General features: G+C 38.4%; 4 protein-coding genes and 1 long non-coding RNA gene across 5 annotated transcripts in view; 1 reads left to right on the top strand and 4 right to left on the bottom strand.

The window, feature by feature from the left end:
- The window catches only part of LOC109837559 (acyl-coenzyme A thioesterase 9, mitochondrial), a 4976-nt gene extending 4926 nt beyond the window's left edge, over positions 1 to 50 (top strand). Inside the window, exon 5 of the mRNA XM_020405860.1 lies at positions 1 to 50. This exon is cut by the window's left edge and continues 403 nt beyond it. The gene's annotated coding sequence lies outside the window, so the exon portion shown is untranslated.
- LOC109837558 (formin-like protein 1) lies at positions 4390 to 9611 on the bottom strand. The gene is made up of 4 exons (XM_020405859.1): positions 9236 to 9611; positions 8949 to 9151; positions 7027 to 7271; positions 4390 to 5323 (listed from the first exon to the last, which is right to left on the bottom strand). Exons 1-4 carry the CDS (start codon positions 9367 to 9369, stop codon positions 4538 to 4540), a joined length of 1368 nt encoding a protein of 455 aa, XP_020261448.1. The 5' UTR covers positions 9370 to 9611; the 3' UTR covers positions 4390 to 4537.
- On the bottom strand, positions 24795 to 26156 carry LOC109838783. Its single transcript, XM_020407209.1, has one exon. The coding sequence runs from the start codon at positions 26154 to 26156 to the stop codon at positions 24795 to 24797; it is 1362 nt and encodes a 453-aa protein (XP_020262798.1).
- Positions 44321 to 54719, bottom strand: LOC109837557. The gene is made up of 4 exons (XR_002246311.1): positions 52373 to 54719; positions 46057 to 46119; positions 45883 to 45971; positions 44321 to 44683 (listed from the first exon to the last, which is right to left on the bottom strand). It is a non-coding gene; the product is annotated as an uncharacterized LOC109837557 (long non-coding RNA).
- LOC109837556 (beta-glucosidase 4) overlaps positions 71524 to 72089 on the bottom strand; it is a 5589-nt gene continuing 5023 nt past the window's right edge. Inside the window, exon 7 of the mRNA XM_020405858.1 lies at positions 71524 to 72089. This exon is cut by the window's right edge and continues 19 nt beyond it. Coding sequence (XP_020261447.1) covers positions 71913 to 72089 — 177 coding nt within the window. The 3' untranslated portion in view covers positions 71524 to 71912.

Raw genomic sequence — 72089 nt, 5'->3', positions numbered from 1 at the left:
ACACTCAATAAGCAATGACTAATAATTTTATTGACTCGGCGGTTTGAATCCATACCTTGGTCATTTTTCAATCTTTCCAATCCAAGACATGCATTTTATTTATTTTCATTATCTTAGCTTTCTTTTCTTAGCTGTAATAAAGATTTACAGGACTATCTTATCAGTTTCAGACTCTTGCTAAGGGCTTGTTTGGTTCGTTTCTTTCATTTTCCAAAAACGATTTTCCTTTACTTTTTTGTGTTGCCTTCACTTTCATGGAAAATATTTTTTTGTTTGTTTCGCCAAAAAAATATGGGATGAAAGTACTTTCCACCATTTTTCTTAGTTTGGTTCAACTTAAAAAAAGAAGAAAACAATTGATGTGTGAATAGATTCTCTTATTTTCTAGTGTTTTGTTCAAACTAAAAAAATCAAGAAAACTTGATTGTGGTCACCATGGTGTGAATACCACTCATATAAGACAAAATACTAACAACAAAAAATGAAGCACACAAAATATAATGTAATGCACTCAATTGGCTGCAAATTCAGAAGGCAAGCACACATTGCCGGAAAATTTAGAAGGCAAACACACAACTCGTCTGAAACCAACTCGACTAAAACCAAACCAACTTTGGCCAAACCAAGTATGAAAATATCCAAAACTGAACCAAGGCTGAAACCGACTAGAGAAAAACCAAGACTCGAACAACCCAAGATTAAAATTAAACCAAAGCTTAACACAATTTATAGATAATGTGCTCAAAAAAGGCCATTTTCTTCATTACCTGCGTCGCCATGAAGTTTATAATAGCAATATTAACTGCATTTATTGCCTCGCCAATTGATTACTAATATAAACTTTGGTTACATACATTATATATCCGGCCATCATCATAGCATAATATCACATTACCAATGACAAAACAACCATTTCAACCAATTAAAACAAATTAGATGAAACCAATTGTTTGCCGAAAATTCATAACTGAAATCAAAGGCCAAGCAACAACTGAAACCAAAGGCCAACCAAAGGTATAAAGCCTAGCAATCTGCCATGAACAATGAGGATGACAACAATGACAGCAAACCAAGTTTGCACCAAACCAAACCAAGTTTGCACCAACATGGAAACAACAACACACTAAGCAACCGAGTTTGCACCAAACCAAACCAAGTTTGCACCAACATGGAAACAACAACACAATAAGCAACCAAGTTTGCACCAACATGGAAACAACAACACAATAAGCAACCATAAAACATAGCAAAGCTGAAACCAAGGCCGAGAGCAAGGTTGGAAATTCAGAAGGCAAGCACACAACTGTGCTCAGGACAGCCCAAGAGCTGAAACCAAGGCCGAAAGCAAGGCTGAAACCAAGGTAATAATAGTATGAACAAAAGAGCATCAATAAGCCATAAGTATACCTGTTGAGACTAACAACCTTTTATACGATAATCTAAAGCCACAAACAGTAGGGTGTCATAGAGAAGCAGCAGTGTATATTTACACTGAACAGAGTGATAATTAAGGAGCAAAATATGTCAAAATAATATAAACAGATAGTGTGATACACTGATATTAAGAGATTGTATCAAATGAACAAATTTATTAATTAATGAGTCACGTCTCTACAACACGTAAGATAACTCAACTAACTTATACAATAAGGTTACCAAATTATTAAGCAAATTGTGGGGAAAAGGGGGGGAAAATGTTATTGATTTTAGCATAAAAATGTAACACAAGATTAACACAAGTTTGAAAATAAACTCGAGCTAGCTAAAGACCGCTATTCACTGAGAAGAAGTGACTGTTATGAAGCATAGGCAAGACCATTGTTCATTAGGGAAATATTTCAAACATAAAGCAAGAACAAGGAACTTTAAAAGGAAAAAAAAAAACATATACTCATAAATTCTCAGTTGCTTATATTTCATAGACAAGTCCACTGAAGTCTTCATTCAATGAGTTAATCAGTATGATGCCTTGACGAGGCTAGAAATTTTGAACTGAAACCAGAGCAAGGCTGGAAATTCAGAACTGAAACCAAAGGCCTAATAATGACTGTAACCAAAGGACACAACTGAAACCAACTTCATAACCAACCCAAGAGCTGAAACCAAGGCCGAGAGCAAAGCTGAAACCATGCACACAATTGAAACAATGGCGGAAGGATTCATTTGTCAAATTACAAGCCATAATAACTAGTCAATATGCGAAAATAGCATTGGCATCACACCTCAACTGAAGCAAATATCATCCTTACTTCCCCAATAGACCAGTTAATTTGTTCTTTATTATGAACAACGTGAAATAAGATGGGACTGAATTTTATTTGTTTAAGAAAACATTATTAGAAAAGAGTCGAGCAGATTTTATTACGAACACACCTCAACTGAATTCGGCTCCGAATTTTATTTGTTTAAGAAAACATTATTAGAAAAGAGCAGATTTTTTCTTGCATTGGCTCCGAATTTTATTTGTTTAAGAAAACATTATTAGAAAAGAGCAGATTTTTTCTTGGTTTTTCTTGCAGAATAGATTCTTATAGTGGCAGAATACACCATAATGTAAGTACGTACGTAGTGATCCTCGACCAGAAAATGAAGCCTAATTTATAATTTAATCCTGTTGGTGAATGGTTGCACTTAAATAAAATGTTTTAATTGCGGATGGAGCTCATGTAGCTCTAATTGTACGGATTTATCCCATGGCTGGACTTTTTTCACTCTTAAAAGAATCTAGAAAATTTTGTAGGGACTGATAGACTCCTATAGCTCTACTGGTGGAAATAGAACCCCGTTTGCTAAAAAAAAAGGAAAAAATGCTTCCAGCCCCAAAAGCGAAGTGAACATGCTGATGTACCAAGAGGAACATGTGAACACCATAATACTCTTCTCTCTCTCTTTCTTTTTTTTATTAAAATATGATGGGGGATTATTTTATTATTTTTGTTTTCTCTCTCTCTTTATCATGATGTACCAAGAGGATAGTTGAAATGATTGATGATGATTATTTTATTATTTTCGTTTTTTATTATTTTGGTTGTTTGTATTGGAAGGTTGTTAAAGTTACGGGTTGATTGTTAAAGTTACGGGTTGATTGTTAAGGTTACGGGTTGGTTGTTAAGGTTAAGGGTTTGTTGTTAAGGTTATGAATCCTCTCTCTCTCTCTTTCTTTTTTTATTAAAATATGATGGAGATTATTTTATTATTTTTGTTTTCTCTCTCTCTTTATCATGATGTACCAAGAGGATAGTTGAAATGATTGATGATGATTATTTTATTATTTTCGTTTTTTATTATTTTGGTTGTTTGTATTGGAAGGTTGTTAAAGTTACGGGTTGATTGTTAAGGTTACGGGTTGGTTGTTAAGGTTAAGGGTTTGTTGTTAAGGTTGTGGATTTGTTGTGTAGGTTACGGATTTGTTGTTAAGGTTACGGGTTTAATTGTTAAGGTTGCGGGTTTAATTGTTAGGGTTACCTATCTAAAGATCCTCTTGGTACATCATGATAGAGAGAGAGAGAGAAAATAATAAAATAATCCCCCATCATATTTTAATAAAAAAAAAGAGAGAGAAGGGTATTATGGTCTTCACATGTTTTAATGTCTTGGGTTTTGTGTTTTGGGGGCTCAGAGAACAAAATCTTTATTTTTAGGGGTAAAACACCCATTGACCAAGTCTTGGGGGGTGGGAAGCACGTTCACTTGGCGTTTGGGGACTGGAAGCATTTTTCCCAAAAAAAAATCTTCTGAAAGTCAAAAAATTCACTAAAGTTTATTAGCACTTGGACAAACAGTACATGGTTCAAAATCGTCTGCGGATAGAGTCTGGCAAAAAAATAGGGGTTGGGTGTGAATGATAAGGACTAAGTCGGACGATCTAAAAGTCCAACGCGTACGATGAACAAGTTGATTTCTTTGTCCAAGTCCGAATGCCAAAAAAAGTACGAAGCCCGCATTTGACCTGAATTATTTATTTATTTACCTGAATGGCTTTAAACAACATAAAATTTTCGTCATCGGAAAAAAGAACAAAAAAATATTTACACAACATTCTTAATAGTTAGTAAGTATCTTGTCACTTTTAAGTCTTAAACTTGAGATACTTTCACTTTTATTTATTGAGCTAGGTAGCTCACGGTAGTCGCTCTCTAATGAGCAGTGTGGACACGCGCGGTTGTTGTTGCCTGCGAAAGCTCAAGTGATTTAGCTAAGTTACTGAATAATTCAATAAATTATTTTAAACGGGCCGGCACGGAACACAGGATGCACAAAATATGCTGATAAATGAGTAATCTTCTTCAAGAATTTGGCTATAAACCAGATATATACTCTTATTCGTCTCCCAACTTTCCCATCTTATTGCCCTCTACGGCTCTACACCAAGATCTTCTCTTGTATAAATTACATAAATATATTATATATATATATAGGTGCAGAACTTACTGAAAATTTGTTACCTCGATTTCTACAAATACAAGAAAAAAAGAATATAAATAACCTGCCATCTGATCTATCTATAGTCAACAAAAAAAAAATTCACAGATCATGTTCATGATGATGACGAACTACTCTCATCATCGGAACTTTCCGCCCTCATTGCTGTAATCTTAGGGAACAACGGCGGCAGTGTTGGGTTCACAGGCACCGGAAACTGACGGGCTGAGCTTGCAATACTTCGTTCGTTGATTTTTCCCACCTCTTTGCAAACCTTATCAAGGATCGACAAGAAATCCCTAACCACCATGAAAATCCTGAAAGGATGAGCTTCTTCCCTCGCTGAATTCCCATGGAAATACTCAGTTATTTCCTTAACCAAAGACAATGCGACACTCTCTTGTGCTTGAACCTTTATGATACCATCCTCAGCCTTCTTCAGGAACTCATTCATCGATTCTTGGAACTGTTTGCTACTGTTATTCAATCTCAACACGTCTGTGATCTTCACGATGCCGCCAGCTAGTTTCGATACATAGCTGCTGAGGACTTCGGAGTCCATGGCAGCAGCCTTTTTGACATTGGCAAGTTCGCTGCTGAGGCCAGCGACAACTTTGAGCCCTAGCTTCTTACACTCGAAGTCACTGTGAAGTATGTTGGTTTGGGTTTTAGCAGAGGATAAGCGGGACCCCTCTGCTCGGATGATTTCCTGAACAACAAAGTGGAGGAGGGTGGTTTTTCCGTCAGTGCCCTTGATGTCGGCGAGCTTGAGGAGGGTGTCAAGCTTGAAGGCATGAGCATCGCCGCGATTTGTTCCAACGTTCATTCGGTTCCCAGTCTTGAGGACTGCCTCTAGAAGCTTAAGGAATAATCTGCTGTTCCTTAACTCCTCACAAGCTGCCTGAGAATTGCAGAAGAATGGTCAAAATTAATCATATTTTTTATTTTTGGTACTATAGAAGTTTGAGTAAATTTTACAAACTCCCTGAATCTTTCAGGGTGTTTTGAACTCCACTGACCTTTATAAATCACAAAAAAACAACCTGAACTTATGAAATTATGTTAACTCCCTTGAACTATTGGAAATTCTAGCAATGGCATTAGCAGGTGCAGAAAACTCTAAACTGTCATTTTTTACTTTTGCATTCAGTTGTCACAATTTAAAAAGTAACCGCCAGTCCGCCATGATACTTAAATAAGACGAATTTAGGTGAGTTTCCTATGATTTGTAAAGTTCAGGAGTTTGGTGGAATTTACATATAAAATTTCTAATACAGTTCATATTGGTAAGCTTTTTCAATCATTTCTGGGGAGTCCAACAGTACATGTGCAATTCTTTGGTACAAAGAAACGACAGTTGCCAGACCAGGCCAAGACAAGTTTCCTATATGCGCCCTTGTTCAGTGATAAAACAAGAGTGAAATAACTGTGGCTTTTATGAGATTTGTTTTACATGCATAGAATAAGAACTGGAGTACATAAACGATTGAACGACTACAAATTTCACATTGTTGTTACAGAAATGTATGACCACTTGCACAATTATAGCTGTAGGTGACGTAAATAAGTACATGAGGCCTTACCCAAGCTTTTCTTCACAAGATAATTTCCTATAAGTTGCTTCTTGCATTTGGAACCTCATGACTGAAAATTGCTAATCAGATATATTGCAGATACTCCATGTTAGGGGTGAGCAAACGGTTGGTTCGTTAGGTTTTGATGATTTCTTGTCAAACCAAACCGAGGTAGATTCAAAACCAAACCTAACCATGTCAAATCAGTTCGGTGCAATTCGGTTTTGTTTGTTAGGTTTGGCCTTAGACATGTAAAGTTAAAAGAATTTTAGCTAAAAGATTACTCCTTCAAACCTTTTACTCATCTCGTATCCCGAACCGAGTAAAACTCTCGTCAACTCAACGACTTTACAAATTAAAATCAAACATTTGTATTTAATATATATAAAAATATTAGTATAATTATCTACTCACCTTGAACAAGCATAAGTTTTAGGTAATTATGTTGAGACCTGTCGGTTTGGTTATTTCAGTTTCAAATAATTTAGAACCGAACCGAACCGCCAAATTTCGGTTGGTTCAGTCACAGTTTATTCGGTTTGCACTGAACTGTGCTCACCCCTACTCCATATAGTAAATTTATATGATATTCGTGAATTTCTCGACTCGTAATCCATAGTCGAAACAAGTTTGACTAGTGTTCATTAACGATCAAAATAAATATATGATGGAACATTATAGAGAAATTTTTAATCAAGATGTTGGACATCTGAAGGAAACTGTTAATACAGTTAAGAAGACAGGCCTGCTGGAACTTCAAAGCATCCAATTAGAAATTTTTAATTTTAAAGCTGCAATCGCAAATTATTTATTCAGCATTGTCAAGACCAAAAAATTGAGCAAACAATATGTCATACTTAGTTTATGTTTATGATTTCAAGTCTAGGCTTCTGAAGCCTTGATCAATGTCCCTTGCATCCTATCCCAAACTAAAAGCATACTTGTTAAGGGATATGTATAATTATATCCAAAGAAGCATATATTAATTAGAGGCAAAATGGGAAATCTAAGAACCGAGAAAAGAATTTACCTCGAGGGTTTCAAAGGAGTTCTTCAAGTAACTGACTTCTGAATCAAAATTGGCAATGTAAAGCATGGCCTCCACTCTCTTAAATGCAAACGGAATATCAATCACAGCCTTGAGAAACTTTTCTGCTGGTCCAAGCTTGACTGGGGAGTCATCTTTGTGCTCTTTCAATTTAAGCTCCTCCTCTTTCGTAGGAGCCATTTTCAGCAGGGTCTCCAAAAGTTCAGTTCCCAAGCTCTCTGTACTACCTGCTTCCAACAATACCTCCTTCATAAATATATTATGAAACAAGATTACACAACATAGAAACAGGTAGACGCTCTGGGGAAACTGTTTACTTAGATAAGATATATTAGTTCACCGATGAAACAAATTAAGAACATAAGTATAAAATACATCAATCTCAGGTTAAGAGTGGCGTGTGGAAAGAAGTTACAGTCTCAATCAAATGGACTACATTCAAAGAAGCAAAGAGGCAAAGTTTTTATAACCTAATCTTTAAAGTAAAGGAAAAGGGTCACTAAAATGCTTATAGTTTACATCCCACATCTGCTACATGCATGAATAATTTATAATTCTCAAAGATACAATTGTGTAGTGGGAGCACATGAAGGTGTAGCTTTAGGTTGACATAGTGCTTGATAATCTCCATAGCACATTAAAAATGGGTGGTCATTTTACTTTTTCTTTTCCTTACTAGCTGTATAGATTGTTTAAATATATTGCCAGCAATATGCTTAAACCCACATATGAAGTTCCAGGCATGTGGGAGCTCTTCAATAGTTGAACTCAACCAGTACGTCTGAAAGAGACCCTCTTAAAAGTCAAAATTATTCCATGAAGACACTTTTTCTGTTTGCATGAAATCTGACCTGATATCTTCTTTTTATCATGAAAATTTATCTGCAAGTATTAGACAAACAAATTGCATGTTGGCAGTGTGAAGAATCTAACTGTATCAATATCTTTATAGCTGGTTGTATATCTTGAATTCAAAATCCAATATAACTTCTTTTAGTAGTTAGAACTGATTTAAAAATTATATATGAATTCCTGTACAGAGTTTTGGAGCAAATTGGAGCAGGATAAACTGAAAATTAGATAATCCTGCCACTTAATAACATTAAAACACGCTCAAAACAAGCAACCAACATCATTTTCTTCTTGATTTTTACTTATGTCCGTTCATCACTCATGTGGATTATTATGTTTGCGAATCAAGTAAATTTTTACCATTGTGCACTAGGTCTGAGTATCAACTGCAATAATAGACAAGACCCTCACACACTTAACCCAAAATGAACTCAGCATTTGACTTTCCCAAGCTTCATTTTGACAGTAGCTCAGAAGATTGAGCATGAAAATTACAATATGGTCTAATGTGCTTGAAAATTTCAACGAATGCAATTCAACAATTCAATCTTCTTAATGGATTCGAGAAATAGTGGTACTTCAAAGACGACTAGAAGATGCTGGTAGATACTCGAGAGAATTTAGGTGCATTTGACAACATGCAGATGGGAAGTTCCAAGTACGTAGAATTAGTTCCTCTAGTTTTAGCGTCAGGTTATGCCGGATGGATTTCATAGACACTTAAACCAATTGTAATGGAAAATTTCCGGTTTGAGATGTGCCATGAATCAATACTTGATTGCTATCTCAACCATGTAAATGTGAAAGTACGTATCTATATTTCTCGTATAATTTAGAGATAGAGAGCAGAGTGGCAAATTTCCTCGTAGAGAGAACTTCACAAGATAAGAAGAAAACAAGCATGCGTAAGTAAGCAGTTACTAGCTCCACATCAAACAAAGAACACATATTGCCACGTTTTGGCATAGAGTTTCAAACAATTCAGAGGGTTACTAAACACAGCAATATATAATACAACTCTTAAAATGATCAAAATTTTCAAAACTCCTCACCTTCCAGAAGAGCTTCACAGACCTCCTCCTTGGTCACATTCAATGCCCTCAACAAAATAGCAATGTTTTGCGATTTCTTCGGATCAAGAACCCTGTTCTCCAACTTCGGCGATGGAATCGCTGGTGGTACCTTCTTCTTCTCCTTCGGAGCTGCATTCTCAGTGTTACACCCAAAAAGTGTCTCGATCATCTCCTCGTTCAATCTTTTTCCAATAAGAATCAAGAAAATAATAAATATCCCTAAATTATCCCCAAAATTCAAAATCAGTGGGGAAAAAAAAACCTACTTGAATGAGCTTGATTTCAGCTGATCCCACACCATTGCTCGATCCGAGCTCGCTCTGACCTTATCCCAATGCAAAGGCTTCAACTTTGGCCTCGGCGTCTCGTCGTTCTTCTCTAACGAATCCGAATCCTCCATGAAATCAACAGGTGGACCCTTCAATGCGACAGATTTTGGTGTCGTAACGGCCGGACGTTTTCGAACTTGTTCTGCTCCCAATATCCAACCGGAGGCGGAGGGCGGAGGCGGAGGCGGAGGCGGAGGAGCAGCAGCCGTGGCGCTTGTTCTTGAATTTCCGCTCCGATTGGTTGAATCTCGCCGGAGTATCTAACAGAAGCCTCTGGATCCTTTCGCAACCGGCGACAGCGGCGGGATGAGACGGCGGCCTTCGCGCTTCGGCCGCGAAAGGAGTCATCCGGCCTAATCGCGGGGCGGAGAGGAGGCGGCGCCCGGCGCGGAGGAGTCGCAGGTCTCGGGTCCTTCGGCCGGGCTCGATCTCGATCGGCGACGCAGTCGATCCGAGGCCCAGACGCGTTCGAATCCGGGTACGAACTGAGAGCTCAGATCGAGCCCGCGAGAGCCGCATTTAATCGCAAACCGCTCCGAAATCCTGCGTGCAAGCTGGATCCAGTGGCTCGTGGCGCGCATTGCTTCCGACCCCTTAGGAGAGTAGAAGCTCCGTCCGTCGGAGTCAGTGCATTTTCCGTAATTAGGCCTGGGTTTCGGGACAGAAAGCGGAGCGGCCTGACTGCGGGCGAGCCAGGCTTGCGGTACGGCGACGGGCGGGAGTTCGCCGAGCGCCGACGGTTTGACGGTTTGAACAGTTCGAGTCGAAGAGAATTCAACGGCCGTAGCGAGGTAGAGGAAGCCGGCGGAGGCGGCGGGGGGAGGAGGAGGAGGAGGAGGAGGAGGAGGGGCCGCGGAGACGCGGCGGGGGGAGGGAAAGAAGGCGCTTGGCGGTTCCGGGCTTGGAGGGGCGCGGGGTCGCGGGGGAGCTGCTGCTGCGGCGTCTCGGCGGCGGGGAAGAGGAAGGAGAGGGAGAGGATGAGGAGGGAGAGGGCGATGAGGGAGAAGAGGACGAAGAGGAGGAGATGTGGAGTGGGGGTGGGGGGCAGAATGGGAAGAGGAGGGGTTGGGGTGAAGGTGAGGGGGAGATGTTGGCGGGGATGGTGGGGTTCGGGCGGAGGAGAGAGGAGGAGGAGGAGAGGAGGGAGGGGTACTCCGGAAGAAGGGGGGCCGGGGTTGGAGGGAAAGGGTATTTCCGGGAAGGGAGGGGAGGGGGTCGGGTGGGTTGAGGGGTTGCGGGCCGGGAGAGGGGCTGTGGAGGGTTCCTCCTGTTTTGTACATTTGTCGAGAGGCAGCGGTGCTGGGTTGTGGCGAGGGCGGAGAGGGAGGAGAGAGAGGGAGAGGGGAGAAAAGAGTGGTGGCTGGCGATTTTTTGATATTTATTAATTGCGTTTTGTTTGTATCGTTTCGTTATCGTTTTGGGGATTTGGACAGTTTCTACGTGGAGATGGGGAGAGTCTGATTAAAATAAGCGATTGATTGCGTATAATAATGTGTTGGTTATTGAGTAAGTGATGCGCAGAGTGGAACTATTTTGGGAAGTTGTTTTTTTTTTTTCTTTTTTTTCCGAGAGTGAGAATGAAGGGGGGGGGGGGGGGGGTGAGGACGAGAGGCGGAGAAGTCGACTCCTGATTTGGGATTAATTGCATGTAATAAATCCCTTGTAATATGTAGTTACAAATTAGTCCCTCGAATCTTAACATTTGCTCGTTAGTCCCTTCAATACGCAATTTCATTGTGATTTCGTTCCTCCGTTAGCTTTTTTTGTCATTCTAATTCTAACCACGATCGGATTAATCCTTAACCCAACATCCGTAATTACTTAAATACCCCTTTTAGCGTATGTTCCCCTCTCAAAGCAATCCAATTTAGAGAATTTACAGGATTTAGAGAGAATATTGTCATGGGAAAAGCTCTGAAATGGATTTGAGAGTGCCCCTGACCATGGGAGAAGAAGAACGTTTTGGGATCCGGGGCTCTAGGATAAGCGGGTTGTGGGTTTACACCTGCTAAAAAAACGGGTTTGTGAATTTTAAATGAGTATGTAACGGGCAAATCCTCTCATTCCATTAAATATGATGGAATACTCCCCTCGAAACTCGTGTTACTAAACTAGATGGACAAAATTGCAAGTGGCATATAGATTTGAGGGAGTAATGAGCAAATAGTGAGATATCAGGGATCAATTTGTAATTATAGATGATGTGAGGGACTAATATGCAATTAACCCTTTTGATTTTTAGGAAGGAGAGAAGAAAACAAGAAGATAACATTTTGGATGGGGCTAGAAGGCAAATATAAAGGAGATAGGGTTTGAAAAGTGAATCAATTCGCATAGGAGCGTGGACAGCAAGCTGCGAGTCCGAGTACGAATTTTATCTGAACATCATCAGTTCATCATGCTGCATCCAGCTTCACGTAAGTGTATGATTAACATGCGTAATTAGTTGAGACGTAAAATGCCTTGCAACATAATATGGTTTTTAACTTTAAATAATCATATAATATGCTTGTCTCTAACGCTTGTCACTTATTATTGTATATATTATTCTGAAAGCATTTATCGAGCGGTTAGGTATCTCAAAATTGCCTGATTCTTTCACTTTTATGTTTTTGGGAGTTGAGAATCAAGATCAACAATTTGGATCATTTTTTGAACTAGTCTCTTAAATCTTCGTATTTTATTGAAATTGGTCCCCAAAATCTTTATATTTTGAAATTTGTCCTAAATATGTAAAATATTTTGATATTAGTTCCCCAAAGCTTTCAACCAGCTGCTAACTAGATGGACTAATTTCAGAACAATTAAATAATTTGAAGGACTAATTTCAAAATTTTAAATATTTTAGGACTAATTTCAACAAAATACGAAGATTTGAGGGAATAATTTCACAATGAAATCGGGGAGACTAATTCGAGGAAATCCTAGTAGTTATTCATCCATCTTTCACATCGAGACATCGTTGAATATTAGCCTAAATTTTAAGGATTCATATCTTCTCTATTATCAAAATTGTAGTAGAGCGATCACTATTTTCTAACGTTATTGATGTTATGTGATCACACAGACAATTGTATTTGTGGTTGGATGAGGTTGTTTGAAATTGATGAGGGCCCCTTCCTTCTCAGACTTTATATCTGGTTCTGAATTGGGTGACTGAAAAGTCTGCACAAATAGAAACTCGTGAGAGGATGGGGCTTGGTTCCCCCGTGGTTCCTCCGATGATCAAGTCAGCTTGTGAGCTTGAGTGGGGAAAGTGAAGAACTGTGAGAGTTCTTGTGTGTGCAGTAATTTGCAGATCTATATCAGAAGATTAGATTCAATTACCTTGGTATCTAGAATAGTATCACTTTTTATACTGATAGAAAAAGGGTAGAATGCTCACTCCGCCGAGCAAAGTAAGGCGGCAAATGAGCATGTGCTGACGGCTGAGTCAACACCTATTTTACAGGTGTCAGCTGACGACTGGAGGAGTGATCATCTCAACATTAAATGGGAAGTGATCAGAGGCATAACGGTGCCGACGTGGTCCGATGAACTATTAAGACTATTGGGGCTAGAGGCATGATGGCACCTGCCAAGCATTAATTGCGATGTCGACGTTGTCAGTGGGGAAGCTCGAGGTCGAAGTCATTTAGCTTCGTCGAGAAGTAACGCCTTTCGAGTCGTCATCGTGAGGCGTCGAATAACAGGTCGAGTGGGCTCGACGAGTCGGCTAAGTTGGAACTCTTGTTGGTCTTGGGCCGCCAATTTGATTGGGGACTTGCATGCATAAGTGCACATGTTCGTAGCTAGCAAAAGAGTTTGTACTTAGGTGATTGGAAACACCATAACAAACGTTCATTGCTTAGTTTAAAGAAAGTTATAGTTTTTTTTTTTGAGTGAAAATTAGAAATGAGCGCAATTCATAGGATATAATGAACATTAAATTTAAAATAAATTATAATTATCAACTTGATAATTAACTACCGTTATTAAAAATAATGGTGCATCCACTAATATTTGGCAGGGTTGAGTGTCCAAATTCAAGTTTAAATGAGGTAATAACACCTTGAGCCAGAATCGCCAAATGAGTAAAACTTATAAAAAGAAGGGTGAACTCATGAAGTCAGCCTTTGCGGACATTATCTTTTTACACGGATTGCTGTAATAAATGCCTCGGTCCGAGAGTGACGTCACAAGGGGGACAAAGGATGCATGAACTAGCGATTTCTTCACTGAGTGAGAGATAGAGGCTTACGTGACGTCATCTCTAACCTATCACACAAAAATGTTATAAATTTTGTACGAACCCATCGTACCAAAATAGTATAAATTGTGCACCAAAATGGTGTAAAAGTCACATCAAACAGTAATTCATCTCCAATCTACTACACTATTTTTTGCACCAAAAAATGATATTCTCTGTATATTCTTTTTTATCTACTTTTATATTATTATTTTTTATTCCATATATTTTTAACTATTTCAATAATTAACCGTACATATTACATTTTATTTTTTTCACATATTTTTCAAACATAATGATTTATTATTTAAAAAATTAAACTACTAAAACAATAAAATATTATTTTATTAATTAAAAAAACTTGATTGGTAAAATATTATAAAATATTACAATAAATATTATTTTATTAATTAAGATTATTGGGGTAAAATTATAAAATAATATTTTATTATTTTTATTATTGATATTGTCAAAATATTAAATTTAAGAACACAACAAAAAATAAAATATGGTAAAAAAATGGCGTGATGAACAGTAATAGCGTGATGAACAGTGCGACGCTATATTTGACGTCGCACTGTTCTTTTTCACCAAAATGATGCGGGAAATGGGGCATGGATGGAGAAGGAATAATCTTGTTGTACCAAAATGACGCGAAAAATGGAGCATGGTTGGAGATGCTTTTAGGGGGTGTTTGTTTTGATTTTTTTTTTGGGATTTCAAAATGGGATTTGAAATCCATAAATGATGTGGCTTTTAGGATTTGAAATCCATAAAGGGGGTTGTGTTTGCTTCAACAATATTTTGGGATTTGGAATGCTAAAACTTGTAATATTTTGTTTGTTTCATCAATATTTTGGGATTTGGAATACTATAAATTATATATTATAATATTATATAAAATTTTAATAACATATATTATATAATATATAATATATATATATATAATATTATAGATATATTATATATTTTATATATAATATATAATATATATTGTAATATATAAATTATATATTATTTTATATAATTTATATTATATATATATATTATATTATTTATATATTATTTATATATATAATATAAATAATTTAATATATATATAATATATGATGAGGGGAGTCCGCAATCGAAATTTATATTATCTGAAGGGAAGCACCGAGATTGGCCAGGTTGCTTCGGCTATTTCAGAAGCTGACATGAGCAGACTTTGGCACTATAGATTGGGGCACACAGGTAAAAAGTCACTGCAGGCATTATGCAAGCAGGGGCTATTGAAGGGAGCCAAGAGTGGGAAGATTGAGTTCTGTGAGCACTGTGTTCTTGGCAAGAAGACAAAGGTGAAGTTCGGGACTGCCATTCATCAGACGAGGGGCATCCTGGATTACGTGCACACAGACGTTTGGGGTCCCACCAAGACTGCATCACTTGGTGGTCGACATTGGTTCGTCACTTTTGTAGATGACTATTCTAGGCGTTGTTGGGTGTACACCATGACAAAGAAGAGTGAAGTCCTAAATTTATTTGTGGAGTGGAAGAAGAGATTGGAACTGCAGACTGGGAGAAAGATCAAGACGTTGCGATCCGACAACGGTGGTGGGTATACTTCTGACCCCTTTCAGCAGCTATGTCTAGACGAGGGCATAGAGAGACACTTCACGGTTAGTCATACACCGCAGCAAAATGGGGTGGCAGAGAGGTTGAATCGGTCTTTACTGGAGAAGATCTGATGCTTATTGTCGCAGAGTGGTTTGGAGAAGATCTTTTGGGCTGAGGCACTTACATATGCGAGCCACCTCATTAATAGGCTGCCTTCATCTGCGATTGAGGGGAAAACCCCTATGGAGATGTGGTCGGGAAAGCCAGCACATGACTATGACCAGCTCAAGGTATTCGGGTGCCCTGCATATTATCATGTTAGAACTGATAAATTGGAACCTCGAGCTAGGAAGGCCATATTTGTAGGATTCAAGCGTGGTGTCAAGGGATACAAGCTTTGATATAGATGTATTATATTAAATATTATATTATTATAATATTATATATAATATATTAATCTTATATTAATCTTATATTATAAGCATTAATACATCAATATCCAACCCACATCCTCTCTCAAGTGTAGAATTTCACAAATGCCTAAATATAATAGTTTTTAATATTTTGGGATTTGATATCCCAAAATTGGTTTTGAAACAAACAAAGTTATTGATTTCTAAAACCTTATATCCCAAAAAAAAGATGGAAACAAGAGAGAGGATTTCACAAATCCTAATAAAATATTATTGTTTTATAATTTAGGGATTCAATATCCCCAAAAAAAAGTGAAACAAACAAAGTTATGGATTTTTAAAACCACAAAAAAGCACTTTTTACATCCCAAAACTATCATATCCCAAAAAAAAAGCAAAACAAACACCCCCTTAGAGTCCGTATGTGCGTATAACCAAGAACTAGGGCGTGACAATAAAGAAACGGGCGTGGCAGAGGAGAGAAGAAACGAGAGCAGGGGTCGGTGAAGAGTAGATACAAGAAACAGGGGTCAGAGGTTTAACAACGTCCCATACACGGAGACGTATCTTCTTCTGATAGCATTGCATCACGTGATCACGTGGGGGTGTACAAAAAAAAAAAAGAACTTGATAATGATTTTCATAAAACATTAAAGGCGTTGGAAAAGCTGGGTACGAATACTATCCAGGCGTTCTGATCGGAGCATGTCCACCGCAAAAAAGGGTGTTTTGGTAATTGCCTCGGCTCATGTGTGGTCGGGATGTTCCCACGTAGAGCGAATGTTCTGATAGAATCATTACTTAGAGACAGTTTGGCAAACGGAGTAAAACTAAACCAGGACTGGGAGAGCGAATGTTCTGATAGAAACATTACTTAGAGACAGTTTGGCAAACAGAGTAAAAGTTGGTCAGGACTAGTCCTGACCCAGTTTTGTGCTAAACTAGTTTTGTTTTGTACTAGACCCCCCTGGTCCAAAACAAAACTAGTTTAGTGATATTATTTAGGCACAAAAAATAGGGTCAGATCTAGCCTAGAATTTTGACAAATAAAAAACAATACAAAATTAGGTCAGGCGCAGTCCTGAGCCAATTTTACAAAGTTGTCAAACACTCCCTTAAGATCAGTTTGAGAATAAATTAAATTCATTTTGTAGAAAAACTCTCCATTTTGAGGAGTGTCTCAAAAAATCCTGATAACTATTTTCATTTAAGAATATTCTTTTTTTAATTTGAGCATAGTAGATAATCCATTCAACTTTAAAGTTTTGAAATAATCCACTTGATATCCTCTCACTTAACCCCCTCAACTATGGGGCGATATCTCGAAAAATCTCCCTTGACTTAATTTGAGGAAGAACTCCTTTATGTTTTAGCATATTGTAGATAACTCTAAAAATCAACATCATTAGATCTAGCGTGTCACAAAACAAGTAGGTGACTATGAGAAGATGTACACTAAGTCAGATTAGTGCTAGTTTCGATGAGCATAAATAGATCTTCTTAGAACCAGTTATGAGTTACGATTAGTTGGACTAATTTCAAAACTGATTTAGAGCTAATAATTGGTTATTTTTCATTTGATTGAAGTTTGAGTGAGATTAAATTTAAATGTCTTTATTTGTTCCTCTTACCATATTTTTGAGATTAGACATAGTATCGGGTTAATTTCACACCACTGTCTTCTTAGAACGGTTCTGATCTGATCGTTGGCCAAATTTAAGGTAGACTTAAACTAAGTTAAGTCCAGGTCATGAAGTTGCCAAACTAAGATTATATACTTGATCATAATTTATTAAGTAAGCTTATACTATAATTATTAAATTAGAATCTTGTTGGGGACGCAGCTCAACAGTGTGAAAAGGAAGAAACATATATACGGACGCACGTTGACGTTGGGCGGCGAAAATTGCTCGACGGAGAAAAAGGACAAAGCCAACAATATTAATGTCGGCAAGAGAAAGAGGAAACCAATTTGTTTGTTAATCAATTAAATAATAAAGAAGGTATACGCTAATTAACAACCGCATTAGTCTAACCTTGCACCCAATGCACAACGCCCAGCGGCACATGAACCATAAAATAGAAAGAAAACCATGGTGATTAATTAATTAATTAATTAATTAATTAATTAATTAATCAGAGTTACTTAACGAGGACAGTGCTCGAGGAGGCTAGTAATTGAGCAGAAGATTCTGAGCAGAAAATAAATTTAACCAAAGCGGAAACTTGATTATAGTAGCTCTTTACTACTTTATCAGAAACCTTTCTTTTCTCGCTCATTTTCGTGGTGGCCAACGTCTATATTGTGTTGAGATCTCCGTACAACGGCACGTTTGATCTGGGGGCAAGAAGAATATGAAACGGATCTTTGCACTTTTGCGCTTAAAAAGATTAGGCGTACGAAGTGATTCACAGCTCTCTCGACAAATTCGTATAAGCAGTGGTAGTCTATGCATGGCCTTTTGATCTGATAATACTAATAATCAATATTAATGATGAATCAAAAAGATATACAAATTTTTGTTTAAATAACCACAAATTCTTAAATCCGTTATTTCAAGAATAAGCATTATTTTGGTGCGTTCAGAAATTGAATAAAGGCAAAGATTTAACTAGGAAAGTATTTGTTTCTCGCCCCGTTCACTTCTGAATTGGGAGAAGTTGGTCACGACCCGGCATACATTGTGATCACGTGGGTGTGGGGGCCACCCATGAATCGTTTACAATTGAGAGAATGGAGTTTGTGGGCTTTTCCGCGTGAGCCCAAGTTCGTTTTTTTTTACCACAAAACCGCATGATTCTTCGGTTATATAAAGGAACAAATACTGTTCCTAGGGTTGAGCGAAGGAGGCAGAGCACAGGAGGACTTGTTGGCGGCTACAGTGTGCACGCACAGAAGGTTTGAGTAAAGGGAATTTGATTTTGTGTAGCCTTTTTTGTTAGGGTTTGTGCATCCTTTTGTGAGAGATATTTGTGAGGGATTTGAGAGTTTGTTTGAGGGTTTAGATTGAGAGTGATTGTAAACCCTAGTTGTATTCTCTCCCTCTATTAGTAGATCTCCCCCCTCCTTGCCCCGTGGACGTAGGCAATTTGCCGAACCACGTTAAAATTGGTTGTACTGCTTTTGTGTGATTTGTAATAGCTTTTAGGGTCCCTCGACGCGCAGTCCTAGAGCTGACGAGAGGAAGAGCTAATATCCTACTTTGATAGGATATAGGCTTCAGATTCTTGTTCCCTTTGAGAAACAAGAATTCTTATTGCGACCTGACTCTCTTGTTGTGCTGCCAAAGTGCTGCCGAAATTTCCGCTGTGCGCAACGGTATTACTATTAGAAGGACTATTGGAAGGACAAATATGTTATGAGAACAATTTAAAAAAACAACAAAGTGGTTTGAGTCTAGTCTACCTACCATTCTCTTTTTCATTAAGGATGTAATTAAAGTTGTTATATGAACTATATAAATGGGAGCTATATATCAATGTAGTCATCTACTTATTTGAGACGTGTAAAGCTCATTGCCTTGTAGAAAAGTGAGAGACAGAAAAAATCACGTCAAAGGTGCAGCCTACAAATTTTGAACTCTTTGAAAAAAGGCCATACTCATGCCTTTGAACACCCACGATCTAGAATGTGAATTTTGTTGAAGTGGTTTAAAAAAAGGAGTGGAAAGGTAGCAAACATGATGTTTAGGGATGTACATGGGTGCTAACAATGTGATCCCAATCTGTTTTTATTTTAAGATATTCTTACATAGTTAATAGTGTTAAAATATAATTAGGATGCAACAAGTCCAATATCAATCGTTTCTTTTGTTAAGATGTAGTCCTTACCATATCTCTGGTTTGAGTAATAACAAACTCTCATTTGGTAGTAATATTAATTGAGATGATATAGTACAGGTAAATACAGGTATAAAAGTGTACGAGGTGAAACAACGTGAAAACAAGTTCAAAAGTAAATTTCAGCATTTCTACCGTCTATGGTAGGCATTGACCATCAATGGTAAGAAGAGCTCATTGATGGTCAAAATACATCATTGATGATTTTTTTACTTCAGAGACTTTTATATCATTGATGAGCTTCTCAACCATTGATGGGGCCTCGACACTGTCGATGGTTGAGAGCCATCATAGATGGCAAACATGTTAGCTATAGATTTTTCATATTTAATCTCAACTGTTCATTGTTTATATATTCTCTAACTTCTATCACGTTTGGGATATCTCTTTCCTGTCCTATTGGAAATTTTATATCATTGAAAGAGAGGGAAGAATTCTATGGTTTTGATTTGTGAGAGATTATGTTGAAGAGTTTTACCATTGAAGCATCGTCAAGTTCTCACTCGTCACGCACAACATCTTCATATCTTTTCAACAAGGAAATTTGCTGTTAGATTGATCTTCTTTACTGTTCCTCATCGAGCTACGCTTATATTTTTGAAGGACAGTTTGTTTAACAAAAGGACTATAAGATATTTCTTATATGCTAAGCTTTAATTATTGTTTTTGGTTTTGCTTTAAGCTTCTTTGACAATGTACTCAAATTGGAGTTACTCATTGTGGGAGTTAGGTTAGACGAATGGTTTTGTACGGATTCTAATGTGTGGTCTTGTAAGTTTACTAAATCGGGATTGTGATTCAAGTTAGCTCTTTGCATAACGAACAAGTCTCTTCTTGAAAAGGAAGAGTAGACATAGGATTGTCATCCGAACTGCTATAATATCTTGCATATTCCTTGTTGATTGTTCTTGATATTTGATTATTGTTCTTTGAAAAATTAAAGAAGAAATGAGAATAAAATTTTGTATTAATCTCCCTAACTGACTTAGGAAAAGAATGAATACAATCTCTCTTTGCAATCTCTCTCTAACTGATTTAGAAAAAGAAATTATAACTCCTATATATCGGTTTCTCGATTTACAAAAGAGAGAAGGGATCAACAGAGACCCTGCCATTTATTTAAAACTAGGTTCTTCTTGGTGTCGATGGGAGCTTGATTCTTGTATCCCGTTGACGATCCGAATGCTTCACCTTGTGAAACTTGGTCTTCGCCTCTTGACTCGACGACTTGGACGAACTTGCAAAGCAAATTTTAGAACTCTGAACGAGCTTAGAAGAACTTGACGAGCAAGTTGAAAACTCTGCAAAAGAGTTGATTTGAAAAAGAGATTTCAATCCCTTTTAGCTGAAATAAACTTTCTAGACAAGTTAAACTGGAGCTGATCAAGATGCTTCGAAAATCCCACCTTCAAAGCCAAAATCAAGGCGATCCCAAAAGCCGATCCTCTAGGATGATCCCCAGATCTCTCCCCCCTCACTAAGATCCGAACCAAAGATCCCAAGCTAAGATCCGAACCTTCAGATCCGAAAATCATCAAAGGTCCCCCCTCCAAAGAGATCTTTGCTGCTGATCCCAATCTGCTAGAATATCCGATTTAAACTGATTTTTAGCTATTTATAGGGGATTAAGGGGTCTAACTAACCCCTAAAATCGCTCCTTAGTGGGGGTGTAATCCCCCTCAAATCACGGGAAATGGTTTTGGAACCGTTCAGCTCGTGTTTAAACGAGTCAAACACGAAATCCGCGTTCTAGAAATGAACTCTACGTCTTGAACTTCAGACGCGGAGTTGGGCTCTACGTTTGGGGTTAAAAATGCAATGGTGAATCCTGCGTTTGAGTCTGAAAATGCAATGGTGAACCCTACGTTTTGTTCTTACAGTATCCATGCAGGTGCCGACTGAGGTGACGCCAGGCGAGCACGACGATGACACGGAGGATACGAGTACAAATGTGCAGGATCAGGAACCGACGGCTCAGGTTCAGGATTCTATTGCGGCTAGGAGACAGAGGAGAAACATACAGATGCCAGCACGGTATGCCGACACAGTTGCGTATGCACTTCCGGTGGAGAGTATCGATGAGTTAGTGCCTACTACATTCAGAGAGGCCGAGCAGAGTTCGGAGGCTGATTCGTGGCAGGGGGCTATGCAGGAGGAGATGGAATCTCTTCATAAGAACGATACATGGGAGCTTGTTGAGCTTCCAAAGGGGCGGAAGGCAATTGGTTGCAAGTGGGTATACACGAAGAAGGAGGGCATTGAAGGCACTCCGTTGAGATTCAAGGCTAGGTTGGTTGCGAAGGGCTATGCACAGGAGGAAGGGATAGATTATAATGAGGTTTTCTCTCCGGTGGTGAAGCATTCTTCGATTCGGATTTTGCTAGCTTTGATGGCACAGTATGGTTTGGAATTAGATCAGTTGGATGTGAAAACGGCATTTCTTCATGGTGATCTTGATGAAGAAATATATATGACTCAGCCATTGGGATTCCGAGCTGCAGGGAAGGAAAAATTAGTTTGCAAACTGAAGAAATCGCTATACGGTTTGAAGCAGTCTCCTCGACAGTGGTATAGGCGATTCGATGGTTTTATGCTTGGTCATTCGTACACTCGGAGCCAGTTTGATCCTTGCGTATATTTTCGCAAGTTGAAAGGAGGTGCGTACATTTATTTGTTGCTCTATGTCGATGACATGTTGGTTGCCTCTATTTCCAGGTCGGCTATAGATGAGTTGAAAGTTCAGCTTTCAAATGAGTTTGAGATGAAGGACTTGGGTGAGGCCAAACGCATTTTGGGAATGGAGATCGGCAGAGACAAGAAGAAGGGCAGAATTTGTTTGACACAGGTGGCTTATTTGAAGAAAGTTCTACAGCGATTCCATGTTAGCATGGATACGAAGCCAGTTAGTGTACCATTGGGAGCCCATTTGAAGCTTTCAGCTGGTCTTTCACCAAAGTCAGTTGAAGATCGTGAGTTGATGTCGAAGACTCCATATGCGAGCGCGGTTGGGAGCTTGATGTACGCAATGGTATGTACGAGACCAGATTTGTCACAGGCAGTAAGCATGGTATCGAGATACATGCACGATCCAGGAGTGGGTCATTGGGACGCCGTGAAATGGATTTTGAGGTACATTCGAGGTACGCTCAATGTTGGTTTGGTTTATGAGCGGGACACTACAGGTGGGCAGCTATGCATTGGCTATGTTGATTCGGATTATGCTGGGGATTTGGATAAGCGCCGGTCTACGACGGGGTATGTGTTCACTTTGACCCGTGCGCCGGTGTGTTGAAGATGCACCTTACAGTCGACGGTGGCTTTGTCTACGACGGAGGCAGAGTATATGACAGTTACGGAGGCTGTGAAGGAGGCTATTTGGCTTCGAGGACTTTTGGAGGAACTTGGTATATCGCAGAGGTCCGTCACTATTCATTGTGATAGCATGAGTGCTATCTATTTGGCGTGCATATTCGTGATTGTTGAGGCCGTTGGCGGCCATTTGGGTGAACTACGTTCGGCTTGATTCCTTGGGCAAGAGGATACGTAGACAGTCTTTGAGATGCAGTCGGTTTGGATTAGTTGATTTTGATGTGGGTGAGATTGTTTGGACTCTCGTTCGGGTCCTCGACTTGTTATGGATTGGGTTCGTACTGGACACAACAAGTGGGACATTTGGATGCATTTGGTGTCGGCTCAGTTTTAGAAGAAACTTCACCGAGGTGGAGAATTGTGATCACGTGGGTGTGGGGGCCACCCATGAATCGTTTACAATTGAGAGAATGGAGTTTGTGGGCTTTTCCGCGTGAGCCCAAGTTCGTTTTTTTTTACCACAAAACCGCATGATTCTTCGGTTATATAAAGGAACAAATATTGTTCCTAGGGTTGAGCGAAGGAGGCAGAGCACAGGAGGACTTGTTGGCGGCTACAGTGTGCACGCACAGGAGGTTTGAGTAAAGGGAATTTGATTTTGTGTAGCCTTTTTTGTTAGGGTTTGTGCATCCTTTTGTGAGAGATATTTGTGAGGGATTTGAGAGTTTGTTTGAGGGTTTAGATTGAGAGTGATTGTAAACCCTAGTTGTATTCTCTCCCTCTATTAGTAGATCTCCCCCCTCCTTGCCCTGTGGACGTAGGCAATTTGCCGAACCACGTTAAAATTGGTTGTACTGCTTTTGTGTGATTTGTAATAGCTTTTAGGGTCCCTCGACGCGCAGTCCTAGAGCTGACGAGAGGAAGAGCTAATATCCTACTTTGATAGGATATAGGCTTCAGATTCTTGTTCCCTTTGAGAAACAAGAATTCTTATTGCGACCTGACTCTCTTGTTGTGCTGCAGAAGTGCTGCCGAAATTTTCGCTGCGCGCAACATACATCCAAATAATGAATAATAATTGAAGAAGAAGAAGGGGGTAAAAACCATTTCGCCAAATGGTCTTTTACTTAATATACAAATGTCGAGAATAAAAAAGATTTACGGTACGTATGAAACGTAATAAAAGCTAAATGCAAATATGCACACAGTAAAAAGAATATAAAATTAAGTTTTATTACCAATCTAGTATTTTGTTGAAAAATTAGCTTTGACTTGTATTTATATCATTCCGTAGAGTAGAAAAAAACATGCTAGGAGTGAGTAGAGCTGGAGACTGATCTGAGTTTAGTTTTCTGTGGCGAAATTTTCCCCCACGGGAAAAGAAGAGAATTGATCAGTTTCCTTCCGCGTTTTTAGGCAAAAATTCAAGTCCAGAGGTAAGTGGACCCATAGCATTCGCAGCCAACTTTAATAATAATAAAATGAAAAGCCTGCAAACAAACAGCTAATCCTGAACTTTCCACTTCTATCCCCAGTATAAAAGTTAATATATATTTACCATTTGCCTTATCTTTTCCCCCCCCTAAACTGTACTGAGTCGTTCTCAGATCCGTATATAATATGTACGACAATATTAAAGCTATATTGCTTAAATGTCGCACTCAGGGGTCACAGTGACACCGACAGTTTCTGCCAACGTGCAAAATTATTTTCGAACGAGACGTAAGATTGATTATTACCTATTTACTGCTTTAAAAACTAATTAAGAGCCCTTTCACTGATAAACTAAGTACCTCGTTTTCGAACTAAACCGTATGCATGCAGCACACACCCACACCTCACTGTTCACGGTTGGCACGTAGCCGGCTGTGTTAAAGGATAAACTCAAACACTGTCATTTTATTTTTAAGTTGTTTGGAGATAAGAACTCTGTTTAGTTTCCAGGTTTTAGAATTCTGTTTAGTTTAGTTTTTCTGTTTACAGTTTGTTTTTTCCAGAGATTATTAATAGAGTTGTACTCGGTTAAGAGGAAAAAGAGAGAAGGAAAATAGATGTTTAAGCATTGACAGAAAAGGAAAACGTGTACTCGGTTAAGTTGTTTTTTTTCTGTTTACATTAGGATAGCACGAAGTCTAAACGACTCTTTTGCATGTGCATCATATATCAACATACCTTCCAACCATAACTGTTTTAGCTCATCAATTAAGGGCTCTAAGTAGACATCAATATCATTACCTGGTGCATGCTTACCTGGTATCAGTAATGAGAGTATCATATACGGTTGTTTCATACAAAGCAGTGGGGGTAAATTATATGGCATTAAGACAACTGGCCATGTAGACCAACCTGAACTCATAACCCCGAACGGATTGAATCCGTCGCTAGCAAGCCCAAGTCTGACATTTCTGCATTCATGAGCGAAATTGGGAAACGTCTTATCAATATGCTTCCAAGCCTCTGCATCAGCTGGATGTCTCAACTTACCATCTTCTATACGACCCTCTTTGTGCCACCTCATGCTCTTAGCGGTGTCTTTGTTCATATACAGACGTTGCAATCTAGAAACTAATGGAAAATGGCGAAGCACCTTAGCTGGAATCTTGCTCTGCATGTACACTGACTCTGTTGTCCGCCTTGTTGAAGAGCGGGTGCGTTGTTTCCATCGAGATACTCCACATGTTGGACATTCCTGAAGTTCTTTATTATCCTTATAGTAGAGAATACAATCATTGGGACACGCATCAATCTTATTGTAATCAAGTCCCAAATCGGAAACAATTTGCTTAGCCGCATAAGTTGTTTTAGGAATGCTACGCTCTCCTCCTGGAACTACCTTCCGCAACAAATCAAGAAGCATTTCGAAATAAGTATTTGCCATTCCACTGAGGTTCTTAATATGCAAGAGCTCCAACATAAATGAAAATCTGGAGTACTCGGTGCAACCTTCATACAGATCCTCTTCACTATCCTCTAGTAGTTTCATTATACAATCCAAGTCCTCAGGAATATGAGCATCTCCAAAGCCTTCTGGGTCATCAACATCTTGAATCTCAGTTGCATCTTGGACATCATCTACGATATCATCTTCACTGTCATTGTTAATATCGTATTCGGTATGGCTAGGTCCACCTTCAGTTTGTAAATTTTCTGTATCATCTATATCAATAGCATGACTGGCATCAACATGCACATTTGGTACTTCAATTTCAGTACAGCCTTCCCCGTGGTAGGACCAATATTTATATTCAGCGTAAAACCCAGAGTTTGCTAAGTGACTTCGTATTTCATCTCTATTTTTCAGCTTCATATTCTTACATATATAACAGGGGCAGTACATTGCACCGCTACTTAAATTATTTGGGTTCATTTCGGCATACTTCATGAAGGCTTCACATCCATCCCTATAACGTCGATCGCGAAACCGTTCAATCCTAGGGATATCTATCCATGACTTGTCCGGAATTTTCCTCATCTGTAGGTAATATCTAATTAGAAACTCTATTTGATAATAGATAGTATACCCATATATTTTATACTATTCTTAAACATACGTTGCAGCATTTAAGTTAGGCTCATTGACTTATGTTTGAAACTCATTAAGGTAGCTTCAACTAATTAGCACCGTCTAACGGCTGTCATAGGAAGGCTTCTATCCCATTAAGAATATAGTAGTGCTTACATCCAACTTCATATACTTTGTATATTTTCATTTCCTAAAAATTTCGGCAGCACCTACCCGTTGTTCTCCCTGTACACTGTGCGGATGTTATTATGCGTATCAGCAATAGCCCGAAACGCAGAACAACATACGCTTATTGTACACGGAGAACAAGTATTGATAATATACCAAAACGCAGAACATACGCTTATTGTACACGGAGAACAACAGGTACGAGTTGCCAAAATTTTCAAGAAATGGAAACATACAAAGTATATAAAGTTGGATGTATGCACTACTATATTCCTAACCCGTCTGAGAAGGACAGATCCAATAATTACAAATTTATATACCAAATCTTTCCTAGTATAATATAAAATGAACGATCATTTTTGAGTAGAAAACTTTATCTCCTTCCCAAAAATTCGAGTCGTTTATCTTATATTATAACCTCAAAGAATTGGATGTAATTATTGGACGGGAGTCTAAAGATAACGTGATATTTTTTCACCTAAATTGGATATATAACACATTATTATATAATATTGTGTTATATATCACTCTATTCTTTTGAAAACATTTTCTTCTATAACTCACACTAAATTTAAAATATTGTTGTTAGCAAGACCACAAACATTGAAAACGGTCGACACGCAAGCCATCGGCGGCCAGAAACATACTGTCTGCTTTATTGACATCTCTGGTTGGAGTAAACAAGGTTCTAAATCTGTCTCGTATCAATTTGCCCTTTCACATTACCAAAATATGTCCAGCACAAGAGTAAGTAGAAAACAAATCTCATATATTGTGATATTTGAAGGACTTCGGAGCAACTCCAAAACTAATATGGAATTGTCAAAATTGGTACTTGAGAGATTAATATACAAAAAACATATAAAATTTAAAAACAGCAATTTTCGAAGCCATACCTTGAACCCAATCACAAATGGCAGCAGCTTGAGGAGAGCAACCCGAAGAGAGGAGGAAATAAGCTACAAAAGAGAAAAGCCTAGCTCAGATCTAGGGTTCCGTTGTACACGGGGAGAGAGAGGAGAAAGGGGGAGATCGAAACCCTAGCTCAGATCTAGGGTTTCGACGAGAGAGGAGAAGGGAAGAGGGGATCGGAGAGACAGAGGTTACCTGCGTGCGTACGTTGAGTCAGAACTTGGTTTCTCGGCGGCAGCGGGGTATCTCGCCGGCGACGAGTTTGGAGAGAGTGGCCGAGATCGAAGGGGAAGCGATGGGGTTCGAAGGGCTGCGATCGGAGGGTTTAAACCCTAGCTCAGATCGAAGAGAAGGGGAACTGAAATTTTCGTGAGGGGATCGAAGAAAAGGGGATCTGAAAATTCTTGGATAGCATCGAAGAAAAGGGGATCTGAAATTTTCGAGAGGGGGTTCGAAGGGCTGCGATCAGAGGATTAAAAGGAAAAGGGGAATTTTCTTTAGGTGGGTCCCACTATTCTAGACGGAATAATCCGTCTGTAATACTTCCCAGACGGATATTTCCGTCTGGAATAGTGGGACCCACGTTTTTTTGAAATTAAAATGTAAAAAAAAGGTACAGTGCTTATTCTAGACGAAAATTTCCGTCTAGAATACCCTCTAGACGGAAATTTCCGTCTAGAATAATTTATTCCAGACGGAATAATACAGACGGAAATTTTCCGTCGCGGGATTTAGCATCCTAGACGGAAATTGAAAATCTTGATACTGATGGACCGAGCACCTAAGAATTAGCCCTAATTAATGAAGGCTTTGTGTTGCGTTTGTTATGTCCACGTAGCTAGTGTATTTCACTAGCATTATCAATATATATGAAGTAAGTGCGATCACACTTTTTTTTTTTGATTGAATTGCTCTTAATTTGTTTTTATCCAACACACCACTCTAAAATCAGCTTTAATAAATTTGATATGATATGACATATAACATTTAGATACAAAAAGTGCACGCTCCAACCATTAACAAGTATATATATACTCTACACTTAGAAATAGTAAATTTGAAAAAGTAAAAGATAGTCTAGTCACGTATGCATATGGTGCAGTCAAAAGTGTATTATTAATTGATTATATTGTCACCTTAGCTCAGATCAGGAATCCAATCATATCAATCGTTTACCCTTTTTTGTATTTTCCATTTTTAATATAGTTCTATGGGGAAGTGGAAATGACTGTGCCAGCACTTTGTTTGTCAAGTCTAGTAGTCACATTCATATACAGTAATATATAATAAGCTTCTTTTGGGTAAAATAAGCAGCGTCGGCTGTTTTTGTTTCAGCGTATGAAATTATTCGATGCTAGCGCTGTTTGTTCATCGATGATCAAAGGCGAGCAAAGCCAACGGCTTAATTCATGGAGGAAGGTTATAGCTATAGAAATAGTTGGGTAGCAGTACTATTCACGCAGCGCGGAAGTTGTAGCCTCAGAATCCACTAAGAATAATCTTCGTATCCACGAAGAGCTTCAAATCCACGAAGTAAATATTAAAGAAAAACGAAATTTTATTAATCAAAAGTTATGCTTCTAGGGCATACAAGACTCTTCTTAAATAGAAAAAAGAAACAATACTCTTACAAGGACTCAAAACTCTACCAAAAATAGTAAAAAAATTCCTAAAATATTAAAACTCCTAAAAGACTCCTTATTACCTGGAAAGTCCACCGGTCAAATCTGAGATCAAATCGGATTTGTTTCCTAAACAAAATAGACTCCTAAAAAATTACTAAAAATAGTAAAAAACGGACAAAAATACAAGTATCTCTCAAACCGTAACGAATTTGGCGAAACGGAGAATGCAAACCAAACCCTAAGGATTTGGTTTGGATGGTTCTTTCTCGTCGAGATAGTCGATTTTTATATATAATTCGTCTAATTCCGACGTAGGGTTTGAAAGTTACGTCCGTTTCTTCGAAACTAGTTATTTTCTTCGACCAGGCCCGCATTTGGGCTTGCGGGTTTGAAAGTTACGTCCGTTTCTTCGAAACTAGTTATTTTCTTCGACCAGGCCCGCATTTGGGCTTGCGACTGTCCCACTTTGACCAGGCCCGCATTTGGGCTTGCGACTGTCCCACTTTGACATAAACATGTCTGCTGTGTGTTCTACATCAACTATATCCCTGTGAGTCCCTATAGAGCACGATGATTGCTCCAAAAAGAAAAGGTCCCAAATGAGGCCATTAATGTTCCATTAATTAGTTACCAATCATTAGCGGCAGTACCAAGTTTAACCAAGGAAATCACCCTAGCTTGTAACAATTTTCACATATAATTTTGCTCTCTTCAGCAAACAACTATATATCAAGTTAGTTGTGGGGTTCCAAATTAAGTATTACTATTAAGACAAAGACGTGCCTTAATCATTGTTTAAACATCACTAACACTTTCTTGTTCTCTCATTGAGGAATAACAAAACGCTGCCCCTTGGCCCACATGGGAAGCAACTAGATCTCAGCATGGCATTTCCTATGCCCACCATCTTCCTCCATCATTCTCCTTTGTACCTCTAAGCCCCCTTTAGTCATTTCATTTCTTTTTTTTTTTTTTTTTTGCCTTTCTACCCTTTTCTCTTTGCAAGGAAGTTTGGACCTTTTAGCATTGGATTCCATGAGATATAGAGAGAAGGTTATGTGGCCTCCAAACTCACATGGGTTGCACTAGAAAAATTAGAGCAAATGTCTGATGGTAGACTGCATAAGGATCTATCTATTTGTCTGAGCACATGGAGAGGTAGTTGAGTTTGATTTTGCAGAAAGGACCCCATAAGTACGCAAGGGCCGGCAATTGTTGCTAAGGGGCTGTTTGGTTTCCCCAAAATCTATGGAAAATGAAGGAAAAAGAAAATAGAGAAAAAGTACAGCTTGTGGCCGGTAAGTTTTTCATAACATTTTCCTTTTCTTTGTTTGGTTCACATCTCGGAACCAAGAAAAATGATGATGTGACAAATTCTTATTGGTTGATGTGGCTCACATTTTAGGACATCAATTTCATGTTTTTATTGAGGAAATTGGAGGAAATTTTGTTTGATGTTTTCCTCATCGATCTTCTTCATTTTTTTTTCTTCTGATTTTAAGGAAAACAACCAAACAGGCCCTAAGCGCGCGGAGCGATCAGAGAGTAGGCGGATACATAGGAATTATGTTTTGTACGTTGCTAATTTGGTATGTGAAAGATTCTCTTGTGTGGCTTTTAGCTTACAATCATCTCTCTTTTGAATGGGGAAAAAAAGAAAAAGAAAAATAAGAAAGAAGAAATAAGAAATGATTGGACTAATAATGCATGATAAGCTAATGGGCACCGACTATTATAAAATAAAATAAGAAATCTTCCATGACAGCAAAGATTCAACCTTTTAAGTTTTACCCCTTGATTAGATAGTTGCTGCTGCTCATGTCCATCTACATTACCTAAAATCTAAATACCCAAAAAAAAAAAAAAATGGTTTCTATTCTATTCGAACTGGTTTCGGCAGAAAACTATTGCTTTCATTCGAATTGAATGTTTGTCACATCTGAAAATGTAAAGACAAGGAGTATGGAAACGGTAAGAATTATTTTAATGTATCAATATATTCAATAATTAAGATAAACATGATCGATACAGGTCCTCGTCCCACGGTTGACTTCTCATCATCACAGGGGGGAAATTTTCTTTGTTCAACCACTGAAAGCTTTGTTTACATATATTAGTTAATTAACCGTCGAGCAGCTGATGGCAATTTAGGGTTTGCTCAATACTCTAAAATTTAGACTTAAAAAAAAAAAAGATCCAAACGCACGAATTTGACTTCATTAACTAGAAATTTACATGGAGCCAGACGAGCGATGTTCGGTAGCCAGGATGCACCCCCGAGATTAATAATTAATTACACTCTAAAAAAAATGGAGCGTGATGAAGTTCATGAAGCTGACAAATAATAATATAATGGGAACGCGCGCGCAAATTGTCAATGATAAATTTATCTGTTGCCAGCATTGAAGGATAGAAGCAAATATTACAAGAAACAGCTGCTTCCTTAGCAGTAACCAATTACGATCTCTTTTGACTATTGAACTTCATAGTCACATTAGATGTGAATTTTTTTAATTCTAAACCAGTTATAGATTAATGTGTTGCGCCCAGCGGAAGCGGATTCAAAATTTGCAACGAGTCGGTAAGCAATGCACTGAAAATCACAACGAGTGCAATCCACAATAGAACGATCAAAATTAACGCAAACACAAAGAATTACGTAGTTCGACAAATTGCCTACGTTCACTGGGAGATGATGAAGAGATTTTACTATATAGAGAAGAAATACAATGTGTTACAACTCTCAAACAATCACAATAACCCTAACCAACAAAATCTCACTTCCTCTCAATAATCTCCCTCTTAAAGTGCTCATACAGCTGTCTTTTCTCTGATCTTAAAACACTAACAAAACATGTTTCTATTTATATAAAACCCTAAACCAAAACAGACAGGGAAACAAATTCGGCTTAATAACCCGCTATCGATCGACTGATCATCAGTCGAACGGTAGTCCATCATCAGTCGACCAGTAATGATTCATCAATTGACTATCCAGTTCAACGATTTTCACAGTTCCAGCGTCCATGTTATCGGTCGACTGATCTAAGAAATCGGTCGACCAACCAGAGCTATTTTACCGACTTTGAATTTTTCCTGTATTCGCACCCTCTTGCAACAATTTTTCACCTCGGCGAAGTGTTCCCAAAACTGAGCCGACACCAACACGATCACCAATGCGTCGTCTCTCCAAATCTGGCTGCACCAATGTGGTTACCTACGTACCCCCTCTCCCAAGGGATCAAGTCGTTCGTAGTTCATCCAAATGCCCTTGACAGACCTCAACAAGCGTAAATTTGAAACAAGTTTCCACAATGATCAAACTTGCTGCTAGGGACCACCTTCGTGAGCATATCTACAGGATTGTCTTTTGTGTGGATCTTCACAAGCTCCACATCCCCATCTTCAAGAACATCCCGGATGAAGTGATAGCGAACATCGATGTGCTTCGTCCTCGCATGAAAAACTTGATTCTTCACCAAATAGATAGCACTTATGCTATCACAATGAATGGTGACAGATTGCTGTGAAACACCAAAATCCTCCAAAAGTCCTCGAAGCCAAAATTTCCTCCTTAACAGCCTCTGTAATCGCCATATACTCTGCCTCTGTTGTCGACAAAGCAATTGTAGACCGCAAGGTGCATCTCCAACACACCGGTGCACGGGTCAAAGTGAACACTTACCCCGTCATCGACCGGCGCTTATCCAAATCTCCAGCATAGTCTGAATCGATCCAATGTACAATTGTCCACCACTAGTATCCCGCTCAAACATCAAACCAACTTTGAGAGTACCTCAAATGTACCTCAAAATCCATCTCACGACATCCCAATGACCCGGACCTGGGTCATGCATGTATCGTGAAATCATGCTAACTGCCTGTGATAGACCTGACCTTGTACATATCATTGCATATATTAAACTTCCCACTACGCTCGCATAAGGAGTCTTCGATATTAACTCTCTATTTTCAACTAACTTCGATGAGAGACCAGCTGAAAGCTTCAAATGGGCTCCCAAAGGTACACTGACTGGCTTTGTCTCCATACTAACATTAAATAACTATAACACCTTCTTTAAATGAGCAACCTGTGTTAAACAAATCCTGTCCTTATCTCCGTCTCCATTGATCTCCATCCCCAAAATACACTTTATTTTACCCAAATCCTTCATCTCAAATTCACTAGAAATCTGTATCTTTAATTTATCTATCTCGGGTCTAGAAATGAAAGCAACCAACATGTCATCGACATAAAGCAACAAATAAATATACACACCTCCATGAAGCTTGCGATAGTACGCGCAAGGATCAAACTGGCTCCTAATGTACGACTTTCCGAGCATAAACCCATCGAATCGCCTATACCATTGTCTCGGAGATTGCTTCAACCCGTATAGAGACTTCTTCAATCTACACACCATTTTTTCTTTCCTTGTAGCTTGAAACCACATCGGCTGAGTCATATAAATTTCTTCATCAAGATCACCATGAAGAAATGTTATTTTCGCATCCAATTGATCCAACTCCAATCCATACTGCGCCACCAAAACTAGTAAGATCCAAATCGAAGAATGATTTACCATCGAAGAGAAGACCTCATTGTAGACAATACCTTTTTCCTGTGCATATCCCTTCGCTATCAACCTAGCTTTAAATCTCACGAGAGTGCCTTGAATGCTCTCCTTCTTGGTATACACCCATTTGCAACCGATTGCCTTCCGCCCTTTTGGAAGCTCAACAAGCTCTCATGTGTCATTCTTCTAAAGAGACTCCATCTCTTCCCACATAGCACCCTGCCACATCTTAGCCTTTGAACTCTGTTAAGCCTCTCTGAAAGTAGTAGGAACTATCTCATCGACACTCTCCACCGGAAGTGCATAAACAACCACTGTATCTGTATACCGTGCTAGCAACCATATGTCTCTCATCGGTCTCCGAACTGTAATAGAATCCTACACCTGAGCCATCGGTCCCTGATCTTGCTCCGTTGTACCTGTATCCTCCAAATCATCATTGTGCTCGCCTGACGTCACCTCAGCCGACACTCTAATGGATACGGCCCTATTTGGACATTGTGGAGTTGCATCAATCTCTACCTTCTCTGATGTCTCTCCTGTCCGGGTGCTCTCTACCCGATGAGAACTGGAAGACTTCAAAAGTGAAACCTCATCAAATGTGATGTCTCTGCTCAGCACAATCTTCTTATCAACTGGATCCCAAAGCTTGTATCCCTTCACACCACGCTTGAAACTCACAAAGATGGTCTTTCTAGTTCGAGGTTCCAACTTATCAGTTTTGACATGATAAAATACAAGGCACCAAAAAAACCTTGAGCTGATCATAGTCATGTGCTGGTTCTCCCGACCACATCTCCATAGGGGTCTTCCCCTCTATCGCAGAAGAATGCGACCTATTAATCAGGTGGCTCGCATATGTAAGTCCCTCAGCCCAAAAGATCTTCTCTAAACCACTCTGCGATAACAAATATCGAATCTTCTCTAGTAAAGACCGATTCAACTTCTCTGTCACCCTATTCTGCTGTGGCGTATGGCTAACTGTGAAGTATCTCTCTATGCTCTCGTCTCGACATAGCTGCTGAAAGGGGTCTGATGTGTACTCACCACCATTGTCAGATCTCAACGTCTTGATCTTTCTCACTGTCTACAATTTCAATCTTCCTTTCCACTCCACAAATATCTCTAGGACTTCACTCTTCTGTTTCATGGTGTACACCCAACAACGCCTAAAATAGACATTCAAAAAAGTAACGAACCAATATCGACCACCAAGTGATGCCATCTTGGTGGGACCACATACATTCGTATGTACGTAGTACAAGATGTCGGTTGTCCTATGAATGGTTGTCTCGAACTTTACTTTAGTCTTCTTGCCAAGAATACAATGCTCACATAATTTAATTTTCCTACTCTTAGTTGTTAGATCCTAGAGGGGGGGTGATTAGGATCTTATGCTAATTTAATCCGATTTTATGCCAATTAAAACTAATAACAAGTTATCCTAGCAAGTATGAAATACAACAAGATATATGAGCTAGGATAAACAATAAGAACAATGAGATATATCCTAGCAATGAGATATACTATGAGATATATGCAAGGATATACAAATTAACACATGGGTGAAATAAACATAAACAAGATAGTGGGCAAAGTAAATAATAAGATAATGGCGATATGAGCAATGAGCACAAATAAGAATAAACGCCAAAGCACACTCAAACACAATCAAATGATCACGGAGTTCGGACCTTCCGTCCTACGTCTCCGCTCCCCACTCCCGGGGAGAAATCTACTATCACAATGCGGTTTGAAAGCCGAAACTTCTACACACTCGGTTTTCTAGCTAACCGAAAACTCTACAACTCACACTCTTGCAAACCCACTCTACACCCTCACAAGTGTTAGACCTAGCTGTGTCTCCCTCAAGTGCTCGGTTATAACCTCTCCCTAGGTTCGTCAACCGACGCCACTCCTCTTAGGACGATCCCGTTGTAATTTTCTTTATTTCTTGTGTTATTTGATTTTCGTTGTAACCGGATCTAAAAAAAGACCGGATCTTTGTAATCGATAAACTATTACAAGAATTTACAATGGAATCAATGATGAAGAAAGCAACGTTTTTCACCGCGAACACTTCTTGATTGATTTTAAAACTGAAATCAATGGGGTATTTATAGCCTCCCAAAACCTCAGCCAAAAACCCCAAACAAAAGACCAAAAACCCCAACGAATCAAAAATCTGATTCTGTACGAAATATGACCGTTGGGCGATCGACGGTCGACCGTGGGAAAATTGCGGTTGACCGCGAAGGTCATTGAAACTGAGAAAATAATCAAAACAGGCTACGGTTGACCGTATCGGTCGACCGTGAGAACTTACAGACTGACGGTCGACCATCACAGTCAACTATGAAAGTTTCTGTTGACTTCTTAGGAAAAAACATGGGCGCGGTCGACCGTGGCAGTCGACCGTGAACTGATATATGAAATTTCAGGTTTGAAAACAATTTGCTGATTTTTAAAATACTGTTTAAAAATATCAAATAAATTCCAAAAATTATAAAACTTTGGGAAATGATTATAGACATGATAATACACATGCTACAAAAACTGGTTTTCTAAAAGGACTTCCTAAATGAGAAATATCATCATTTTGCAAAATAATCCAAAACATGAAAATGTAAACATATGAATTTTAACATTTTGGCTAAACCATGTTTTGAAACTTTACAAAATAATTTTATAGACTTGAAGAAAGATGTAAACTATTGTTATGAAGTCTATAAACAATGAATGTAGTATTTTATCAAAATACACATATAATGCACTAAAACATGATTTCATTGAACTAAATAAAATTGATATTGATGAAATCATATATATGCATACGAGTATGAAACAAAAATATGTTTTCTAATTATATTCAATTGTTTCATAGTAAAACTTGAAAACTATCAAACCAAAACATATATGTATATATATAACTATATATATACAAAACCAAAACGTGTATGTGTGTATATGATTGAGCTTAAAGTACTAACACACATAATATAAATTCCTAAACTAAATTACCCAAGCAATGATCTTGATCTTCAATAAGCTTGACTTGGTAATCTCACGGATGAACTTTAACTTGAATGTACATTGCTTCACTCCACTATTCCGCCAACCTCCATTGGATATGATCGTTGAAGCTCTATTCCATCCATCCTCCAACTCGTTGTTTGTCTAGAATAAATACGAAAACACAAACACTAGACAAACAACATTAGAAGTAAATTATTTGTTAAACATCATCAAAACAAAAAGACCAACAATCTCCCCTTTTTTGATGATAACAAACAATTTACAAAAAAGATATATGCATGAAAGAAAATGAATATACAAAGTATAATATATCATGCATATAAACAAGAAAGAATATACTCACAATATTTCTCCCAATTTGATAACATCAAAAAAGGGACAAATGGATAAAGAGAGCGAAAGCTATCCCTATCAATAAGCATAGGTGAGTATAACACATAGAAAGATATAGGGATTGCTCCCCCTATCAAAATGCCTCATGAATGTATGAAATGAATATCATGACAAACATATGTGAGCAAGCATAGATGAAAAATATGCTAAACACAACTCACATACATAAAGACAATGAGAACATATATAAATATATCAAAGTGAACATAGTGTCTTATTTCTCAAGCATAAAAACCATAGTGTATAAACATAAATTTATGAAATCAAAAGAAGAGGAACATGAGAAACATGCAAAAAGTTTTCAAATGAAAACAAATTAATTAATGAAATCATAAATCAAGATTTAAGTCTAAAAATAATGTTTGACCAAAAAAAAAGAGGAAATTTTCTTTGTATAACTTGATCAAACCACTCATAGAATACATTATAAAACACGAATAGATGATCCATAAGCACAAACACATAAATATCATCATATAAGTGAAATATAATGAATTCAAAGAAACAAATCAAAACAAAGTTTTTGACAAAATGCAAGAGAGGCAACAATACATCAAGCTCTTAAGCTTGTTTCAACCTGTATAAGGACTTTTAGTACCCGGTAAACAAGATTTGAGAATAAACACCCAATTAACCCGGAGGGTTATATAAGCACAAACCTCTCATCAAAATCGAGATTAATAATCATGAAAACAAAAGATTTGATCAATTAAAAATTGTTTTCACATTAAAAGTTTAAAGCATAATTTTAAAAACCAAGAAAAAGAAATATAACAAAAATTAAAATTCTTGGTTTAAAAATTATTTTGGCACCTAAGCATTCTTGGTGCCGGATTGTTTAGGGACATGGTCCCTATCAATAAAGCTCAAAGTCCTAGGGTTATGAACTCGTTTGGGCACATGTAGTGCACTAACACAGTCAAAGCAATAATCACTCAAATGACCCTTCCGATTGTAATTTGTGCAATAAAAGAGATCCATTTGTTTTTGTGGACCATTAGCTCGTGCACGGGAATCATTTGCAAATAAAGATTTTTCTTTTAAATTATATTACAAATGAGAAACATTATTAAACAAAGGTGGAAATGTGGTTTACTTGAGAAATTTGGCAAGTTTGAATATTTTTTTAAATCATAACAAAACTTCGCCAAATGGTCAAATCTACCACAAACATCACATTTAAAAACATGTGGTCTACTAGAAACATTTGGCAAATGAAATTTCTTTGTGGTCTACTAGAAACATTTGGCAAATGAAATTTCTTTTTCAAATCAAAACAATATTTTTCCAAGTGATCAAAACGACCACAAATATCACACTTGAACACACTAGCATGCTTATGATGAACTTTGTGAGAATGAGCATGTGAATGTGTAAGTCTACAAGATGAAGAAGCTACATGAGAAACACAAGGAGCATTAGAATTCTTATGTTTGTGTGTATCATAGCAAAATTTAGTTAAATGACCTTTTCGGCCGCAAATAGAGCATTGTAAATTTTGTTATATATGTGTGCATAATGAGTAGATGATGACTTAGACTTGGCACACATATCCATAAGACTCTTATGATTATCAATGCATATTTTCAAAATTGAATCTAAAGATGAAATGCGATTATTCATAAGATTCAAATCTTCATTTCTAGGCACATATGCATTTTTATTAGAAGTAGAACATAAATAGTCATTTATAAAGGAAGCAGTATCATTTTGTATGTTCTCTACTTCTAACATGACATTATTTTTATCATGAGATAAGCTAGTTATAGATGTGGTTAATTTTTCATTTTCTAAAATTAACATGTCATTGTCTTCTTTAAGCATGGTATTTTCTTTCGTAATGACATCCAATTTTGACACTAGCTCCTCATGATCGGATTCTAAATTTTCATGCTTGCTTTGTAAATCAATAAAATCTTTATGCAATTTGTTAAAGGCATGTAATAATTTTTTACTAGCACAAGCAAGTTCATCACTAGATAAATCATTAGTGGATTTGAACTCGCAAACCTCACTAGGGATCCTCCAAAGCTTGTCGGATCGCCTCCAAGTCCCCTTGATGTGCTTCAATAAATTTTTATAAGGTGTAAGCACTATCAAAATGAACAAACTTGTTAGAAAAGGATGAGTCAAAAGCATTAAGCAAAAATTCTAACAAAAGCTTGTTCATTGTAAACATTTTATGATCATGATTACTCCACTTGGATTTCTCCAATGTGGGCATAATATAAGCACAATTAATAACTTCCCATAAGTTAATATTTCTAGATTCAACAAATATTTTAAATTTAGAGCACCATTGAGCATAAGGAAAATTTTTATATTTTGGAGCAATATTTGGATCATAGCCTAAACTAAATACATTTATATTCATGATATATATGTGAACATATGCAAGCAAGACAAATATAATCATAACTAGATTAGCACAAATAATACAACTTGGATCTTTAACACAAGACGATTAGACCTTAAATCAAAGAGCACCAAGCTCTGATACCAAATGTTAGACCCTAGGGGGGGTGATTAGGGTCTTATGTTAATCTAATCCGATTTATGCCAATTAAAACTAATAAAAAGTTATCCTAGCAAGTATGAAATACAACAAGATATATGAGCTAGGATAAGCAATATGAACAATGAGATATATCCTAGCAATGAGATATACTATGAGATATATGCAAGGATATACAAATTAACACATGGGTGAAATAAACATAAACAAGATAGTGGGCAAAGTAAATAATGAGACAATGGTGATATGAGCAATGAGCACAAATAAGAATAAACGTCAAAGTACACTCAAACACAATCAAATGATCACGGAGTTCGGACCTTCCGTCCTACGTCTCCACTCCCCACTCCCGGGGAGAAATCTACTACCACAATCCGGTTTAGAAGCCGAAACTTCTACACACTCGGTTTTCTAGCTAACCGAAAACTCTACAACTCACACTCTTACAAACCCACTCTACACCCTCACAAGTGTTAGACCTAGCTGTGTCTCCCTCAAGTGCTCGGTTACAACCTCTCCCTAGGTTCGTCAACCGACGTCACTCCTCTTGGGACGATCCCCGACTCTTACCACACACTCCTCTCGGTGTACAAGTGTATTACAAAGTGATCTCACGATTAAGCATAATACAAAGAATGCTCAATTGTTACAACTCTCATCAACCCAAATAATATATGTATGAAAATACAATAAGCTCAAGTGGGTGTGTGTGTAAACAATGAGTAAAATCAAATCTAACTCAAATAACAAACTAGCAATAATAAGAATATGAAAATCAATAATAATATTGCTAGAGAAAAGAGTTAGAAAACTTCTCTATAAACACAAAGAGAGGATGTGAGGATATTGAAGATGAACTCCTCAACAGATGATGCAAACTCCTCTTTGTAACAACAAACCCCAAAAACAAACTAAACAAACTTAAACTCTTTTAAAAATTATTTAAAATATTTCTTGGATTGGGTTGAGAACTGAGATCAAGGGGGTATTTATAGCCTCCCAAAAACTCAGCCAAGAACCTCAAACAAAAGACCAAAAAACCAACAGAATCGAAAATCAGATTCTGTACAAAATATGACCGTTGGGCGATCGGCGATCAACCGTGGGAAAATCGCGATCAACCGTGAATGTCATTGAAACTGAGAAAACAAACAAAACAAGTTACTGTTTGCATCAAAAGTTGGTTTTGCTGTGGAATTCATTATATCTTCGTTCAATTACAATAAATTCAAAGAAATAGTCTTTTTATAAGACCTCTTTTACACAACAAAATGAAAAACTACAACTCTTGGGAAACAAACGCAGGATCGTTGTTTGGATCGCTGCTTGCGTGGGATCTTTGCCTGTGCCGGGAGCGCTTTGACTCGTGGACCACCAAATCACAGATTCTGATCGAATCGTGAGGGGTTTATGATTCTGACTTCGTTTATCGAAGTGAGAACTTGAAACGATATCTTATCAAGGTAAGATAGTCGTTCTTCTTGAAATCAAGTCAAAGCCTGAATATCAAGGAGTTACAGAAGCTCGAGTACTCTGCCCTCTCTGCTCTGAAATCAGCCTGTGGATGCTCTCTGATCAGCCTCCTTCAAAAATGGCCTTCGGGGGGTATTTATAACCCATAGGAACAGTTGGCGGAAAACAGGCTCGCGAGACAGCATTTGCTGTCTCGGCTGTCGAGACAGTGTTTGCTGTCTCGGCGGGCGCTCGCCCAGCGAGACAGTAAATTTGCTGTCTCGCCCAGCGAGACAGTAAATACTGTCTTAGAAAATGAATATTCCTGACAGTTTCTCGCTGTAACTGCCTTCTCACGTTTTAAACTCCGTTATTCTGGTAGTTATCAACGTGATTCTCGCCCACGACGTTCCCCACGTTCTTGAACAGTTGGTGGCCACGTGTCGGTGGTTGCAAAATAGTTTTTTGAACCACTGATAACTGTCTCGCGTGCGAGACAGTAAATTCTGTCTCGCACGGTGAGACAGTAAAGACTGTCTCGCACCGAGACAGTGAAAACTGTCTCGCGTGGGCGAGACAGTAAAGACTGTCTCGCCTGCGAGACAGTCTATACTTGTGTTCTTTTTTAACATTTTGGATGACTTCCTTTTGAACTGTGTTTGGATACCTTTGAGCATTTTTTGACGCCTACAGTTACGGTCGACCGTGAGAACTTACAGACTGACGGTCGACCACCACGGTCAACCGTGAAAGTTTCTGCTGGCTTCTCAGGAAAAAACATGGGCATGGTCGACCGTGGCGGTCGACCGTGAACTGATATATGAAATTTCAGGTTTAAAAACAGTTTGCTGATTTTTAAAACACTGTTTAAAAATATCAAATAAATTCTAAAAATTATGAAACTTTGGGAAATGATTATAGACATGATAATACACATGCTACAAAAACTGGTTTTCTAAAAGGATTTCCCAAATGAGAAATATCATCATTTTGCAAAATAATCCAAAACATGAAAATGTAAACATATGAATTTTGACATTTTGGCTAAACCATGTTTTGAAACTTTACAAAATAATTTTATAGACTTGAAAAAAGATGTAAACTATTGTTATGAAGTCTATAAATAATGAATGTAGTATTTTATCAAAATACACATATAATGCACTAAAACATGATTTCATTAAACTAAATAAAATTGATATTAATGAAATCATATATATGCATATAAGTATGAAACAAAAATATGTTTTCTAATTATATTAAATTGTTTCATATTAAAACTTGAAAACTATCAAACGAAAACATATATGTATATATATAACTATATATATACAAAACCAAAACGTGTATGTGTGTATATGATTGAGCTTAACATACTTAACACACATAATATAAATCCTAAACTAATTACCCAAGCTTGATGAAGGTTTTCAATGAGCTCAACTTGGTACACTTACGGATGAAGCTTGAACTTGTATCTTTAACTTGAATGTACATTGCTTCACTCCACTATTCCGCCAACCTCCATTGGATATGATCGTTGAAGCTCTATTCCATCCATCCTCCAACTCGTTGTTTGCCTAGAATAAATACGAAAACACAAACACTAGACAAACAACATTAGAAGTAAATTGTTTGTTAAACATCATCAAAACAAGAAGGCCAACATTAGCTCCTTTCAATAATCTCTGTTTGCACAATGCCTGCAGTGATTTTCCCCTTGCGTGCCCAAGTCTGAAGTGTCAAAGTCTGCTAGCATCCGCCTCTAAAACTGCTGAAGCTACCTGACCAATCTCGGTGTTTCCCTTCAGATAATAAATATTTCTATTGCGGACACCTTTCATCACTATCAATAATCCTTTAGTAACTTTAGTTACAGCGTTCTCAAAAGTTAACTTGAATCTCTTTGCCTCCATAGCTCCCATAGATAAGATTCTTCTTCTGTTGAGGAACAAACCTTACTTCATTCGATTCTCTCACAACTCCATCATGCATCCGAATCCTGACGGTACCTATTCCACAAATCCCATAGGATTGATTGTTTTCCATGACCACCACACCTCTATCGAGTTTCTCAAAAGATGCAAACCAATCTCTCTGGGGAGTCACATGATAAGTAGCATCAGAATCCAGCATCCAATCCGATGCTTCCGCATAGTTAATCTCTGGAGTAATTAATAGAGAAAAACATGAATCATCAGAATCATTACCACTCTTAGCAACATTCACCTCACTGGCATTTGGGTCATTCTTCTTGTTATTCTCCTTCTCTCTCAGCTTCGTGCAATCTCTTTTCTAATGTCCTTGTTCTCTGCATAAAGCACACTGGTTTTTCGCAATTTAATAGTGGCCTCTTGACTTTGACCTGCCTCGATTGCCACCTCTAGGATAAGAACTCATTCCTTTTGTCGACAAGGCTTCTCCTGAAATATTAGCTCTGGAAGACTCTTTATCCTTCTTCCTCAAATCAAAATTTGTCAATGCATTAGTCACTTCACTATAGGTGATGGAAGATCTATCATTCAACAATATAAGCACAAATGTATCAAAATCCTCATCGGGTAATGAGCCTAACAAAATGATCACCTTGTACTCATTTGATATCTTCTCATCCACATTCGCCAAGTCCGACAACAACTTCGTATAGTTGTTCACATGATCTGCAAGTGAGGTACCCCTGAACATCTGGAATCTGAATAATCTCCGCAACAAGTGCAACCGATTCTCAACACTCTTTGTAAGATACTTGTTGTTAAGAATCTCCCACATTTTCCTCGCAAACGTCACGCCAATAACATCATATTTCAACTCTTGTTCTAAACAAGACCTAATCACCCCCACAAACATTTCTATTCATCTTGTCCCATATCGCCTCGTCATATTTAGGTTGTGTCTCATGAGTTATTATCGTCTCTTCTAAATTTTGAACATTCAAAGCATCTTGCACATCACTCATCCACAACCCAAAGTTGATTTTACCGTCATACTTCACCACATTGATCTTCGTATTCTGAAGCGCAACCTGAACTATACTTGATGTAGCCTTGTTACTTTCACCACTTTCTCCTACCATTAACTTACTAACTTCAACTTGTAGAGAAAAATTCGTCGACTGATAGAATTGAGAACTTATCCAAATTAAACCCTAGATTGGATTCCAAAACGATTTCCCAACCGCCCAAATCAAACCATAGATCTGAAACCCTAAGCTCTGATACTAATTGTTGCGCTTGGCGGAAGCGGACTCAAAATTCACAACGAGTCGGTAAGCAATGCACGGAGAATCACACCGACTGCAATCCACAATAGAACAACCAAAATCAACGCAAACACAGAGAATTATGTGATTCGGCAAATTGCCTACGTCCATGGGGAGAGGATGAGGAGATTTCACTATATAGAGGAGAAATACAATATGTTACAACTCTCAAACAATCACAATAATCCTAACCAACAAGATCTCACTCCCTCTCAATAATCTCCCTCTCAAAGTGCTTAGACAACTCTATTTTTCTGATCTTAAAACCCTAACAAAACGTGTTTCTACTATAAAACCCTAAACCAAAACAGACAAGGAAACAGATTCGGCCCAATAACCCGCTATCGGTCGACTGATGAAGCATCATTAGCCAACCGGTAGTCCATCATTAGTCGACCGGTAATGGTTCATCAGTCGATTGTCCAGTGCGACGATTTTCACAGTTCCCGCGTGCATGTTATCGGTTGACTGGTCTAAGAAATCAGTCGACCGACCAAAGCTATTTTGCCAGCTTCGAATTTTTCCTGTATTCGCACCCTCTTGCAACATAATGAACAATGAGAAACAATAGCGAGAAATAAATAACTCCAACAATAAATTTAGTCATTGCTTAATATGAAACTTCTAAAGATATATAATGTAAAACTATCTTGAGCTTGCTTCTAATGAAGATGTTACATGATACAATATGAGACACATGTGGCCTAAGGAGGGGTTGTTGGTTGGGATATTTTGGGGATTCTATTTCAAAGTGTTATTCATTGGGACAATGGAACAAAGATAATACATTTTTGTGTTATTAGTGTTTTGGAACACTAGTGAGACAATTACACCACTTGGGATAAAATTACCCCACTCATATACAAAAATTTTGTCCCAATAGTAAAAATTTATCACATCCTTCATATTGGAACAATGTTGTTCCACTTTGAAGGTAATTGGGATAATTAAAAATATTTTTGTATTACTTAACTAATACATGCTAATTATATTATAAATATATGACATGATATATAAAATTAACATATATTAATATTTTAATAACATAATTTAATAGCATATATTAATAATATTATATAATGGTAATTATAGTATAATGTAATTATTATAATATTATATAATATTTTAATAACATATATTAATAATCTTATATAATAACATATATTAATATTTTAATAACATATATAATATTTTAATAACATATATTAATAATATTATGTAATAAATTATTATATAATACTAATTAGTATATTATATCCTATTATACTATATATATAGTATAGCATGCTAATATAATATAATATAATATAATATAATAATTAATAATAGTAATTTGTAAGTATAGTATAATATATTATATTTTAATATAAAGTAAAATAATATTTGTATTATAATAATATACTAAATAATATACTAAACCAATTGGATAAGTTAATTTAGAAGTAATTAATAGATAAAATTATATTTTAATAAGGTGCCATATCATCAATTATCCCACATGAATTGTCAAATCAAATGCTCAAATTATCCCACTTTATCCCACTCAAAATATCTCATAGGGGTAAAATTATTCCATTGGAACAATTTTCCCACTTGGCCCCAATTTGTCCCAACCAATAACCCCCCTAAGCAAACATATATATTTTTGGTCCGGGTCAATTTGTAAGACACACAGCATCAGATCCTACAACACTTGCACTTTTCAAAAGTACAGAGTTACATAATAGATGGTCCTCACCTTTGGTGGCTGCCTTCACAAAAGGAGTGATCTCTTCGCCTTTTCTTGAAGATAAGCTGCGGCTTCGTGGCCTTCAGTTCTAGATTCCTCTTGCAGGCAAAATACCAAGGGCATCAATGTACCGCATCGAATGGACATGATCAGAAAGAAGAAAAGGATAACGTGGGGCTAGACCGATTGCCTTTCGACTCTCTCGCTCTTCATTTTACAGTCTTTGTTATTACAACAGAAGTTATCCTACAGAGGTTAGCACACAAGAGCATATCATAACTCTAAGATAGTTCAATGTACCTAACAACACCAACCAAGTGCAGTAAAAGGATTTATTAGGCAGTTTAACTTGCTAACTTCTAAGTCTGGGATAAAAAATAAAGAAGCACAGAAGATTACGCTGATAGCTTCATACAATCATCATGTGGGGTTAATAGGTAAATAGAACGGAAAGAATCATTTTCAGATATCCTTGAACGCGAGAAAAATAATCATAACAGGGCAGAGTCTATCAAATAGCGCTACAGAACCATGGTACATATCTCAAAATCTACACTTTGCAGCGTTTGCTTGAAGGAACCAAAACAAAGGCTTTCAGAACACTGTAAGAAGCATTTTCGACAGACCATCGAAACATTTAACCACAATTTATAGGCAGACACATGCTACTAATTAAAAGCACCGTAGAAGAATATTATAAGGAGCTACAGAAAAAAATTTGAAGATAATATCGTAACTCATAGGTACACGCATACTACGTACATACATAAATACATGAACACCTACAGTTAATGAGAAGAGTGTTCCATGATACACGCATACTACGTACATGCATATAAACATAAATATCTACAATCATTCATACTTGACATGTACATGCGTGAGTATCTTGAAACAAATGAAGCAGATAATGAGACCTTAAGTGGTGCTCGTCGAAAAGGCACATGACCGTTCTATAACCCAATTCAAGAAATGGTTTTCCTATAAAATCTAGAAATGGGCTCATCTTTATTAGCTTGCTGCTCGGAAAGTTGAGTTTATTACCCACAGAATTTAAGAATGTACTACAGGGCTGCACTTATTTTAACCCCCAATTATATGGTCATCCTGTGGCATTTTATGAAGGATCTTGTAACTATTTGTTACAAACATCAACTAGCAAAAGATGAAAACCATAAACAACAAATGATTATAAGTGAACATTAGCAGGATGGACCATACACCGATTGAAAAAGAAGGTAAATTTCACCCTTCATAAGGTATAAAATGATCACTACGCAAAAGGATCTTCCACGAAACGTAAAATTACTACTTCATCGGGTTCGATTATTGTTGATTACTTTTCTACTGGAAAAATCAGCATATGCTTTCTGAAGATGTCACAAAAAGTAACAGATGTGCACAAGATAATTAATGACCGCGGTGTTGTGCGCAGCGGAAATTTCGGCAGCATCTCCGGTGCGCAAGGTGCACAACAAGAGATTAGATCACAACGGAATTCTCGTTTCTCAAAGGAAACAAGAACCGAAAGCCAGATATCTCATCAAAGTGAGATATCTGCTCTTCCTCTCGTCAGCTCTAAGACTGCGCGTCGAGGGTCCTCTCGTCAGCTCTAGGACTGCGCGTCGAGGGATCCTACAAGCTATTACAAATCACGACAAGAACAAGCCGCTGCTCCTTCTTTTCTCCTGCTGCAACCGCCAATGTAAACCCCAAACTTGCGCACAGAACCCTAGAAAATCTCGTGGGTATAAATAGCCTAGTGATGCGGTTTACAACCAATGCGAACTTGGGCCTCAGGACTTGTCCGCTGGATCTTAGCTTTGCCTTCACCCGTGGTCCATTATCATTTCACGTGAATCATTTTCACGCGGTTTACTTGGCCAACACTGTGGCCCCCACCCATTCACAATTCTCCACCTCGGTGAAGTTTTTCCAAAACTGAGCCGACACCGACCAAACCAAATGCCTCACTTGTTGTATCCAGTACGTCATGGCAACGGACTCATGACAACGGATTCCATCCACAACAGGTCGAGACCCAAACGGGAGTGCGAACACTCACCCAAAAACAAATAGTGTCTACTCACCAAATCAAACTGAGCCTACACCGACTACACCAAATGCCTCACTTGCTGAGACCCAAATGGGAGTGCAAACACTCACCCCAAATGTCGATGTCGCTCACCAAATCGATCTCACCCCCATCAACTAATCCAAACCCGGCTGCATCTGAAAGACTGCCTACGTATCCTCTTGCCCAAGGAATCAAGCCGAACGTAGTTCACCCAAATGGCCTCCAAAGGCCCTCAAACAAATAGAAAAGTCTGCAACTCTTCTTCAATATCACCAAACGATCTGCAACTAATAGCACTCCCAATAGCTCCAAATTGAGACAAATCAAACACCTCCATCTGAGGTGAACCAATGGCCGTATCCAAATTAAGTCCATCAGCTGCAATCGAATCCAACTCATCATCTGCATCCAAATCCAAATGATCCCCAATCTGTGTCAAAATGTCTCACTTGTTGTATCCAGTACGTCATGGCAACGGACTCATGACAACGGACTCCATCCACAACAAGTCGAGACCCAAACGGGAATGCGAACACTCATCCAAAACAACAGTGTCTACTCACCAAATCAAACTGAGCCTACACCGACTACACCAAATGCCTCACTTGCTGAGACCCAAATGGGAGTGCGAACACTCACCGCAAATGTCAATGTCGTTCACCAAATCGATCTCACCCCCATCAAATAATCCAACCCGGCTGCATCATAAAGACTGCCTACGTATCCTCTTGCCCAAGGAATCAAGCCTCACGTAGTTCATCCAAATGACCGCTAACGACCTCAATCAAGAAGAGTTCGCAATCCTTCTCTAATATCACGATCAAGTCTACGGCTGATAGCACCTCCAATGGCCCCAAACTGAAATAATCCAAACATCTCCACCTGAGATGAACCAATGGCCATATCCAGACTACATCTATCAGCTGTTCTCGAATCAATCAACCTATCATCTGCATCCAAATCAACACGATTCCCAATCTGTGTCACATCAGCTGGAATCCCAAATGATGCAGTATGATCTGGAGTCTCCATCCAACGTGGAGTAGCATCACTCTCCACCCGCTGCGATGTCCCAAAGATCTGATCACCACTCTCCACCTGCTGAGAGTCAAACGTGACATGCATGCTCAGAACAAAGTCAGAAGCCAATACCTGATAATCAAACACGCCTCTGAATCCCAAATGTTCTATCGGATCAAATCTCACATCCACGATGTGACCAAGTGCTGGGTAACCAAACATCCTACGCAACCCAAAATCTGAAGCAGCTCCACCAGATCCAAAATCTCTACATGCAGCAGTCGGCAACCTATACATAAGATGGCCCAAACATGTCGTAGCCCGCACACCAATGCCAATGCTCGACATCAAACGCCGATCCTCCTCCAGAAAGGAACAACTCCCCAAATTTACCATCTCGCCTCGTCGCCTCAAAGTTTCCACACCAATGAAGTGTCTCCAATTGCCGTGAGCTCGGCACAAATGCAGAAATAGGTCCCTCTTGTACCTCCCTCTAACATCAGACTGAAGTACCTTCACCTTTCTGCCAATACACTTCCTCCATTTGTTGCGGGCTTCTAGGACTTCACACCAACGGGATTTGGTTGCGACCCACCAATGCCTAGAGCAATCCCCAACTGCGGAAACCACATACCTATTACCTCCCAATAATGCTCCCTTGGAAGGCCCCCGAATGCCTGAATGAACACCCCTCAGAAAACCCCTCGAATGATGGATAGAAGTGCCAAACTCCATCTCGGTCTTCTCGCTCATACCAATGGGTTCACAGGACTTCAAACTGCAGGTCAAAACACTCCTCAAAAATCTATGCACGACATTTCCAATAAAATAACCCAGCATCAAACAACGCCACAGTCTAGCCGAATCTGATGAAGTCGGTCATCTCCCTATCAATCTCTGTGCTTCCGAGCAAATAATACAAATTGCTCCTTCTGACGCCCTTCATCACAATCATGGACCCCGATGTGACCTTCAAGCGAGAATCCGCTAAGGTCACTTTATAGCCAGATGCCACCAAAGCTCCTAGTGAAATGATGTTCTTCGACAACTGCGGAACGAACCTCACTTCTTCCAACTCCCGTACAATCCCGTCACTCATCTTAATCCGAACGGTACCAATACCACCAATAGAGCATGCATGTCCATTACCCATGAGCACAACATCCTCTCTTTCCAACTTCTGAAAGCTGGAGAACCAATCCCTCCTAGGGCAAACGTGGTATGAAGCACCCGAATCCACCATCCACTCTGTAGAGTTGGCAACACAAACTGACGGTAGTGCAGACAACGAATAGCCCGAAGAATCCGAATCTGAATCGTTGCCACTAGTCTTGACAACATTCACCTCTGAAGCTTGTACAGCTTTCCCCTTATTCTTCTCAGGTCAATCTAACTTTGGGCATTCAGCTTTCTAATGTTCATCCTCTTTACAAAAAGCACACTGATTCCTACGAATCCCACGATGTGCACCTCTAGACCGCGACCTTCTGCGTCGGTTTGAACCACGGCCTTGAACTACTAATGCATCTCCCGATGCCTTCTCGGAGGACTCATCAACACTCTTCCTCAACTCATAATTCACCAACGCTAAGGTCACCTCATTGTAACTAACAATAGTTCTTCCATTAATCATAGTTAGGACAAAAGTACCATAACCATCATCGGGCAATGAACACAAAAGTAGCATCGCCTTGTCTTCATCCTCAACCATGATATCCACATTAGCCATGTCTGAAAGTAGCTTTGTGAAGTTATTAACATGCTCCCTAATGGAAACTCCCCTCTTCATCTTGAACTGGTAAAACCTCTTCTTCAAGTGAAGCCGATTCTCAATGCTCTTAGTAAGATACTTTTCATTGAGTGTTTCCCACATCTTCTTCGCCCCTTTGGAGACCAATGATCGAGGACTCACCCCCCTTCTAGAGCCCAACGTATAGTTTCGCCACAAACTCCTCATGATGCTGCCATGTAGCAAAGAGATTGCGTCAAGCATGCAACCTCACCACCAGACTGGTCGACTCGCACCGAGGAACCTTGTTGAGGCCTCCTCCTTGATTCTGAATCCACCGGCGAGATTCCCGGTCCTAGTCGCCCTGGAAATCACCCTAGAGGAGTAATCTTTAAGACTCTCCTCCACCATCATACCTCTCCAGCCCTCTCTGCCACCCTGAGGGCATCCGGATACGATCGGGTGTATAGACCGATCGTAGAGGCCATTGGGGGAACACCCCCCTTTCCAACGACCTCATGAATGGCCCATGTGAGAAGTTCAAGATGCCTCATATGGAGAAGTATAGAGCGAAGGAGACCCCTCCGAGCACATCCAGAACTATTATGATGTAATGAGCATGCTCCAAGCTTCGTAAGCTATTATATGCCGATACTTCCCCATTACCCTGTCAGGGAGCGCCAAGCTCTGGTGAAACGCCCTTGAAAAAAAGTCCATCAGCAGCTTCCAGCAGATCAGCCGGAAGTTCATCCACCACTTCTTAACTAACACCAAACAGAAGCTGCCCCCCTCATGTGTTGTTCCAGATGAGGCAAGAGCCCGGAGAGAGCCTTCGAGCTTACTTCAAGAGGTTCCAGGTGAAGAGGCTAGAGGTTAATGACCCAGGGAGTGCGATCGGATACCACTTGTTGTGCGCAGCGGAAATTTCGGCAGCACCTCCGGTGCGCAAGGTGCACAACAAGAGATTAGATCACAACGGAATTCTCGTTTCTCAAAGGAAACAAGAACCGAAAGCCAGATATCTCATCAAAGTGAGATATCTGCTCTTCCTCTCGTCAGCTCTAAGACTGCGCGTCGAGGGAACCTACAAGCTATTACAAATCACGACAAGAACACAACTTTTACGTGGTTCGGCAAATAGCCTACGTCCACGGGGCAAGGAGGGGGGAGATCTACTAATAGAGGGAGAGATACAACTGGGGTTTACAATCTCACAATCTAAACCCTCTCAAACAAACTCTCAAATCCCTCTTACAAATATTCTCTCAAAGGGGGAGACACAAAACCCAAGCACAACACAAATCAGCCTCCAGCACTTTTCTTCTGCAGCAGCCGCCAAAAGAAAAGCAAACAAATCAGCCGCTGCCCCCTGTACTTCTTCGTAGCCGCCCACTTTGACGCCCAAATTTGCAGCCGCAAAACTCCTGCCTTTTCTTTTGCTGTCGTACAACAAGAACCCCTCAACTTGCTCTCCTTTGCCCTAGGAAACAAATAATATATATAGCCTTGGTTTGTCGGGTGGGCCTGGGAATTCGGGTCGGTGTTCACGAGAACACCTCACGCGGGGTCTTTGGGTGCACGCGGTTTTCACCTCAGTCAATTTGCTCACGTGTGGTCCCCCCCACGTGATTCACACGCGGAACAATACTTACAGGCCAACAAAGTTCATTTACCTGAGAGTAAGCAGAACAAATTCGACTACAAAAATCCTTCTTTACCAGAATGAATTCAACAAAAGTGACACACTAATCACACAATAATATCAGGAAGCAGAAGAGTTAGTATAAAGGACACCGTTATATATAAAAAGCAAGCGGCGCCAATCATGCGCAATATTGAGTATAAACTGATGGAAGAAAATGAAATGAATTAAATGGAAGTGAAGGTGCAAAGAGTTCCAAACTGTTTCCTCTCTCAGCTAGAGGTATTCAGACAGACGTATATACAGCTCACTAGAACAAGTAGCCGCTAGCACAAAACGAAAGAGGATAAAATCGGTAATGTGAAAGTATAAACTTCAACAGGCTTTAGAGGAGGTCAAGCTTCAACGAGTTGCCCCCTTAAGATACAAACCAAACTCTTTCATCTCCTCCAAGAGTTTCTCTGATGTACGCCAATCCTCTGATGTACGCCGTGCTCCTTCATTTCCTTCAAGCAATCAAGGGCCCTTTCAAACTCCCCGATTTCGCAATAGCCACGAGTAAGAATATGATGAGCAGCAGGGCTAAGCTCAGCATGTCTTTTCTTGGCTTCACAAAAGATCTTATAAGCCTCATCCATCCAACCGCCCTCTGCATATCCACCCGTCACAACGGTATAAGTACATACATCTGGCCGTGATCCTCTACCCTCCATTATTTTCAACAAAGCTACCGCATCCTCGAGTTCTCCTTCTTTAGAAAGCGCGTTAATCGCAATATTGAAATAAGCTTTCCTTGGAGTCTGGCCTGATTCAACTATTCTCAATAGCAATTTTTTTTACCTCCTCGCTTTTCTTAACCTTACACATTCCATTAACAATGGCAGGAAAAGTCTTCGTCGCGGGTTTAAATGAGTTGATCGGATAGTTCCCAAGCAACTCCAAAGCTAAAGAAACCGTTTCATCATTTAGCGCAAGCCTGCGAATTAATACATCCACACTAGATCTTGGTGGAGATAAATTCTTCTCCTCCGCCGTCAAATAAACCAAATGGGCTTCTTTTGCCTTGTTTGCCTCGCAAAAGAAATTCATAATCTCTCCAATCTTCCCCTTGTCAGGTAGGCTCCCAGAATTTATCATATCCTCACAAACAGATCGACCATGCAGTTGCGGACATCCATCTCTTAGTAAGAGATTGAATGGTGTAATAATAAACTTCTGCATTAGGACTACAACCAGACTCATCAAACTTATTGAAAACTTCATAGGCTGATTTACCTTTTTTCAATTTCCAGGAAATGGAAGTCAACCCATTAAGAATCTCAGTATTTAGAAGCTCTTTCTCCTCGCCCAACTCCTTAACCAAATCCCATAAGATGTAAGCTTACTTCGTACTGAGAGCAGGTAAACTCTTAACAGACTGAACAAAAAGCTCTATGTAGTTCTCGAAGTTCTCACAGGTTTCTCACTCTTCAAAGCCCGTTTGAAGAACTCAATCAAATTCTCACCGACATTATCCGAGGCTTCGATCACTTTCACCGCAAACTCCAACTTATCCAAGCTCAACCCAATCGCCTCTTCGGCGTTGGCCTTCAAAATGGACACAACGCTCTGCACTTGCTCGGTACTGATCCCTTCCTCGAGAATCGCCCAATTTGTCGGGGATTTCGCCAAAGGCGTCGCCTTTTTACGGCTTTCATTGGTTTCTTCGAAACTACAAGCTGAGACCTTGCTGGAATCGTCAACTCCATTGATTCCGAGATCTTCGGGATAGAAGCTAGGGTTTGCGGAGCCGTGCGACGAGAAGGACCTAGGGTTTTGGGTTAGGCGAGAGGGGAGAGGGAGTGAAGGGGGAATTAGGGCTAGGGTTCTGAGAGGTTGGATTTGGCGGGGATGAGAAAACGTGGGATCGTGGAATGGTTTGTTGAGAGAAATCTCTCGTGGGGCGGAACCGAAGGGTGTGGAGATAATAGGTTTAGCTCCTATAAAAAGAGGGTCAATCTTCTTCAAAATATACAACAGCGAAGAAAAATGAAAAACCTCTTACTCGTTACCGGAACCCCTTTCAAAATCTATTGCTTCTTATCTGTTTTCGATCATCAAAATCTATTGCTTCTTCTCTGTTTTCGATCATCAAAATCTATTGCTTCTTCTCTGTTTTCGATCAGGTATCAGAGCAGTCTCTCTCTCTCTCTCTCTCTCTCTCTCTCTCTCTCTCTCTCTCAATTTTTCTAATTCTTGAAGAAGAAGCACTCTCTGTTGAAGAAGAAGAAGAAGCGTTCAGTTGAAGAAGAAAAGGAAGCATTCATAATCCTTTTTTGGTCATAACCATGTCTCAAAGTTAAAAGCCACCGTACTCTTTGAAGAAGAAATACACTTTGTTGAGGTCTGTCAACGAATCATTTATTTTTTTTCCTAGACTACTCTCTTTTCTCCACTCTAGCTTGTAGCCGTTGTTCATAGCCTACTAGTCAAGTCTTGTCACATTTTTTTAATTTCTCAAGGGCTACATCCCTTTGTTTTTTGGTCCTACAACATAGCCTTCCAAAGCCAACCCTAGGTCTAGCTACATCCATTATTTTTCATAGCCTACTTGTCAAGTCTTGTCATAGTTCATTTTAACCTACTTGTTCAAGCTACATCCATTATTTTTCATAGCCTACTTGTCAAGTCTTGTCATAGTTCATTTTAACCTACTTGTTCATAGCCTACTCCTATCACGTGTACTACCCACTCATAGTTCATTTTAACCTACTTGTTCATAGCCTACTCCTATCACGTATACTACCCACTTACCATCTTCAAGGCCTACTCGTGACCTACATCTTCAAGTTTAAGATTAAAGCCCATGGGTCCCACTGCCTTTGCATCTGAAGAAGGTGACTTGCTCTCACAGCGCTAAAAATTCGACAAGTGTTGATCCAATCAACACCGTTGAGTGACAATCTCGCTCAAATTAGAACTTCTTTCATCAACTCGAAATAGTCAGGTTCATTTTAATTAATTAATTTATTTAACTTTATTATATTTTAGTATAATTGTCAAAATATCAACCTTATACATACTTTAAAATTGAATTTAGTTTTAGTTCTTTACCGAATGGCTAGTAAACTCGTTCCATCAGAACTAGGAAAAATTGACAAATTTAATGGTAGTAATTATGATATGTGGCATAGAAAAATATGATATGCTCTTATTCATGACAACATTAATGATGTAATCGAAACCATTGCTCTAACCCTTACTGATAAATCAACACCTGAAGAAGAAAAAAAAGGGTTTGAATAGTAGAAGTCGAAAGATAAAAAAGCGAAAAGCCTTATGCTCATGTTCATGGAAGATAACTTAATCAAAGTTTTTTAAACTTATAAGACTTCCATGGACATGTGGAATGCAATAAAAGAAAAATATGACACTGCTTCTGAAGTTAACATCCAACTCCTTTTGCATAAGTATAATTCTCTCCTTTTGCATAAGTATAATTCTTGTCATATGCAAGATGAAGACAATATCGTAGAGCATATAAATAAAATGATTGTCATGACTAAGGACTTATCCACTGCTGGGATCGAAATCCCAGAAAGAATGCAAGTGGCAACCATTTTGAATAGTCTTCACCCTTCACTTGCTGTGGCTACCACCACATTAAGAATGAATCCTGCTATTAAGTCTGTCACTGATCTTCCTATGCACCTAGAGATAGAACAAGACTTAATAGCCAGTAGGAAGGAACCAGAACTGAATATGGTGCAGCAGGAGCTGAATTATGTCTGCTAGAGGCATAATACTGGAAGCTATAAAAACCCTGGTCCTAGTAAATCATAATCACGAGGACCAAAGTCACAGCAGTTCAACAAAAAGAAAGTACCACGTGGAGCTTGCTACAATTATGGAAAGTTTGGGCATTTCAAGCCCAACTGCCCGCAAGGTGAAAAGCAGGAGAATAAGGGAGGCTATAAGCATCCAGAACAAGGGGGTATTAGCAAAAGAGAATTCGTCGGTATGATAGAATATAATGCTGTGATAACGGATATCAGTGGTTGGTGGATCGACTCCGGTGCGACTAAGCATATCACAAAGGACAATAATAGAGTCATAGAATTCACCAAGCTGAAGAAAGAAGAACAAAGAATCTATATGGGAAATAATACTTATCTCGATGTAGAAGGTATTGGTTCGTATATATTGGATCTTGGGGATAGTATTTTTGTCCTCAAAGATGTGTTCTATGCGTTAGGAATATTGCACAATCTGATCTTTGTTCCCAGCTTGATGAAGAAAGGACTGGAAGTTAGGTTCTATAATAACAACGTTTTTATAGGCAAGAATAATAAAGTGTATGCTATGGTAAAATATGTGCCCGAGCATGAATTATGCATTCTTCCAGTAGTTTGTAATAATTCTGATAATAAAATTTCAAATTTAAACTACTTATACTGTTATATTTTTGAGTCTGAATTGTGGCATTCTATACTAGGACATGCTAGTATTTCAAAAATAAAAAAATTTATCAGAATAAACTTGCTTCCTGCACTATCTAATATTCAATTGCCATCATGTGAACATTGTTTAACTGGTAAAATAACTAGAAAACCTTTTATTGGCGGACAAAGAGCCAATGAACTTTTAGGATTGATACACTCGAATATTTGTGGTCCCCTAAGTATCAAAACTCATAGTAATAAAGAATATTTTATTACTTTTATAGATGATTATTCTAAGTTTGCACACGCCTATCTTATATCTAGAAAATTAGAAGCTCTTGACTACTTTAAGAGATATAAGACAGAAGTTGAAAACCAACTTGGAATGAAAATCAAAATTTTGAGAACTGATAGAGGTGTGGAATATAACTCTAAAGAATTTGAAAGTTATTATATTCAGCATGGAATTAAAAGACATATAACAATATCGTATACGCCACAACAGAATGGTGTTGCTGAAAGAAAGAATAAAACATTGTTGAATATAGTTAATTAGATGCATGTTGTCTCATTCTGGTCTTTCTAAAAACTTTTGGGGAGAAGTATTATTAACTATAAACTATATTTTAAATAGAATTCCCACCAAATCAATTGTATCTACACCTTATGAATTATGGAATGGGAGGAAACCTAATTTGAATCATCTCAGGAAGTAGGGATATATAGCCAATGTTCTCATTCCATGTCAACTTAGAGATAAGTTAGATTTTAAAACAATAAAGTGTAGATTCATAGGATATTTAGAAAAGTCAAAAGGTTATAAGTTCTATAATAAAGAAAAAAGAGTCATTAAAAGCAGAGATGCTATATTTCTAGAGAATATAGAGGAAGAGGAATAAGTTCAAGAGGAAACAGAACCTCTAACTGTAATAGATGATGATTATTACAGTGTTGTTCCTACTAATGACCCTGATATTATGAATGAACCTAACCTTGAAAATGATAAAATACCTATAAAAAATAATGTACCTCATCAACCGATTGTAGGCAACAAAAGGCCAAGAACACAACCATCATGGATGGATGATTACTATTTGTATTCATGTGAATCATCTTGTTTTTTGGTAGATACAAATATAGAAGAACAAGATCCCTTAACCTTTTCTGATGCGATGAAATAGCATGAATCAGCTTTATGGCTAGAATCTACGAGAGAAAAACTTGATTCTATAGAAAAGAATAAGGTATGGGAGTTATGTGATCTACCAGAAAATAAAAAAAGCCATAGGATGCAAATGGGTGCTCAAAAAGAAATATCGTGTTGATGGATCTATTGATAAATTCAAAGCACGATTAGTTGCCAATGGTTACAACCAGAAGGCACGAATAGATTTTCAGAAGACGTATTCTCCTGTAGCTAAATTTGCATCCATTAGAATTATTTTGGCTATTTTTGCATATCTTGATTTGGAGTTATTCCAAATGGATGTTAAAACTACATTCCTTAACGGAGATTTGAAGGAAGCAATATATATGCAACAACCTGAAGGTTTTCAGGTGAAAGAACAGGAACATAAAGTTTACAAATTAATAAAATCTCTATATGGTTTAAAACAGTCTCTAGACAATGGTATCTCAAATTTCATGATGTAGTTACTAAACTTGGTTTTATTCAAAATAAATTAGATAATTATGTATATGTCTTGAAAAGTAGGAGCAAGTTTACTATATTATCCTTATATGTGGATGATATATTGCTCGTTAGAAATAACATAGAAGTATTGAATAAAACCAAGACAGATCTCAGCTAAAAGTTTGAGATGAAAGACATGGGAGATGCATCATATATTCTTAGAATTCAAATATTTCGAGATAGAAAGTCTAGAATGCTAAGTTTAAACCAAGAAAAATATTTGAGATTAGTGCTTAAAAGGTTTGGAATGGAGAATTCCAATCCGGCACCAACTCCGTTGGTTATGGGAAAGATATTATGTAAAGAGCAAAGCCCTCGAGGGGGGCAGAAGCCATTAGATGTTCCTTATGCTCAACCAATTGAAAGCTTGATGTATGCAATGTTGTGTACCAGATCTGATATAGCTTATGCTATGAGTCTAGTCAGTTGATATCAAAGTAATCTGGGACCAGCACATTAGGAAGCTGTTAAAAGGATTATGAAGTATATCAGCGGTACATTGACTCATAGATTAGTTTATCAAGCTGATTCGCTTGAACTCCTCGGTTATTCCGATGCTGATTTTGAAGGTGATAAAGATGATGGAAAGTCCACTTCAGGACACTTATTAATCTTTAGAGGAGGAGCTGTTTCTTAGAGTAGTAAGAAACAAGGGTGTGTTGCTAGATATATGTAAGAAGCTGAATATATAACTTGCAGTATGGCAACTACACATGCTGTCTGGATAAGACGATTTTTAATTGATCTTGATCTCAATTTGTTAGAAGGACCTATGATATTTATTGTGATAATCAAGCAGCAATTAGTTTAATCAATAGTGGCGCGAATAGCTCCAAAGGAAAACATATTGAGATCCAATATCACTATATTCGAGATAGAATAGCTCCAAAGGAAAACATATTGAGATCCAATATCACTATATTCGAGATATTGTAGAAAAGGGAGAAGTCAAAGTGACTTATATCCCTTCGAGATATTGTAGAAAAGGGAGAAGTCAAAGTGACTTATATCCCTACTACAGATATGATTGCTAATCTTTTGACAAAAAGAATACTAGCGGTATCTTTTATCAAACATGTAAGTTTGATGTGACTTAGGAATAAATAAAGTCCGAGTAATATTTTATGAATAATAAAATAAGAGTTACTCTCTACGGATAGTGGGAGTAATGGTAAGAAGAAATATCTGATCTCACAGATAGTGAGAAGCATGCCACTTGGTTAATTTGATCAAGTGGGAGATGTTACCTAGACTCGGTCTTATGGTGACCAAATCAACGTTTATTTCTCTATTGAGAGAAACGTGGGAACATGGAATGGTTTGTTGAGAGGAAATCTCTCATAGGACAGAACTGAAGGGGGTGGAGATAGTGGGTTTAGCCCCTATAAAAGGAGGGTCAATCTCCTTCAGAATATACAACAACGAAGAAAAGTGAAAAACCTCTTACTCATTACCGGAACCCCCTTCAAAATCCATTATTTCTTTTTTGTTTTCGAGAGGAGGAGGAGAGCGCGGGCTTTGGGTTTCCCTATTGCTTTCCTCCGTTGTGTTTGGAAACGAGAATAGGTGGGATTTAGACGGCCAGAGGTTGTATTCTGGAACAAATTCCTAAATTAAACCCATTCAGAATTTTAATCCCAAAAATCGATTGTATCCAAATTTATTTATCAAAATTAACCCACTTTCTCGCCACGTCAGCTTCGTGGCCAGAAAGTGAGTCGTTTTTAAAAAAAAAATCGTGGTCCTAATTAGTTGGGTTGCCAACCTCGACTAATTAGGACCTCGCTCGTAACCCTCTGGTGGTTAGGCAACTACACAAGTCGGGGTTCGAAACCCGGACTAATTTTGTGATTGCATAAAATGGTTGGGTTTGGGAACCCCGACCATTTCGAAGCGCGAAGTCAAAATGGTCAAGGTTCCTAACCCCGACCATTTGACAGAGACTCACAACAACCCCTAACCCGAGAATGGAGAAGGGTCTAACTCATGAAATAATTGGGGTTGTCAACCCCGACTAATTCTAGTGGGTCCCCTCCCCCTTATATATACTGACTGAACCCATTCCTTCCCCCAAATCGTGATTTTTCTCCTCTCCAACTCCGGTCTCTCTCGTTCAGCCGCCTTCCCACTCCTCCCAACTCCATTTTGTGGCCAAAATTCATCATGAAAGTTTGCTTAAGATCTCTAGGGTAATTTCTCTTCATTATCTCCTCTTTTAATATGTAAAAATCTAGGATTTTCTATCAAAATCTAATTTCTAGGGTTTGAAATTTATTATCAATCACTATATTTGTGGTGGTTTGAATGCTTTGCGTGTTGATTGTTGTAATTGAAATTAAACTTCTAGGGCATAGAATATTCATTTCTAGGGTTTAGGATTTTTTTGGGGGGGGGGGGGGGGGGGGAGAATATTCATTTCTAGGGTTTAGGATTTTTTTGGGGGGGGGGGGGGTTTAAGGTTTTGATCAAAATTATATGAGATTTATTTGCATCTTGGGTTTTCCTCTCTTATTCAATGCCCTGATAAACTTTTTTATTTTTTTGCATTTAAATGATATTATCTTCTTTTGCATTGGTTGAATAATATGATTTTTTATTGCTTGCTCTTATGGTGGGAAAATTAATTATAGAATGAATAATATGTCAATGTACGTCGGAGGGGTAACGACGTCGTTAATGATCTCAGAATCATATAGTTACTGTAACTTGATTAAGGAATTACACTGAATTACGAAAATTGACCCATAAGAATACCGACTAAAAATAATATGCAACTGGTCCATAACTTTTGATAGAATGTCCGCAGTTAAGATCTCAAATGATCATCATATGAGTATTATGTTTAATTTGAGCAAGTCGCCACCAACGGTAGAATTGTTTATTGATAAGTTATCATATAGTTTGGGCTAAATATTCAAACCTCCAGAAAAATTCTCACGCATGTTAGATTTGGGAGTTGAGTTTGATGGTTTTCTTTCTTCTTCGAGTGAAATGGAGAAGACTCAATTTCAATATCTAAGTGCACCTTCATTCGAGGGAACGTTAAATGTTATGAACAATGAAGCCCATTATGAAAATATGAGGCCGTTAAGAGGGACAACAATTAAAGAGGATGAAAGAAGCAACGGCTCTGAAGGTGAAGAGTAAGATAGTGCACCAATTGATAGCATGCAATTTGTGACTAGAGATGTTGAAGAGAATCTGGATTGGCTTGATGAAGCTTATGTTAATAATGAATATGTTGAGTACGAAGAACCACCCCCACCCCTACCCCCCACCCCCGACGACTTTGAAGATGATGAGTGGATTCATTCTTCCACAGTACAAGATATGTGCATTGGTCAAAGTTCAACTCATAAAAGAGATGATGATGTCCCTTCTAGAGTTGGAGATTTATTCGAGACTAAGGACCAATTGGCTGATACTATTCATGATTACTCAATCAAAAATAATTTAAATTCAAGCAAGTTAAAAGCAATCACACAAGTTATGATGCAATCTGTTTTATGAATACACAAAGGAAAGGTCAGATCGAGGGAAATAAAGCTAATTACGCATATCCTTAAAAGTTATATGCATTTGCTGGAAAGAAACATAATGAGCATTTTAGGATCACAGAATACTATAGTGTTTACACATGTAGCAATCTGATATTGGAGCAAGATCACAGTGGTGCATCTGCCTCTTACATAGCGTAGTTGATTAAGTCAAAATTAAAGAAGAAGCTTGAACTAACTTCCGGTAATATAATTAAGAGAGTGCTAGCTACGAAGTTCATTGAAATATTGTATAGTAAAGCATGGAATGTAAGGAGAATTATGGTGATAAATATATTTGGTGATTGGGAGAAGTCTTACACGACACTATCTCAATATCTTGATGCAATCAAAAGAAGCAATCTTGGATCTGAAAACAAACTCATAACCAAAGAGATCAATCTGGGAGTTCATCAATTCACCTCTGAATTTTGGGTATTTGGTCCTTCGATTGATGGATTTAAATTTTGTCGGTCGGTTCTTAGCATTGATGGCACACACTTATATGGTAAATATAAGGGTGTCTTGCTTGTTGCTACAGGAGTAGATGCAGATGAGGACTTATTTCCTTTGGCCTTCGTAGTTGTAGAGGTTGTGAACAGTGAAAATTAGAAGTGGTTTTTTTTCTGTATTCAATTATATATTTTTAATGTGTTGCCTCCTAGAAAAATTACTTTTATATTCGATAGGATGAAAGGTATTCCTAAAATATTGTACAGGAGATTTGGCTCTCATCACCATCACCACTATTGCTTAAGATACATTAGAGCTAATTTTAAAAAGAGCTTTGGTCAGATATATTTATAAAACCTTCTTTGGAAAGCGGGTTGTACACCCGAAACATGTGTGTATGATCTGATACGGGATCAAATCAAAGCAACGTCTTAAGCTACACATGACTGAATTGAGAGTAGTTTGGGAAGTGAATATGTTGACCGGTGGGCACTAAGTAAAGATGGAGGGAATCGGTTTTGCATGATGACAACTAATTACTCTAAAAGCTTTAACGGGGTACTTAAGGGGGCTCGAGCAATGCCCATACAAGCTTGGTTGCGAGGATATTTGTGACGCCCCTGGGTTCACACAAGGCTGCAGTCCAAGGTGAAACCAGAGATGTCAAACCTGCCATGCACCCACACTGTGCATAAACATATTTTACCAATCACAGTAATATCCTCTAGTAGAATCAAATAGAAGTGCAGGTACAAACAGGCAAAATAAAGGGAATAAATGTAATAGACATGATATAGAAGAGATATCTCATAAATAAAAAGAATCATGTCTCAACTATAATACATCTGATATCTGAATAATGAAAATGTCTCAACATGAATCAACTAAGAATCGTACTAAGGCACACTGCCTTTACAATATGAATACGAAACTCTAATGTCTGGATAAAACTCAAAACTATAGTGGAGTCTCTACAAGTAAAAATACACGACGACGACTATGCCAGAACTCCGTCACCCTACGGCTCTCCGAAACTCCGAACTACCTAAAAAGGTATTTTAAAAAAAAAATAACAACAAGAACGTCAGAGCGCTACAACAAGATTACCTTCATCCGCCCCCAGGGAAAGGGCTACTAGATGGAGTGAAGACTCTATCTATTAAGCATAGTCTACCTAGATTCATTTTCTCCGTATCTAAGTAGGATTAACATTTAGAAACCTACAACACGAGACGTAGTACGTCGAGCGAAATAATCCAAACAAGGAAACCCTCATGTATATACCATAAGTCTCAAATTGTAGATATCTAAACATTAATACCGAACTAAGAAAAGACAATCTAATAAAACCAATAATTAGAAATACATAACTCGAGACTGGTACGTCGAGCGAAATAATCCAAACAAGAAAACCCTCATGTATATATCATAAGTCTCAAATTGTAGATATCTAAACATTAATACCGAACTAAGAAAAGACAATCTAATGAAACCAATAATTAGAAATCCATAACTCGAGACTGGTACGTCGAGCGAAATAATCCAAACAAGAAAACCCTCATGTATATACCATAAGTCTCAAGTTGTGAATCTCTAATCATTGATCCTAACTAAGAAGTAAAAAAGATAGTAAAAGAAATAAGATATCAACACATCGTATTTATAATATCTTCCACTATCACTGGAGAGATAGAATAAAATACCAACACATGATTTTGTATATTTTCAAAAGTAATGTATCTCAGTTATATAGTTCAATGATAGGTCGTATTCATAATCGGTATCTACCATACTTAGGCTATCAAGTAATTGTCTCAGTGCAACGGACTACCCTAACGGACTACCCTGTAGGTATACTGAACTGTGTACACGGCTCATTAGTCTCATCGCGATCTCAGTGCATAACATGAGTGCGGGACGGACTACCAAATAGGCATCCTAGAAATACGACTCACGAGCCTCATCGCACCCTAGTGCGGGACGGACGGCTAGATCAAGCCTCCTAAAATCCGACTCAATGGCCTGTATATATGGAATATCGACGCACTACCTCTGTAGGCGTCTAAAAATGCCTATAGGTGTCCGTACACAGCTTGAGACAGAGAGAAGACGACGAACATCGTTATCCGAGTCTAAGAGGATTATCTGACGCCGACAAGCGCCTGAAGCAAAACGGTGAATCAAGTGACCTACACGCTCGACAGTCAGCTCCCGCGCGCCAATCAGCTCGCATGCGTCAATCAACACGCGCGCGTCAATCAGTTCATGCGCGTCGATCAACATGCGCGTAACAATCAATTCGTGCATGTCGATCAACACGCGCACGTTAATCAGCTTGCACGCGTCGATCAACATGTGTGCGTCAATCAACAAGTGTGTGTCAATCAACACGCGTTCGACGGTCAATTCTGCAACGAAGCGTACAAGTCAACAAGACGATCAATTACGCAAAACGGTAGAAAATACAAGTCCCGGAAAGACCAGAAAACACCAGAGCTCAGCAAAAATTCGAAACACCGCGTCCGCGCGGGTCGGACCGCGTCGACCCGCGCCCGCGCGGGTCGGCCAAGTCCGACCCGCGGCGGCACGGGTCGGCCAAGTCCGACCCGCGCCCGCGCGGGTCGGATCCATCCGACCCGCTCATCCAAATAACCGCATTCGAGGCCTATAAATATGAGTCAAAGGCCTCCATTTTTCAGGGGCGATTGATTATCAAGACGAGGAGGTGCTGCCGGATTGTGGAGTCAAAGGAGCACGAATTTCAGCGAGGGTTGACAGATCTTGGCGAGTTCTTCGGCATAAAGAAGGAGAGTTCGAGAGATCCGACGCCCGTTCCCGTCCGTCCCTTGAGATTAGGCTTGGTCTTAATCTCGAGAAGAGCTCTGATTTCGCTTGGTCGATTTCAGCGCTTCAAATCAAATACTTCCTCGGCGAAGGCGAAGCTCTGCCAAATTTTTCATCAACCGGATCCAGATCTAAGGCGGTCCACGGATAAACCCCGGCACATGCAAAGATCCCACGCACAGAAGACCGATAAACGATCTCTCTGCGTTTGTTTTGACGAGAGTTGTAAACTTTTGTTTTCATTGTGTAAAAGTCTTATAAAAAGACAATCTTTTTTTTTGTTTTCATTGTAACGATTGAAGTTGTAATGAATACCGTAATGAATACAACAATTTTCGACGCAAACAACCTCATGTAGTACTGAACTGAGCTCATCAACGATATCCACCTCATGTAAATCTTTATATCTCTGGTATGTCGACGCACTATCCCATATAGTACTGATCTGTGCTCATCAACGACATTCACCTCATGTATAAACCGTGTATATCTGGTGTGTCGATGCACTATCCCATATAGTACTGAGTTGTGCTTATCAACGACATCCAACATGTATATGAACTATATCTAATTCAATATGATCAAATCAAAATTCATCATAATCCCATTGGGATTCTTAAATTTCTAACATAACATATTCATGACTATAGGTGTAACAATCAAGCGGCTCAAAACTCCGCGAACGCACCTCAAAACGGCGCAACTAAGCTCCACAAAACGAGCAGGAAAAACAGACGTGATATCTATTAGTAAAACAAGCATATTTTTCTCTAGGAAAACTATTTTTACAAATGGTTTTCTATTTTGAAAACTAGATTCACACATCTTTCAAATGACATAAGTTTGGTTCAGTTTGGAGTTCATTTGTTATCCCAAATCTCCAGTTCAATATTATATATATGCAGCCGTTTTTCTGCAGGACATGTTGTTAGTAAATATAACATATCTTTCTCTATGCAAACTCTTTTTAAGAATAGTTTTCTGTTTTAGAAACTAGATACGTATATCTTTCATATAAAACTGGTTTGGTTAAATTTGGACTTTGTTTTCTATCTTAAACTCTCAATTAAAGATTATACAAGTGCTGCAGTTTTTTACAGAATAACATATATATAGTACTTCACTTAAATTTCTCATATATGAATAAAATTATGAAAAAACCTAATGATCATGATACTATCATAAACATCAAGAAAAAAATTATTAATTTAGCATTTGTTTTAAGGTTTACTATCAAAAATCTGACTTTTAACACCTCAGGTTAAGATTAAAGCATGAACACATATTTAACATTATATTAATCATCTAAACTAGTTATTTAACTATGAGGATAGGTTTGGATAAAGATAATCTTACCTCAAATGTTGTTCTAAGCCTCTGAAATAAACAGCAAGTAATTGGAAGTGCAAACAACCCGTTTTCTCCTTGCTACACGTCGATGATCTCGCCCTTGTGTCGATATTTGCTTCACAAAGCTCTCAAAATTCTCAACTTTAGGGCTAGGTATATATATATATATGCAAACCCGAAATAAACCCGTTTGACCCGAACCAGGAAACCTAGTCTGACTAGGAAAATAACCTTTGGTATTTTGGTAATAACTTTTGCATCTGACCTCAGAATGAGGTGATATAAGATTTGTTAGAAAGCTGTTGAAAAGACCTACAACTTTGGTGTTTTTAGTTTTCCCAGATTCTAAGTGCATCATTGTGTAAAATCTATAAACTCTTAACTGGTTATTTTTCCCAGATTTTTTCTCGTGCATGTTTTGTGCATTTGCACTCATATATTCATATATATGTATTGAATTGATCTCAAATCAATTCCTAGCATACTCAAATATCAATAAATGTTATTTATCACAATATAACATGTTTATTATTATATCTCATAATATTCAGTATTACAGGGGTTTACAATATTTTATAGACTCAATCGCTATTTTGTCAAGAGAGAGGATGGAGCAAAGTGGGTGACGTATTTATCACCAAAAAATGAAGAGATTGTAGGGTTTCGTGTCATGCAGGCAAGATTAACGAAGATTGTTAGATTTGCTATAGATAAATGGAAAGTTATAGATAAACACGGTCATATTTATACCATCAATTTACGAATGACACAATGCGCATGCACTTGTAACATACCACAATTGCAAAATTTGCCATGTTCATATGTTATAGCGGTTGCGTCTAAATAATTTGGGGGTACAAATACTTCGTATTACACATACGCTTCTGAGTGATATCAATCAAGCCACTATAAAGATTCATATAAGCAGCGTTTCCATCCCATTGTAGATAGTCGTTACTGGCCACCCTATAACGGGCCGCATGTATTACCTTCTGAATATAAGAGACAAGCTGGATGTCCGCGATCAGTACGCATAAAAGGTACGATGGATGAAGGACGGGAAGGAGCTCAAAAAAAGGTATGGATATTGTAGACAATCAGGCTATAATAGATCTCATTGTCCTACCAATCCAAATAGATAGCAATTAATGGGTACAATTTATTTAATTTGTAATTTTATTCTACTTTCTTTGTAAGTCAATGCATATATATAAATTATATAATTTACTTCTAATTCTAATTTACCATACGTCATAATACTGACATATTTTATGTTCATATGTGCAGATATTTATAGTATGGAGGCGGGTCCATTGACATAATTTTCTTTATAGGTCAAGTGGATGCCTTATGAACTGGTTTTAGCTTCACTACCAGGTATTTGCAGAGAAGGTGAATATATATGGCGTGATCGAGTACCGATTATATGCTTTGAGATTGTCAAAATACACATGCCTGACCGTGTTCTCTGACAATTTGGATTAAAATAACATATTTCAGATCATGTAGAAAGAATAGAGCGAAATCCCCGAAAAGGAGCACATCATGCAAATTATGAGATAATTTGTCATGCTTACAATGAGAATTGAGAGTTGAAAGAAGATGATGTAGCGATGGAGAGGGCTGACAGACCAGAACTAGATATGTACTTACGGTGGTATTGGGGGATTACTCACCGATGGATATTTTGAAAGAACAAAGTACCTAAGGAGTACATATCGAGAGGTCTAGTTGAGAGAGAGTTGGTAAGTGTATGAGCAAAATATACAGTTATTTTGTGATTATTATTTTATTACCATCCACTTGCTAATAATTCTCTTTTGCTTTTTATCTTATAGGTACAAGAACTCGATGAGGTTGCTTCTATTGCACATGATGCATTGAGAACGACTACCAAGCTAGGGACGAGGAACGCATTTGTTTGCATTATTGGAAAGATTCAATCCGCTCTTAGAAGGACGCATAATGCGAATCGTGATGGACGTGAGGAATGACTCATAGGGTACGAGCGTCGATGAGTTCGAGGACACACGAGAGCAGGCTCAAGTCATGCACATGATGAAGCTGGAGGCTCATAGCAAGCTCAAGCCGGATGTTCACAACAGGTTCAAGTCGACGAGGATGTCATACGCTCACAAGTTCACACACAACCGGACGTTGAGATCATTCGAGCTCATGTTGAAGGTGAACAGGGAAGGGAGAGAGGAAGAAGAAGCAGAGTGAGAGGGAGAGGAAAGAGAGTTCTAAATATTTGTTAAATTTTGATGTACTTTATACGATGTTTATGTTTGAAATACTATTGTGACTTGATTATTGTTGGATTTTTAGTAAGTGAATTAAATGTTATGTTTTTGTTAAAGATTTGTTATAGATGTAATAATTATATAAATATATGTGTTTATTTTTGTTTAAAATTGATTATGGATTAATAAATGTGTAGCAAGAGAGTTGGTGTTAAACTTGTAGATTGATATATGTTAGCAGGAGATGGGATTTTCCAGCAAAGTGTGGACTGGAGGGTCTCTGCCAAACGGTCGGGGTTGGGAACCCTGATCATTTTTGTGTGGGGGCGGCCCAGGCTCTGGTAAATGGTCAGGGTTGGGAACCCCGACCATTTCGACTTGGCACTTCGAAATTGTCGGGGTTGGAAATCCCAACCATTTTGTGCAATATTTAGTGGCATAACCATGAGAGGGTAGCGAGCGAGGTCCTAATTAGTCGGGGTTGGCAACCCCGACTAATTAAGACCGCGTTTTTTTTAAAACGACCCATTTTTTGGTCACAAAGCTGATATTGCGAGAAAGTGGGTTGATTTTGATAAATAAGTTTAGCTATGTTTGATTTTTGAGATTAAAATTTTGAATGAGTTTATTTCAAAAATTTCTTCTTTTATTATATGATCATCTTTCACGTATTCAGCGTGAGTAGAAGCAAATTGTTAATGAATTGGGGTATCGCAGAATGTATGGAAATGAATTTTTTTAAAGCTCTCTCTCTATGCTAGGGTTAGGGCGTGGGCTGGGTCGGCATGCGGGCTGACCCAGCTCAGCCTATCATGGGTCACGATCCAGCCCGTAGTGGGCTGGGCATGACCCGACCCATGATATATCCGGGTCACAGGTCGGACTGAGTCTAGCCCCAGACTTGGAACCAGAGAAATAAGCCCGGCCGACGCCCAACCCGTCCCGGCCCGACCCGCCCCGGCCCGTAATATATTTTTTGGTTGGGCTAGTTATTCTTTTAGTCTTTTGAGTCTGCAACTGATTGTTCATTTAACCTTTTGGGTCTGAAACTAGCTGCCAACAAAACCAAAAGATCATAGGTTTTTGGCTCATGGGCCTTTTGACCCACTGAGAAATAAAACAACAATCTTTAAGCTTGCTGCTGTCAACCTAGATGGATTAAAAAGTTTAATAATTGTTTAAAAATTGTTTAATAAAAATTTAAATTACTAAAAATAAATTAGAGATAATTCTATAATAGTAAATACGAGCTTAATGTAATTAAAAATATAAAAAAGTAGGAAAAAGTTTGGATGAAAAACCTATGGGCCGGCCCATGACCCACAGGCCGCGGGTCGGGTCAGACCCGGCTCGCACCAATCCCAGACCCGGAATCAGAGAAATAGACCTGACCCATTTTAACCCGGCCGGGCCCAGGTCAGGCCCGGCCTAGCCCACGCCCATCCTTATGTGCAACTTTAATTCATAAAATAATATATAATGATTTATTTTTATTTATTTATTTATTATGGAATAGTGATTTATTAAAAAATGTCAAATAAATCATGAAGTACGTAATTTTAAAAATACACATCTATACTTGATATTATGTAGATCTAATTCCAAACTGAGTAAGAGAACGAACTACACAATTGGCTTCTCTTCTTCTCATTTAAACCTAACTACAAAGGAGAAATTTTTTAGCAAATAAGTTAATATCTTACACAAGGTGTGTCCAGAGGGCGCAGGAGAAAAAGAAGCAGAACTTAGAGCAACAGTTGTTGTAGAACATTCCGAATCGGCTGCGACGCACGTATAACCTCTTAAATTTAGTTCCTCTAACCAATACATCAAAACTCCGAAGTTATGATGAGGATCAATGATTATAGTTTTATATTAATTCTAACATAACCTTTTTCAGTAGCCAAAGAAAGGTCACGTTCTTTTAGCTTTGAGCTCGCAAATGCGCAGATCGCAGCCATGTTCGAGTACTCGAGGCAAAATTGGCCGTATATATGTGACACGAAACTCCTACATTACTATTAATATTATGTCCTCACTAATCTTTGGACTCCACTACTGATGATAAATCTCAGGATCTGGCTACTTCGACCGAATCCGATGATCCCGAGAGTCGATATTTCTTTGAAGCTCCATTAATATGTCGGACCAAATTCACCGACTTTTCTTGTTAAAGGAGCGCTTGACCAGAATTTTATGATCCCAATCCATGCGCTTCGTATGCGAGATTACTGAGATATGAGAGCTTATTTTGAGGGCAGAGGAAGTACATACTCGCGTAATTTGTGCAGCATGTCTCATTGGTGACTCGTCGCTGGAGCGGGAATTAGCTTCCTGTTGGGCGTTTGCCTAAATAAATTGCTATTTTGGGCCTTTATCCTTCATCCCCAACGATTTATGTTTTTATTATACAAGAAGAAATCAATGATTAATATTTCTATATATAACAAATAACATTAAAATCTCTACTAATGATTATTACCAACATTACTTGACAATAATTGTACATGGCTATACGTTTGAGACGAAATGATGGTGCCATAAATTGTTCTAAAGCCTCAAATTGTACATGCAAGACGAAGCGTCACGGTCACCCCATTCAGAGATGTAACAGACACCCACTTCATAATTTGTACCAGCTATGCACAGATTCAAAAATTAATTGCAACTAATTTTTATTTTTTTTCCTTTTTGGAGGAAACTGCATCAACGGTTCTCCGTCCTGATCTCAAAAGTACTCTAATTTAGTATCACAACTTAGATTTAACAAAAAAATTTAAGGGGTACTTTGTTCATCACAAGCTTCCACAACTGCTTATATCATCAGAACCCTGTGGGAGTATTAGAGAACTGAAGAATGAATGCTTCACATATCTAATGGACGCAAATCCGCAGGCTATAGATCTCTCTCCGGGCTTTATCGTAGCTTTAATGGATCATTGCATGTCACCAAATAGCAGAACATAAAGGCATAGTTGCAAGGGTCTTTACAGTACATAACAGAGTAAAACACAGTTTTAGCAAACATAAATCACGCACTGTTGCTGTTATCGTCCTTACCGCCCTTCAAGAAACGACTAAACCAGCGAGCCGATGACTTGGGGTGTCTTTTTAGCCCATTCTTGTAATCGACGTAAACCAGGCCAAACCTCTTGGTGTATCCTTGAGCCCACTCAAAGTTATCTAGCAATGACCATGCAAAGTATCC

This window comes from Asparagus officinalis, chromosome 4 (genome assembly GCF_001876935.1).
Source record: "Asparagus officinalis chromosome 4, Aspof.V1, whole genome shotgun sequence".
Taxonomy (NCBI): domain Eukaryota; kingdom Viridiplantae; phylum Streptophyta; class Magnoliopsida; order Asparagales; family Asparagaceae; genus Asparagus; species Asparagus officinalis.
The sequence above is the reverse complement of the archived record's forward strand: the minus strand, read 5'-3'. Positions and strand labels throughout refer to the sequence as shown.

Excerpts from the sequence above, each read along its gene's own strand:
- LOC109838783 (XM_020407209.1), bottom strand. The coding sequence starts at position 26,156 with ATGAGGAAAATTCCGGACAAGTCATGGATAGATATCCCTAGGATTGAA.
- LOC109837558 (XM_020405859.1), bottom strand. The coding sequence starts at position 9,369 with ATGGAGGATTCGGATTCGTTAGAGAAGAACGACGAGACGCCGAGGCCA. Across the intron at positions 9,152-9,235 it reads CTGAAATCAAGCTCATTCAA|ATTGAACGAGGAGATGATCG; the intron begins GTAGGTTTTTTT and ends TATTGGAAAAAG. Across the intron at positions 5,324-7,026 it reads ACTCCTTTGAAACCCTCGAG|GCAGCTTGTGAGGAGTTAAG; the intron begins GTAAATTCTTTT and ends TGCAATTCTCAG.